The sequence below is a fragment of the Podarcis raffonei genome, chromosome 17, assembly GCF_027172205.1.
Source record: "Podarcis raffonei isolate rPodRaf1 chromosome 17, rPodRaf1.pri, whole genome shotgun sequence".
Lineage (NCBI taxonomy): Eukaryota > Metazoa > Chordata > Lepidosauria > Squamata > Lacertidae > Podarcis > Podarcis raffonei.
Genome location: NC_070618.1, coordinates 8,221 through 69,168, shown reverse-complemented (window position 1 = coordinate 69,168; position 60,948 = coordinate 8,221). Strand labels below are relative to the sequence as shown.

Here is a 60,948-nt window from a genome sequence, read left to right as displayed (position 1 = left end):
CCTATCATTCTCCACCCCCCAGGCTCTGAGCAGCCCAAGTGTTTCAGGACATACCTTCCATCTGGCTTCCTTGGATCAAAGGTTTACTGGAGGCTGGTGGCTTTCTCAATGGTCTGAGGCTTATTTTACATATATATTCAGGCTGAACGGAAATGGAGGGGTTCCCAACATTAACACTCCACCAGAGACCCCATTAGGGTTCTAGGGGCATCACCCAAACCGCCAGTGTTTGGTTCTCACAGAGGGCAAGTTAGGCCTTATTGTCTTTTCCAGCACCAGTCCCAGAACTTCCTGATTTTCTCCCTGAAGCACGCAGACACTTTGATGGCACCACCTCCAGCCAGGGTCAAGGGACAAAGTTGTGTCTTTTTCTGCTCCTTTTCCTAAAGCATCCTTAGTGAATTAGTTTCCATAGCAACATTTTGGGCTAAGCTTACATCACAAAGTAAATACTTTCCTGGCAACTGTTGGCACAGAGAATATTAACCTAACTGGGCTGATTGACTTCATCAGCAGTTTGCAAATATGACAGCCCTTTCAAGATCTACACAGCATTTTCAGTGGCCCTAAGAAGACAGCTTTTAATTTGGTATCTTTGCCCACCTTGTCAATCACAAAGCTTTATGTTCTTCCAAGTAGTAGAACCCATTTCACTTAAAGATTAGACAATTCAGTCATATTTTACAAAAGTGGTTTATTTTAAAAACACAGCTGTTCTCAAATGTTTTGAAAAAATAAAGTTTTTTTAAAAAGTACTTCACTGGGAGATGGAAGCCCAAGTCACACTGCTATAGTGCTGCTCTTGTCCACTGTGTGGCTCCAACTGTACTCAGCGTCAACAAGTCTTATCCAAGCCCAAATACTCAAGCCAGTTTTAGGAGGCTTGTTTGTGGTGAAGTGCAAAAGTACAGCTTCTGTTCTAAAAACTTGGATGCATGATGGAACTCTGTCTAAATTTCTGGTGCGCATCATTGATATAGAGAGACAGATTTCTAAACATGCTTCTTGTGTGCCTGCTTAAATAAACAATTATAAAGAAAGTCAACATGAATCTTGACTGGCTGCAGAAAGAGCAGGAAGCAGCGCTGTGAACTGTGAGTGGTTATTTCTAATTGATTTTTTAACACCTTTATGGTTGCAGTGATGATGCTGATGTGGATGCTTGTGAAGATGATGCCTTCTTTCTAGGAAAGTAGTATCTAAAGAGAATAGTTAAGGAGTTCTCAGCAAATACCTACAACTATTATTACCTTTAGTCAGGAAGTAAAATATTTACGTACTTATGCACGGAGCTCGTACTGGAGCTGCTTACATATGATTGCAGATTTTAATGTGATCAGTGTACACTTACAGTGGTACCTTGGTTCTCAAACTTAATCTGTTCCAGAAATCCGTTCCAAAACCAAAGCGTTCCAAAACCAAGGCGTGCTTTCCCATAGAAAGTAATGCAAAATGGATTAATCCATTCCAGAGTTTTAAAAATAACCCCTAAAACTCAATTTAACATGAATTTTACTATCTAACGAGACCACTGATCCATAAAATGAAAGCAATAAACAATGTACTGCAGTCACACAATCAATCAATCAATCAGTAGCTGAACTGGGTTCCACACAGGCACAAAAACAAAAAAGAGCTGCAAATATAAAAAATGCAAAATAAATAGCAAAAACAGACAGACCTCAGTGTAACACTCAAAATGGAAATGTGGGACTCAAATCAGAAGTGTGGCACTCAAATTGGAAGTGTAACACTCAAAACGGCGCACGTTTAGCTTCCAAAAAAAAGTTCGCAAACCAGAACACTTCCTTCTGAGTTTGCAGTGTTTGGGTTCCAAGTTGTTTGAGTACCAAAGTGTTTGAGAACCAAGGCACCACTGTTCTTGGGAATAAGCACCACTCAAAATGATAGTACTGTACTCATATCTGAGTAAATATGTGAAGGACTGAGCTGCAATAACATTTCCCTCAAAGGCATAAAAATGTAATGCTGTAGTCTTCCAGAATTGCAGGACAAACTGCAACTTATCTGCCTTTTGTATTAAGAAACCTGTGAAAGGAGGTTGGGGAGAGAGCAGAGATTTTCTGTTCCACCACTACCTCGTGGCCTCACTAAAAACCAAAGCATGACCTCCAAAATTGTTGGGAAAGTGGTAAGGCCTGTTACTCATCAAGCAGTGCCAGTCTGGTGCTTTAACATTTGGAAGGTCCCAATGTGCTGTGTAAAACAGATGCAATTAATTTCCAACCTCTACATTCTGGCTTTTACAGATGGCAGACTGAGAACTGCAAGATGTGCACTTCAGAAGGATACACAAATGTGGGGATGCCTTTTGTTGTCAAGTACTTCCGGATAAGACGCTCTGTCCCATACCAATTAAAACCTTTGGTTGAGTATCCAATGCGGGGCAGGTGGACACTTGCTGAGAGAAAGAAACGAAAAATGCTGTCTGAGTTGTAGCTCACATGAAAACAAAGGATATGTAACTAGGTAGTTAATATTGCAAAGGAAATTCTTGTCATGGGACCAAAAAGGTTAAGGATAGGTAACCGGAAGCCAGGGGTGCAACCTGGCCCTAAACATTAGCCACCTGTTCCAGAGGCAAAGAGTTATTTAACCCCCTTTGATCCTGTGTGAAGAACAGCAGAGTCTTTGACACAGTTCGTTTTATTTATACTCCGCCTATCTCTCAGCACAGGACCCAAGGCAGCTTACCGAATAATTTTTTTTAAAATGCAACTAAAACGACACCATCCAAATAAATATTTAAACATAATTACGTAAGTAACCCTATTAAAGGCAGCACTGAGAACACATAGGCACATGGGGGAAAGATATGCAAAGGGGATAAACTAGGAGTGTTGGGGACACTGTAACCAATTTAGTGAGAGGTTAAATTATCAGAAACGTTTAGTTGTTTTGGCTTCTGGTGGTGATAGTGAGAATTCCAAGCTTTTATCAGCAGCGAGGGAACTAAGACCGCCCCAAGCTGCAGGTGCATTGCAGAAAACGTGGGAAGCTTTCGATTCCAAACGGTTGACATTATTCACCACAGCTGGGGTTTCTGTTGACATGGAGTTCTCCAAGAGAATAACCCCATAATGGCAGGAATTCTAGAGGATCAGAATGTCCCAGCCATCCCTTTCAACTTGTTTAAACGGGACTTCAGGCACTAACCTTCTCAACAACTGGCACACTTGCTGTCACAGGCACACTTACCATCTCTATCCTTGGCCGCAAGATAAATTTTCTTTAATCCCCTTTCCAAAGCAGGGAGATTAATTCCAGACAAGTTGTTCGAACGGTCTCGGTGCTGTGCTACAATAAGGGCCAGCTAGGAAGAAATCATATATGCTGTGATCAGATAAACCGAAAATTAAGTGCATGGCTTATAGGCAAGAAACACTCTCACTCTTTTCCCCTCCTTTTTTTTTCAAATACACTTATACTTCTGGAATAAGTATGGAACAATTCCGATACTCTAGCTTTTATGCTAGGAACAAGATTTGGAATGACTAAAACGAAAGAAATGCAAACCATCTGTTTGTATAGTTACCAAGTCATGTCCTTTGTTTCTGGATTCCTTATCATCGATGGGGAATAAAAGAGTTCCTCCCAATGTCAAGTCTACAAAAATAATTAAGAACAACGGGGAAAAAACACTGAATTCTGTGGAACACTGAGGGGGAAATGCACTCAGGATGAATTTCTGAAAGTCAGATTGGCTGTATTGCTCTCTCTTTCATGTACTTAGCATAATGCTGATTTTTCATAGATGGTGAACATAGTAGACAAAACAGAATTAATTTAATTAATTAATTAATTAATTAATTAGCAGAGTATGATATTTTCTAGCTCCTTAACTGGGCTTTCCTGTCTCCTGTGTAGATTAATCCAGATTGTTTCCATCAAGTTGCCAGGAGCAAGCAATAGAGAAGGAAATTTCTAAATTATGACTGCAACAGTTGTATGTTCCATCAGTCAGCTGGCAATACTTTCAATGCCAGCATTCATTGGATTATAGGTTACCAACTGTTTACAGGTGTGCTGAGATGTCACACTGCAGGGATGTGGGGATATGAATAATAGGATTAACCGGTATCTCATCCAGGTTTTATGTAGCATTTCACCCACATTATCTCAGTATTCTTTAATCTTGTAAAGTAGGTCAGTATTATTATTCCAAATTTGGGGAGCCAAGTATGAGAAAAAGAGAAAGATTTGTTGAAGGCCACACGGTGAGCTTATGGCTAAAATCTGAGTGAAGAATCCAGTTTATACTCTTAGCTGATTCAGGGATATTTATTTATCTATCTATCTATCTATCTATCTATCTATCTATCTATTCATTCATTCATTCACTTATTCATTCATTCCCTGCCTTTTCCTTGATAGGGACTTAAGGCAGCTTACAGATAAAATAAGAACAGCTAAAACACAGGAAAAACCCACAATCATTAAAAAACAAACATTAATAGACATTAAACATTAATAGAATATATGATCTATGAAAAACATGCAGACAATCATAGCAAAAACAGCAAGGCACCAGCCCCATCAATAAACTGACTATTTTGGGAGTAGTCAGCTCCCAAATTCCTGTTGGAACAAGAAGGTATTCACCTGCCGGCAGAAGGACAACAAGGAGGAACCAGTCTAACTACTCTAGGGAGGGAATACCAAAGTCTGGAAGCAGCCACTAAGAAGGTCCCGGAATCTATGTAGCATAACAGATAAATTTACGCACCAAAGTGCATTCACTTGTAAGTTTACTTACACCTGGCAGGTAAGAGACTGGAAGTGAACACATGAAGCAACTGTCATCCAATTAATCTTAGCACAGGCTTCTCTTACAGCTTTACTCTGCCCTAGAAGGGATGGTAGCTCTTTCCTCACAGACAATAATGAACAAGAAAGTAAAAGGAACAATTTCCTGTTCATTCCAAACAGTTTAATCTAAGGCAGAGAAAATAAGAATACAGACTGTCCAAATGAGGCGTCTTAAATGCTTACACTATAAATGAGATCATTTGATTAAAAATAACAGTTTAAAAAGGAGGAATCTCCTAAAACTACAGTAGCTTTTACCTATCTCTTGCTTACCTTTCATCTTTCCTGCCAGCTCATATATTTTCCTTGGATGGTCAGAGCGATTCCCCAGAGCTGTGAACAAGCCTCCTCTTCCCCAACGGCCCGAGTCATCTGAAGCAAAGAGTTAGATGATACTATTTTAAAGGGAGGGAAAAGGTCCATGAGACTAGTTCATATAGATCAGCTTCCAATGTTTCGTAGGAGTTCCATTCTTAGAATGGAACAACTAACACGACAAAGTCTGAGAGCACTTCCAAGCTACAAATCTGGCCTTCAAGGCAAGTGCAAGACCTTCTGATATTAATCTGCTTTTAGTGATTGCCTTGGCAAATGTAAATGCATTAATCCTATATGGCTTAGTGATGGTAAAGAGTTATGGATCTGTAGCTGCATTATAAACCTCTTCATTGGGTGCTTTAATGTGGAAGAGTGATCCAAACCCTGATGGAAGAATGGTGCCACTCACCCAGACAAGTTCTGATCAACAGCAATAAAATGTACTTGCTACCGACTAACAGATTTTTAGCAACTCTTACTTCAGCCACTCAGGCCATAAGTGACCAGCAGTTGCTTAAAGACGTGTGCTATGCATTTAGACCATGGATAAAGAACCAGTATCCCTCCAGATGTTGTTGGATCCATCTCCCATTAGCCAAAAGAAGGGTGGCTAATGGTCAGAGACGATGGGAACTGTGATCCAGCACACCTGGAAGACCCTATGCTCTGCATCCTTGATTTAGACTGTGCCACCTGAACGTTTCTGGAGGTCACTAATACAGCGAAAATGAATTTTGGAGGGGGAAATCCAGGGCAGCCTGGGTGTGCTATATGATGCTAAATGAAACATACTCACTTACAGGCCAGCTTGTTTTAAGAAAAGGTACTTTATAGTGGCAGAACAAGATGTACAAATCCCAGGCTGGGAATCAGAGGGCTTCATATCTGTCAGCGCTGCCCAAGGTCCCAGCTCACACAAGACCAACGCTGCTTCTTGCTCAAGTTCAAAAGTCTTTATTGAAGTTCAGTCTCATTTCCAGACGTGCAGCGCGCGACGCTACATCTATCCGTCAGATCATAGAAGTCCCATCTGAATCTCCGCCCCCCTGACACCAGCTTAAGATTCTAGCTTTACTCCACCTCTTCCTCTGTTCCTTCTTTCTCTGGGTCCTTCTGCTAGTCGGAGTCTCTGCCCTCCGAGATTCTTCTGACGCTGATTCTCCCGACTCCTCCTCCCCCCTCTTTCGGGCTTTAGGACCTGGCTCCCAATCCGGGTTTTCTGCTGTCCCGCGCTCCTCCACATTTGAACTTGGCGCGCGCGCGCAGCCTCCCACTTTCCTTCTGACCGTTACACTTGTGTCACTGCTCCCCCTTTCGGGGAGGCTAGCTGGACCTGCCCTTCCCTCCGTCTCCCCACTCCCCGATGGAGGAGACGCTGGTCCTGACTCCCATGCCTCTTCTCCCCCACTGTGCTCTGGTGGGGGAACTGGCCCTACTTCTCCGCTACTCCTTTGGGACTCCCCTCTGGTTCCCTGTTTATGGATCGTCCCCTCTGGGATTCGCCTCGCCCTTACCATAGGCGCCCCCTCCTGGGAATCTTCTGATTCGCTGGAGAAGCTCATGGAATCTCTCGGTCCACTGTCATATTCCCCTACGCTCCCCTCTGATTCCTCTCCTCCGCTCTCTATTTGCTCTCTCCCCTGCTCTTCTGCTCCTGAGCCTCTGACATCCATCCCCCCCTCGAAGCCCCCCCTTCCCCCCTCCCCCTCTTCGGGTGTGGGTTCCAGGTGCTCCAGCGCTGGGGGTGTGAGTGCTGGCTTCCGTTCTCTCTCCCTGGTGTGCAACCGTCCGGCGGGATCAGGCCCCCCCACGATGGGTTCGTCGACGTCGACTTCCTCTGCTTCCATTTCTCTGCTGTCGTGCTCAAAACCAAGATCCTCCCCCCACACGTCCATGTCCTCCTCTCCCCCCGGTCCCTCGGGTGAGGCTGTGTGCAAGGGCCCCCTCAGCAGTTCCCTGCTCCACCCCACTTCTGGTTGAGTGTCCCACCAATAGGAGCGGTCCGTGGCAAACCCCGAGAGCGACCCCTCCGGGGAGCTCATCCCCGGCGTCGGCTCCTCATCTGAGGAGAAACCTTGGAACGTGCTGGCTGACAGTGTGGGTGTGAAAAGCCAGTCGTCAAAATACTCCGCCGGCATGGGTCTGTGTGGGAAGATCGAATGGAACTCGTCTTTGAGATAGTGCTCCTCCACGGCGTAGCACGGCACCCACTCGTTGGCGCTGGCCGGAGTACCCTCCCTGGCGAGGAGATATTCAACTCCCTCTTCCCCCCATCTGGAGTCCAAAATCTCTGTGACCTCGTTGAGTGGCGTCGCCCTCTGTGGTCCCTCCCCTGCTGGCGATGGGCTACGTGGAGCTGGTGCGGTCCCTGGCGCCTGAAACCTGTGGGGCGCCTTGTAAGGCGTGAGCACTGACCTGTGAAAGACTGGGTGCATTCTGGAGCCCTCCGGGAGTGTCAACCGGTAGGCCACTGGATTGATTTGTGCCGCGACCTGGTAAGGTCCCAGCTGCTTGTGTCCTAGCTTCCTCTTAGCTAGCGTTCTGGCCGGCACTGCCTGAGCTGCTAACCAGACCCAGTCCCCTACCTGTATGTCTTCCCCAACCCTCCTGTGCCTGTCTGCCTGCATCTTGTAGGCGTGTTTCGCGAGTTCCAAGTGCCTTCGGAGTTGCTCATGGACCTCCTGTAACTCTGCGGCTAAGTGCTCTGCCCCCCGTGGCTCCCCCTCTGCCTCGGTCTCCAACCCCGGGAAGGTTCTGGGGTGGCGCCCATTGTTGGCGAAGAACGGTGTCACCCCTGTAGACCCGTGCTTCGTGTTGTTGTAGGCAAACTCGGCTAGCGGTAGGTAGTCCACCCAGGTCGAGGGCTGTTGATTGGCGTAGCATCGCAGGTACTGCTGCATGATGGCGTTGACCCTCTCCGCTTGTCCGTTGGTCTGCGGGTGTCGTGCCGACGCTAAGTTGATCTTGACGTTCAGGATGCCCAGCAGCTTCTGCCAAAAGTTCGAGATGAATTGGCGGCCCCGGTCGGACAGGATGGACCGCGGCAGGCCGTGAGCTTTGAACACGTGGTCTATGAACAGCTTGGCGGTCTGTTCCGCTGTGGCCACCTTCGCGCACGGAATGAAATGCGCCATTTTGGTGAAGAGGTCTACGACCACGAGTACTGCTGTTTTGCCGCGCGAACTGGGCAGATCTGTAACAAAGTCCAGGGCCACTTTCTCCCATGGTTCGAGCGGCGTCTGCAGCGGTTCCAGCAGACCCGCCGGCTTCCTGTGTACTGGCTTGGCCCTTTGGCAGGTGTCACACCTGGAAACGTAATCCGCAACTTCTCCCCGCACCTTGGGCCACCAAAAGTCCCTGGTGACTAATTCCGCCGTCTTGTCCTTGCCGAAGTGCCCAGCGCTGGGCGCGTCGTGCAGCTGCTGCAAGACTCTCGCGCGAAGGTCTTCTCCCGGTACGTAGAGAGCCCCTTTGCGGAGGAGTAGTCCGTCGCGTATCTGGAACTCGTCGTCCCTCGCTGTGCCGTTTCGCACCTCCTCCATCTTGGTTTGCGCAAACGAATCCGCCTGTAGCGCACGACGGACTGCGTCCAGGTCCACTGCGGCTGAAGCGCACGCCCACACCTCTGGTGCGAAAATGTGTTTGGCCGCTGCCGGTGCCGCTTCCTCGAGATACTGCGGCTTCCTGGATAGCGCATCCGCCATGACGTTGTTGTCTCCCGGGATGTATTCTATCCGGAAATCGAAATCTGCAAAGAACTCCGCCCAGCGGATGTGTCTCTGGTTCAGGAATTTCGCCGTGCGCCAGTACTCCAGGTTCTTGTGGTCCGTGCGAACCTGCACCGTGTGTCTGGCTCCGACGAGGAAGTGCCGCCACGCCTTGAAAGCTGCATGAATGGCCAGCAACTCCCTGTCCCAGATGGTGTAGTTCTGCTCCGACGTGCTGAGCTTCCTGGAGTAGAATGCGCACGGTCTCCAGTCCCCTTGCGGATCTTGCTGCAACAGGACCGCCCCCACCGCTCTGTCCGAGGCGTCCGTTTCAACCCTCATCGGTTTGCTGGGGTTTACGTGTAGCAGCTGTTCTTCGGACGCGAAGAGACGCTTGAGCCTCCGAAAGGACTGCTCCGCCTGGTCCGTCCAGGTGAACTTCTTCTTCTTGGAGCTGAGGGTGTCCGTGATGGCCGCTGTCTCCTTCGCGAACCCCTTGATGAACTTGCGATAAAAGTTGGCGAAACCGACGAACTTCTGGACCTCCTTCCGGTTGCGCGGGCTCTTCCAGTCCAACACTGAGCGGACCTTGGCGCTGTCCATGGCAAGTCCCTTGTCGGACAGCTTGTAGCCCAGGAAATCCACCTCTGTCGTGTCGAACTGGCACTTCTCCAGTTTGGCGTAAAGTCTGTGCTCCCGTAGTCTCTGCAGGACCTCCTTGACGTCCTCCTCGTGCGCCTCCTGCGAGTCCGAAAAGATCAGGATATCATCTAAAAAGCAGACGCACTTCTTGTAGAGGAGTCCCGCTAGCACGTGGTGCATGAAAGCTTGGAAACAATGGGAGCCATTTTGGAGACCAAACGGCATGACTCTGTATTCATAGGTTCCTAAAGGCGTAAACATGGCTGTCTTCCACTCGTCGCCCTCCCGCATGCGTATAAGGTTGTAGGCCCCTCGTAAATCCAACTTGGTGAAGATCCGTCCCTTCCTCACCGTCGCGAGCAGGTCGTCAATTTTGGGCATGGGGAATGCTGTGGGCTTTGTCCTGGAATTGATGATTCTATAATCCACTATGAGCCTCCGTTCGGGCGTGTCTCTCTTCTTCACGAAAAACACGGGACTGCCCCCCACTGCTTTGGATTCCCGGATGAATCCCCGCTTCAAATTGCGATCTATGAACTCCCTGAGTTCTTGCATTTCGTCTTCAGACATGGAGTACAGTTTCCCAGTTGGCAGCGTCGCCCCTGGCAGGAGGTCAATCTTGCAGTCGTAGGGTCTGTGGGGAGGCAGCTTGTCTGCTTCCTTCTCGCAGAAGACTTCCAAAAAGTCCTTGTACTTGTTGGGCACCGCTTGCACCACGCCTAGGTGTAGCTGCGGTGCATCCTCTTGCCCCTCTCCTTCCTGGCAGGTCTGGATGCAGTGCGCTGCGCAGTAGGAAGAGCAGAAGGTCAATTGCCGCTGGTACCACGCTAATGCCGGGCTGTGCCTATCCAGCCAACTCATGCCCAACACTATGGGCGTGTCCGACAGGTGGGTGACGTTGAAACTGATGACCTCGCGGTGGTTTCCAATTTGCATCACCAGAGGCGGTGTTTGCTGTACCACCTCTCCTCCCAGTATCTTCCTGCCATCTACCGTGACAACATTTAGGGGCATCGTGGCTGGCAGGAGTGCTATGCGATGCTGCTTGACGAAGTCCAACCCTACAAAGTCTGCGTTGCTACCAGAGTCAATGGTAATAGGGACCTCCAGGGTGAGCCCATCGGGCAGCTGGAGCGATGCAGTGAGTTGCACCACTGGTTTGGGTGGGAGGGGGTCTGTGGGCTGCAAAATCTCTGGGGACTGTTTCACTGACTCGCCTGGTTGAGCCCCAGAGCCTCCATCTCCAACCAGGCGTCGCCTTTTCCCTGCTGCTCAACTCCCTGCTGAATTCCTCCTTTAACAGTTGCTGAGGCTGCAGTGTGCTTCTGGAGCCTCTGGGGACACTCTTTCGCCATGTGCTGTGCACTGTCGCAGATGTAACACTTCCTGCTCCCTCTAGGAGCCTTCGCCTTGACTGCTCCTGGTGTCTGGGCTCTGCTTGCTGTCTGAGCCCTTGCACCTCCGATTTCCATTGGCTCCTCTCCACTTATGAGAGGAGGCGTGGACTGAGCGCGCTCTGTCTCTCTGGGTAGGAAGGGAGTCGTTCTAACTGACGTGTTTGCTCTTCGCCCCTCCTCCCTGCTCCACGGGCGTTCTTCCAGGCGCACCCCAATTGCAAGCGCCCTTTGGACTACTTCTGTTGTATTTTGGGGTCTCTCCCCCCTCGCCAGTTCATCTTTCACGGCTCCATTCAGCCCCTCCCAGAACAGATCCCTGACGGCAGCTGAGTCCTTCTGCCAGCCCAGCACATTTACTAACCCAAAAAAGCGGGAATGATACTGGCGCACCGTCGCTCTCCCTTGTCGCAATCCATGCATTTCCCTTCTAGCGACATCCACATCCACCGTTGATTTAAAGCAAGCGTCCATGGCTCCAATAAAAGCGCTTGAATCTTTGAGGGCGGGGTCATTTTCGCGTAGCAAAGTTCGCAGCCACGACTTAGCTTCCCCATGCAGATGAGTGATTATGAAACCCACTTTCTCCTCCTCATCTCTAAAATCTTTCCGAAGCAAATTGAGCGCGAAGACTACTTCTGCTCTGAAGTTAGGGTACTGCTGCAGGTTCCCGTCAAAATGGGTCACAAGGCTTGCCCCCCTTTTCCCGAGGCTAACTCCCTCCGGCTTGGCTCCCAGCTGCCCCTCCTTTCCCCATTTGTCCCACCTGGCTTGCAGATCCTGGCAGAGCGCAGCTGTGTCTTCTTCTTTTTTCCTAGACGCAGCTAATTCTGCGTAGAGCGTTGACACCGCTTCCTGCAATTGCTTGACTTTTTCCTCAGTCGTCATCTTTGCCTATCTCCGTGAGCTCGCAGAGTTTATTTGAGATGGGACTTACTGTCAGCGCTGCCCAAGGTCCCAGCTCACACAAGACCAACGCTGCTTCTTGCTCAAGTTCAAAAGTCTTTATTGAAGTTCAGTCTCATTTCCAGACGTGCAGCGCGCGACGCTACATCTATCCGTCAGATCATAGAAGTCCCATCTGAATCTCCGCCCCCCTGACACCAGCTTAAGATTCTAGCTTTACTCCACCTCTTCCTCTGTTCCTTCTTTCTCTGGGTCCTTCTGCTAGTCGGAGTCTCTGCCCTCCGAGATTCTTCTGACGCTGATTCTCCCGACTCCTCCTCCCCCCTCTTTCGGGCTTTAGGACCTGGCTCCCAATCCGGGTTTTCTGCTGTCCCGCGCTCCTCCACATTTGAACTTGGCGCGCGCGCGCAGCCTCCCACTTTCCTTCTGACCGTTACACTTGTGTCACTGCTCCCCCTTTCGGGGAGGCTAGCTGGACCTGCCCTTCCCTCCGTCTCCCCACTCCCCGATGGAGGAGACGCTGGTCCTGACTCCCATGCCTCTTCTCCCCCACTGTGCTCTGGTGGGGGAACTGGCCCTACTTCTCCGCTACTCCTTTGGGACTCCCCTCTGGTTCCCTGTTTATGGATCGTCCCCTCTGGGATTCGCCTCGCCCTTACCATAGGCGCCCCCTCCTGGGAATCTTCTGATTCGCTGGAGAAGCTCATGGAATCTCTCGGTCCACTGTCATATTCCCCTACGCTCCCCTCTGATTCCTCTCCTCCGCTCTCTATTTGCTCTCTCCCCTGCTCTTCTGCTCCTGAGCCTCTGACAATATCCTACAAGTATTTCTCTTAAATGATTTACAGAGTTGTGTACAGAGTGCAAATAGTCAACTGATTAGAAATTTGTTGGCCAAGGCTAAATTGTTGTTAGCAACGGTCAGAAGAGTTTTTAAAAGAGGCGGCAGAGAGGTGCAGAGAAGTTTGATGGTACATGACTGTGAATGAATTAAGCGCTCCGCTCCTATTTCATGCTGGAAGACTTAATGCCAAACTAATGTCTTCAAAGACTGAGTGAAGTTCTTGGCATTCTGGAACAGACAGTATTCACAAGAAAACTTACGGACACCAGTTCTCTCCTTAACTATTTGACTTTTACTCATCATTTGACATTCGATTATACGAGCAAGTATATTATTTTCATGCTTTGTGCAGCCAATTGAGTTTAATGACCTCTCTCTATACCAGCCTTGCTTTAAACTGCTTGGCTTGTTGCTGTAAGTGACAAGGAATTTCACCCTGGCACGTGAATGGCCTGCCAGAAGAGAGGAAGAGTTTTCTGCATTTCTGTGTTGCAGAAACCAAACAGGTTGGTGGCAGAGGTATGGAGCGCTTCATCCCTTCTTTACCAATTCATTGCATTTCTATATTAAATGAGCAGGGGACAAAGCTCCCTGCTGCATGACAAAACCAAGAGGACCGTGGCTGAGAGAAAGAACACTCCTTCCTTCTACCATCAGGCTGCTGTGTTCTTGCTAAAGGAAAGAGCACTCCAGAAATTCCACATCAGACTGAATTTCTATCTCCTGTGCCTTTCATGCATCCTAGAATCTGCAGAGACTCAATACCAGACCAGGACACTGGGGCCATATTCACATCATACATTTAAGCACTATGTTATCATAGCCATGACTTCCCTCAAAGAATCATAGGAAGTGCAGGGAGTTATTAGGAGATCCTTAGTCCCTCTCAGAGACCTACATTTCCCAGGGTGGTGTAGCAGTCAATCCCTCCTCACAGGGGACTCTGGGAACTGTAGCTCTGGGAGTGGAATAGGGGTCTCCGGGTGGTGCTGTGGTCTAAACCACTGAACCTGGGGCTTGCTGATCAGAAGGTGGGCAGTTCGAATCCCTCTGACAGGGTGAGCTCCCATTGCTCGGTCCCAGCTCCTGCCAACCTTGCAGTTCAAAAGCACGTCAAAGTGCAAGTAGATAAATAGGTACCGCTCTGGTGGGAAGGTAAACGGCGTTTCCATGTGCTGCTCTGGTTCACCAGAAGTGGCTTAGTCATGCTGGCCACATGACCCAGAAAAACTGTCTGAGGACAATGCCGGCTCCCTCGGCCAGTAAAGCAAGATGAGCGCCGCAACCCCAGAGTCGTTCACGACTGGACTTAACTGTCAGGGGTCTTTTACCTTTACCTTTTTAAGTACTCTCAGCACCCTTAATACCCTACAGCTCCAAGCCACAACTGTTTAAAGCAGTATCATAGTGCTTCAAATGTGCGGTGTGAATGTGGCCTAAGAGGAGGCTATGGCTGCTCAGAAATCCAACTAATCTGGTGAATAAAAAACGAGGTCTCTTCTAGCAAAGTCTGCTCCACCTACCTACACAATGCACAATGATGGCATCCTCTTCTCCTGCAGAGGGGTGGGTAACATCACCTATAACATACTTGATGGAGCTCAGGTCAGGGTCTGCGTACTCCAAATCCGCACCCATCCCACTTTCTAAATCTCTTTCTGTCTCCTCTTCGCTGCTCTCTTCTGACTCCAGGCTGTAAGACCTGTAGTGATTTGCTTCCCACCAGGCCATCCTGAATTTAAAAAGAAGAAGAAGAAGCATGCATCAGGTTGTTAAGAGAGGTTTCCCATGTTTTGTATTAGCAATACACCACCTATTTTACTGTAAACTCAATAGTAATAATAATGATAATAATAATACAGCATAAATGGTCAACTGAGTTCTAGCCTTCTGATCAAGGCACAGCCCTGGGATAATAGATGGAGGAGAGGGTTATCAATGGCTTCTAGCCATGATGTCTATGCTCTGCTTCCTCAGTTGTAGGCAGCAATGCTTCCAAATACAGTGGTACCTTGGTTTAAGAACAGCTTACCGTATTTTTCGCAGTATAGGACGCACTTTTCCCCCTCCAAAAATGAAGGGGAAATGTGTGTGCGTCCTATGGGGCGAAGCAGGCTTTCGCTGAAGCCTGGAGAGCGCACCGACCCCTCTCCCTCTCCAGGCTTCAGGAAGCTATCTGCAAGCCTTGCAAGCCCGGCGGGAGTTCCCCTGGGCGCGCAAGGCTTGCAGGCGGCAGCCTGCAGCCCGGAGCATGGGGCGCCCTCCGGAGGACGCCCCGTGCTTTGCGCAGGTGTCCGCAAGCCTTGCGCGCCCGGGGGAGTTCCTGCAGGCTCGCAAGGCTTGCGGGCGGCAGCCTGTTCTGGGGGCTGGGGTCAGGGGAAGCTTGGGCTTCCCCCGCCCCAGTTTGGTGGCTGGGGGGGGGGAATAATTTTTTTTTATTCATTCCCCCCCCCCCAAAATGAGGTGCGTCCTATGGGCCAGTGCGTCCTATAAGGCGAAAAATACGGTAGTTTATGAACAACTTGGATTAAGAATGCTGCAAACCCAGAAGTAGGTGTTTTGGTTTGTGAACTTTGCCTTGGAAGCAGAACATGTTTCACTTCCTGTTGAGTGTGTTCCATTTGTAAATTGAGTCCCCCGCTTCTATGGGAAAGCACGCCTTGGTTTAAGAATGGACTTCCGGAATGGATTAAGTTCATAAACCAAGGTACCATGGGAGGGGAGAGAGCTCTTGTGCTCGTCTTCTGCTCGCTGGTTTCCCATATACATCTGGTTGGCCACTGTGAGAATAGGATGCTGGAAACAAGTAATAAATGTTGGAAATGTAAAGAAAAGGAAGGAACTTTTTATCATATGTGATGGGAATGGAAAAAAGTGAAAAACTGGGAAATGATATATAATGAGATGAAAAAGATGTTGAAATATACGTTTATTAAAAAACCAGAAGCATTTTTACTTGGCATTGTAGGGGATGATATTAATAGACAGGATTGTAAGTTGTTTTTATATGCAATGGCGGCAGCAAGAATATTATCGGCACAAAAATGGAAGCAAGAAGAATTACCGACGAAAGAAGAATGGCAAATGAAATTAATGGACCATGAAGAATTAGATAAATTAACAGGAAGGATTCAAAACCTGCGGGATCAGAGATTCTTAGAAGACTGGAGTAAATATTTGAACTATTTGAAAAGCAACTGTAATAAACAGATTACGTTAGTAGGATTGCAGGAAGTTCTGTAAGGAGGGCTATTAGAAACATTGCAAGAAAGACTATGATGAGAATTACTAGTTGAGGACAATTAAAAGTAGTAGAGAAATTAAGAAATGCAGGACAAGTGATAGAGAACGGAAAATCTTCAGAAGTTGTTGACGGAGGTCTAAAATATAGTATAAGAAAAAAAGTTATGTTAAATGATTGTTGGAAATGATATGTTTAAAAAACCCTATATATATATATATAGAGAGAGAGAGAGCGCGCGCGCGCAGGATGCTGGACTAGATGGGCCACTATGTTCTTATGAGGCCTGGGGCATGCTGGCAGTCTTCTCGGAGTCAGGCTATTTGAGAAGGCAGCCCAAAGTGACACAACGGCTAAACATTTTCATGCGTCAACAGGTACCGCAAGTTGAAAATAACATTGAACTGGGAACTTGCTAACTTTTAGCAGTAAGTCTTAAAATCTGAACAGAAGTGCCAGGGCGTTTTTGACATTTGTCAGGAAATATCACAGCCAAATGCCTTCAGTAAATATTCAGAATGTCATTCTTATTTCCATCAAGTTACAGTGCTGAAAAGAAAACAACCTAGACCAAATGAAATTTTTCAACACACATATGCTTTTGTTTGGCCCCTCAAAGCAGCTTGTCTCAAAGTTAAGCCACATTCTGAGTAACAGCAAAGAAGTTAGAAAGAAATACTATTTTCTGGCTTCACAAAACAGAAGGGAAAATAGCAGATAGTGTTAAAGAAAGAAAAATTGTGCAGCTCCACAGCAGTCAATGGATCAACAGCCCGTTTTAGAGTTGAAACTCATTCAGATGCTTTTTCTGTATTTTTCACAACCTAAGACGTCATACCCTATGGATACACTTACAAAAATAATATAAATATCAATGACGTTTTACAGCTGAAATAAATCTTCCTCATTACAGTCTGTATCTGCACTGGCTTTGAATTTGCTTTTTCTATGAGATCTGCCCCCCGCCCCCGCACCTAAATTGTTAAATTGCTTTGAGATTATTTATAGGAAGCAATTTGTACATGGAATTGAATAAAAAATAAAACTGCAGTAGCAAGTAGAACCGTGAAGCATCTTGACTGCTGGTGCTGCTGTGAGATCACTGCCAAGAGAGACAACCTTACTTCTTCTGGTGCTCAGCTTCTGCCTTCTTCTGCTTCTTCTCTTCCCTGAGTCTGGCCCTCTCTGCTGCTGCCTCCTGCCACTTCCTCTGCCGAGCCGCCAGTTCTTCTGGGCTCAATTTACGCCGCTTCTTGCTGGGTCCCGGCTGAATGCCTGTGACAAGAACCTGGAAAAGGAAAAGATATTCATGGCCTGCAACAGTTTTTTCTATCTCAAGCTACTTTCATGTCCTCCTGCATCCACCACAGGAAGGCACCCTTTAGTCATTTTTCCAGGGACACTCAACCAGCATGACCAAGCCCGTTTCAGTGCCCCGATTGGTCCTGAAGCCAGACTGAAATATGAATAATATTCAAGATAATTGGTGGCACTGGGGTCTAAACCACTGAGCCTCTTGGGCTTGCCAACTGGAAGGTTGGCAGTTCGAATCCCCGCAACCGAGTAAGTTCCTGTTGCTCTGTCCCAGCTCCTGCCAACCTAGCAGTTCGAAAGCATGCCAGTGCAAGTAGATAAATAGGTACTACTGTGGTGGGAAGGTGAACGGCGTTTCCATGCGCTCTGGTTTCCGTCGTGGTGTTCCATTATGCCAGAAGCGGTTTAGTCATGCTGCCCACATGACCTGAAAAGCTGTCTGTGGACAAGCGCTGGCTCCCTCAGCCTGAAAGCGAGATGAGCGCTTCAACCCCATAGTTGCCTTGGACTGGACTTAACTGTCCAGGGGTCCTTTACCTTTTTTTTTACCTTCTCCTCCAAGCATGCCTGAAGCTGGATTGCCACCCACCCAAAGTGTTCACAGTGTCCTTACATTTGCTTTATTTCGGAGAGCTCTTCCTTCCTGACCTCCATCTTCAAGAAGACATTTCTGAAGACCCAGCAGAAGATCGAAGGCCTTCTGGTCTTCGTGGCTAGGTTCCTTTGAGTAGTCTTTGCCTTCATATAGGTACATGTGGCCTTAAAACAGCAAGCATCTCAAAATGAGCCACCAACATTACAGCAGATTTTTTTTGTTTTAAGATAAGGTTGAGCGTCGCAATGCTCTTTTTAAAAAGTTGCCTCCTTTGTTTAGTGAGCTCTGACAGTTCCAACAATATAGTCATACCTCGAGTTAAATGTGTTTCAGGTTGAGCGCATTCGACTTGCGCTCCGTGGCAACCCGGAAGTAACGGAGCGCATTACTTCCGGGTTTCGCCGCTCGCGCAGACGCTCAAAATGACCTCATGCGCATGCGTGGAAGCGGCGAAATGTGACCTGCACATGCACAGACAAGCCGTCGCGTCTTATGTTCCATTTGGTATGCGAACGGGGCTCTGGAACAGATCCCGTTCGCATCCCGAGGTACCACTGTACCTACTATCAGACTACCTGGCTATAGAATTCCCACCCATGCCCTTAAAAGAAAGTGTGGATTAGCACCAACATAAATGATCGATTTATAAAAAATTGCATTAGAGGAACTTAAGTGAACGGTTTTGGACAAAATACAAAATCAAATTATAAGTAACTGCCATTCTGTTCAATAGTTCCACTCAGAAAGAAAACCACTGTGAAATTCTGGACAAAAGGGTCAATGAGTTAAGTCTACGGTGATTGTTTCCTGCAGTAGGGGTATTTTAGCTGATGTTTCATCAACTTCCCTATCACACAAAGGTCCGATAAAAAATAGGATATATTCTATTTGACCAATTAATAAATCCAAATTTAAAAAAGGAATTCTAATTAAGCAAATGAAGACTAGGACTCCGATACCCAGCATCTCCTCTAAACCTTATTTTTCAATTAACTATGTTTGCTTATTCTCTGCCTAGTTTGCATTGGGATGTCATAGGCATAGGCCATATCCCAGCACCACCACTAAAGGTGAGTAAAGCTGAACTTGCCTTTCACCCTATATAGCTTCAGACACTCTTCTCCCAACCTAGCTCAAATACTAGAAGAGACACAGCTGGGATATAAAGGAGCGTCAAGCTACAGAGCTGCATTGTATCACTTTCACACCCATGCACAGCTTTTGCTGCAAAAAGTAGACTCACAAACCCTATTTTATATGTGAATGGGCTGATCCGTTATCAGCAAATATGGCTGCTCCCATCAGATCTGTCTCCTGTAAAAACACCTTGGCTATTGGATGCAACACAACTTCAGTGAAGCAAACTTCAAAGGATGAATACTGACGCAAGGCCAGCTTTCTCGGATCAGAGCAAATGTCATTCTAATCTAGCATCCCATTTCCAAGAATGGCCAGACAGATGCCTCCAAGGAAACTCAGAAGCAAGCCTACTGCCTTTCGATTTGAAAGCCCCATTCAGCTACATCTTGGCAGCTCTATCCTCTATTAATTGTCTCTAACCCTCTCATCAAAGCCAAGGCAGAACAACCCACACTTAATTTACTACAGTTCTGCTTCCAAACCAACTTCTGAACGGAAACAAGGTTCTAAGGGGATGTATTTTAATATTCTTTTGGAAGCCGCCCAGAGTGGCTGGGGAAGCCCAGCCAGATGGGCAGGGTATAAATAATAAATTATTATTATTATTATTATTATTATTATTATTATTATTATTATTGAGTCTGAAGTTTTGGAAAGGAAAGTTTACAGTGAAAGCAGTGAGGAGCAGGCAGAACTATCTTTCTTAAGCAGAGGCCAATGGCTGGCTGTTTGGAAAAAATGAGAAGGGTGAACGAGTAGGGCTAGGGTTTAGAAACAAATATCAGTTTTCAAACTGAGGCCAATTCTGACCCCTACAGCTCTAAAAAACCCCAATATATTTGTGCTGGAGCCATCAACATACTTTCTGCATTTTGCTCTTCATTTTCTACATTTCCCTCTGCGGTAGACAGGACAGTTTCCATCAGCCACAATCCTTCTCTTGTCTCCCCAAGGATACTTCCCAGGTCCACATCACAGATGGTGCTTCCACCCAACGACAACAGTTTGTCCAAGCCAAATTTCAGGACTTCGCTCAGCTTTCAAAAAACGAAAAGAAAAATGGAGGCTAAAAGGCTTCACTATCACCTTCTCTAACACTTCCAGAGTGCTGCTCCTATCGGTACATTAGGAAGATATAGGGGCTTGGACATGCGTGAAGAAGATCCTATTGATCAAATTCCCATTATACTTGTGTATGAACTGCTTTGAGAGCCAACACAACAGAAGCCTTTTTCACAGCGATAAAGCAATCATCATGAAAGAAGCAGCAGATTCAGACATAACGCTGAGGATTGCATCACCTTTGCATTGCTGTTTTGCTTTGAGTTCAAAGATGAAATCCTACAACAGCAAAGGAAGGCATTTTTAATAAAAAACTGTGCTTTATTGTGTCATAAGGCTTTGTTGGTCTGGAAGTGAAAATAAAGTGAGGATATGGGAGGGGAGAATTTCCTGGGAATTTACTTCCTATAGATTCTAGTTTTCTAGGCGTTTGGGCTGAACTTCAGAATTTCACAGAAAAACTGAATTCCAACCTGCATTAGCCCCACAAAGGAAAGTTTATGATTTCAGTAAGCTGCTAATGATACAACATGATTTGAGCCTTTCCATAAATTTAAAAAACAACAGCACAAAACCACAGCTTTCCTCTCCAGCCTGAAATTGTCCTGGATTCCCCGATCCAACACAAGCAGTGCTAAATCTCTTTGTTGCATTCCACAACTTTTTAATAAAAGTAGGTCTGGCTTTGCTCAGCAGTTTAGATTGCTATTCAGAGACACATTAGGCCCCTCTTTTACCTGGATATCTGCTTCCACCTGTGATTTCTGCGTTCCAAGAGCAAACTGACCCCCTTTGATAATGGTGCTGGTTAGCTGGAGCTTTGATGCTGCTCGCCGGTAGATTATTTCTTCCACAGTGTCTCTCCCAATCAAACGAATAATTTTTACAGGCCTTGCAGAACACAGGGGTGGGGGGGTGGGGAAAGCATTTAAAGATGATGGTTTGCATTAGATCACAACCTATGTGATAATTAAGGAGACCAAAAAAACACAACAAGAAATTTCAGGGACAGCAATCGTTCACAAATCATTCACAAAACTTTCCAGGAGGCAGGGTGTGTATGTGAGCTGATGCCTTTTGTGCTGGAGTAGCAACCCGTAGAGTCACAGATCTGGAGGAGTCTTTGTAGGTATTTGGGGGGGGGGTATGGTCAGGGACTTGGATGCAGTTTTACTGGGAAGAGCTGCATCAATGCAACGCAGCAGGATGGGTGGAACATATCCTTAGGGAGAGAAGAAGCAAAGCACAGAAAAGATTTGTCCTCACTTGTTCTGGCCGATTCTGTGGGCTCTTGCTGCTGCTTGTAGGTCATTTTGTGGGTTAAAGTCACTGTCAACAAAAACAACTGTGTCTGCTGCCGTAAGATTCATGCCAACCCCACCTTGGGAAATAAAGGAGGGTGACACTGGAGTTTTCATAATGGAAATAGCATTGCAAATGAAATACACGTTTTCCCTCTTTACAGCCCCAAAGCAAATGGTGACTAGAGAGAGAAACTGTTAGTTAATTTGACTGACTGCATGGAACAGTATTTTGATAAAACAGTATATTGAGCAGTGCTTTTTTCTGGGGGTACACATACCATTTAACATTTTGTGAATCTAAGTTTGGCCTCATTGAGGGGCAGTATTTCAATATGAGAAGGAAAATGAGAGTACCCCTACACATATTTTTTTAAAGGAAAAAAGCACTGATATTAAGTATACCTGCATTTCATTTAACTAGATCAGTGTTTCCCAAACTTGGGTCTCCAGCTGGTTTTGGACTACAACTCCCACCATCCCTAGCTAGCAGGACCAGTGGTCATGGGTGATGGGAGTTGTAGTCCAACAACAGATGGTGACCCAAGTTTGGGAAACACTGATTTAGATGAATAAACCATGTAATCCAAAAGGGAAGGTAAACAATTTTTTAAAATAAGCATATTGTTACATAGAATTACATTAAAATACCATTTCAAAAGCCTTCTGACCCAATGGACCCTCTCATCCTTACTGCATATAAATGTAGCTGACCCATCTTTGGAGTCATGGATGTGTTCCTCTCATGTGTAGCTTACACCTCAGTTTTTGTTCTACTTCTCAAAACCTGTGAGGTAGATTAACCAGAGAGAACACCCAGAATCATCCAGTGAGCTTCACAGTTGAGCTGGGACTTGAATCTGAATTTCTCTGGTCCACTATACCATACTGAGAGAACCAGGGTAAATTTGAATTTTACTGTATTTCACCTTGCTAGTCTTTGTTGAGCTGCAATATGTGCTTTAAGAGCTAGAGACTACGATTTAAAAAAAAAATGAAATTAAGTGTTTGCGTAGGAAGGAAACAACAGATGCATTGAAGACTGGCTCTGACAACAGGCGTAATGCTAAAGTCTAGCACAGAACCAGTACAACTGGACTTGAATTTACATAAAAAATTCTGCTTAACCTCCTTGGCTTATTTGGATAAGCCAAGTTGCCCTCAGTTCAAGGCGTTTCGTGTGCATCTCTATTCGCCATCTGGGAAGGCGGCAAAGGGATCCTGCCTTTTTGTAACGTTTGCCTTACCTGCCCTCGTGCTCAGGAGGAAGACAAAAATGGGCTGCTGGCCAAAATTCTTAATGGCAAGGTGCCTCTCTTCACCTCGAACAGATCCATCCAGGCGCTCGTAGCTGTAACCTTTTCGGTTAAAAGAAGAATTAAATGGATTAATCACAGCCATTCAAAAAACTTCTGCGCTTGTGGCCCTTTAGAATCTTTATCCTGCACTGTCCCCTATCCACATCTCAATTTTCTTTCTCCACAGTCCTCTCTTTGCTGTCCCCTTTTACTCTCCCCTTCCTGTACTAGTTTTTCCAAGTTACACAGACACATCTTAGGCCCCATCTGCGTTATACATTTTAACCTTTTCTTTGCGGCCCTTCTCTGTACCCAGAATCAGGATCAGACACATCAAGAAACAGAGGCATTTACCTCTGTAATCCATATAGTCTTGCAGGATATCCAGCATCTGTGTCATTTGGGAAAACAGCAAAACACGATGACCACTGGAATGAGAAAGGAAGGGAAGGCTCTGACTTCAGCTCAGCTTTCTGTGTAGTGTAACAAAGCTTGCCTCAACCAAGGAAGATGTAGACTGCAACCTAATGTGCTCTGATTTGAGAATAGGTTAACAAATAGAGGGATGGGGTTGCCATTGTGGAAATGCAGGAAGAGTCCAACCTCATTGCTCAATTTGCAATTGCAGAGGTGACACCAGAAGGCCACACTCAAGCCACACAAAATCCAAACACTGCAATTTGTTTCAAAGCAGGTTTTAAAAATCTGCTTGAAGATTTGCAACACTGAGGCTGTACACACCTCCTAGGCGAAGGAATTCCACAATTCTGGAGGCCACGACCAAATGGCCCCTGTCTCTCATGCCTGCCAACTGAATAACTTTATAGGCAGGCTGTCAACACCTGTGAAGAGTTGTGCAGGTAAAGGTGGTCCTTTACTCTGCTGATTTATGGAAAGTATTAAAGTTCAGTAGTGAAACACATACCCTACATATAAGAAAGACAGAAGTTTATCCAACAAGCTCAGCTTCCCACTGGCTTCAATGAGATGATCCCCAATGATAAAAGGTTCTGGTTCAACACCTGAAATGGAAAGACATTTTAGCAAGAAACTTCTCTGTTAACACTGCAGACTATAGACTACTAACCACAAAAGGATTGCATCTGAATATGTACTTCAAGGCAGAGCAAATAATTGTCTTGCTGTTCCCAAACACTCTTAAATATACTTTTAGAGGGAAATGGAAGTCTTTTCCTGATCAAGCCCTTTGCAACAGGACTGTTAGAATAGCGTAATCTCGGCACACAGAAGCATCTCAGTTTCCTACAACCCAGTAAGGAGAGGTAAAAGCTGCACTTGCCCCAACACTAAGCTGCATAAATAGACTTTGCATCTGTTGATGTGCAGCATGCAAAAAATAGCTTTTCGCTACAAACAGCTAGCAAAGAAAACTATAGTACATAAAAAAAATAACTGAAATACACTATATTAAAGCCAGCAGCAGAATCCCCAGGTAAACACACATGATAGAGATAGTTTCTTGGCTAGGCAATCTAGCAAGGAAGATGGGAGTTCTGTAAATCACAGCAACTCCACTCCCTCTTATGCCTCTATCACTCCATAACAAGGATGTGCAGGAAACTTACAAGTTGCAAGTTGTATATATTACAGACGAAAGTCCTTGGCTGAGAAGCAGCCCTTAAGTTGCATGCTAGGAGACTTCCGGGTTAGCGCCTTTGGTAATGGCGGAATTCCTCTGACCGGGAGGAATTTGCTCTGTGGAAACCGGGTCTGGCCGCGGCGGTGAAGGTGGAGACCCTTCAAAAATCACAGGCGGGTGAAGCCTATGAACGTGGGATTCGGCGGGCACCTTTCGCGCCTCCCCTACTCGCGGGGAAACCCGGTTTCGGGGATCCAGAGCGAAGTGGGGTGAGCGGCGCGGTGCTGTGAATCGACTGCTTCTTCCACGGAGCGAAGCCGCATAGCCATTGCCAGAAAGCGCTGACTTTTTCCTGTTGACAATTCGATCCTAAAGCAACTACCCGTGAGTAGAGTGAATCGGAACCTTTTAAAAAATACTTAATTTGGCACCGAAACGGGGAGGCTCAAAACAGGAAGTCCGCCTTCCTTTTTTGTAAATAGACTGAAGCAAAGAGGCTGCAAGCTAAAGTCTTGGAAAGCCTATTGTAAAGGACTAAATTTCCAGCATTAAAAAAATAGTAACCCCCCCCTTGGAAGCAGGAGAAGAGGGGGGAAGTTTTGGATCGTATATACCTGCAAGAGAGAGGGAAGGAAGCTAAAATACCACCACTCTGAACCTGGAAACGGGCTGTCAATAAGACTGACGCACTTTGGAATGCTCACTGACTGTGAATAGAACATTCGCTGACAGCCAGCTAAATAAGAGAGATACATTGTTTTAACTGTCCCCGGCTGATCTCAAAAAAGGAGTAAAAGTAGCTGAAAACTGAAACTAACTTTACTGTTTGAACTGTGTTTTAAAAGGTGATATTATGGATTAATACAAATACAAATAGCAACTGTTTCCCCCTAGAGGAAGCTTCTGAAACTGTTACAAGAGCTGGATTGGGGTAATTTCCAGCTGCAAGATAAAACTGTGTGACTGTGGGCCCCCCTGCTTCATCTGCGGCTGTACCAACACATTCTAAACCAAGAGGAATGTTAACAGAAGAGGCTTTAGCTTGCATCGAGTAAGATAAATGAGTCATTGGAACAGCTTAATAAGAAAGCAGATGCCACAAATGCAAAAGTGGATGCTGCAGCTACTAAAATTGATTTAAATACAGAAAGTATAAATAGTTTGGGACAAAAGGTGAATACTAACACAGAAACCATTGAGAAATTGATACAGGAATCTACTTCGATACGGCAGACCGCAGAAGAAGCCAGGGGAAAAGTTGCTGCTGTGGAAGGTAAGGTAACTCAATTGGAAACAGAGAGAGTCCCAGCCTTACAGAGGCAACTTGAGGACCACAAGTTGACGCTTTCTATGATTGAGCTCAAGGAAAAACAGACGAATTTGAGAATCAGAGCTGTACCTGAACTGGAGAAGGATAGTTTGATAGACTTTCTCACGCAGGAATTTGCAGATTTTTGGGATTTAAACTTGGAACAAGAGGAATTTAGAATTGTGAGGGCCTTCAGACTTGGAAGAGGAGGGAAGAAAGAGAAGAACAGAATAAGAGACTGTTTGATTACCCTCCGAACTAAGGAAGAGAGAGATAGAATTTTGGGCTGGCACTACCAGAAGACTTTGGTAATACAACAGTCAAGAGTGGAAATATTTAAAGATATCCCGAAACATCTTTTGGACCTTAGGTCCAACTATGGAGATTTGGTTGCCCTGCTGAGAAGGAACAAAATCATCTTCAGGTGGGAATTCCCCCAAGGTCTATCTTTCAGTTTCAAAGGAAAGAAAATTAAAATAAGATCAGTAGAAGATAAAGTAAAGTTTTTGTACAATTACGAAGAGGACCTACAGAAGGAACTTGGAAAAGAGCCAAGAGCATCGGATAGAAGATCACCAGATAGAGGACTAGAGCAAAGAGCATTGGCCAGAAGATCACCAAAAAGAAGAATAGTGGATATAGCAGCATTATCCTTTGGACTGGACCGCACAGTGAATGTGACACCAACACCACCAACTGAAGAGGAGCAAGCATTGGGTGCAGTTGGAGGAAAAGCAGAGTAACTACACCATGGCATTGCAAGTATTAAGCTGGAATGTGAATGGACTGAACTCCCCGGAAAAAAGGAGGAGAGTCTTTCATTTATTGAAAAAAGAACAATTGGACTTGATTTGTCTACAAGAAACACATGTGATAAGGCTACACAGGAAGATATTGAGTAATAAAAGATTGGGCCATGAATTTATCTCATCAGATAAAGTCAAAAAAAGAGGAGTAGTCATTTATGCAAAGGAGAGCCTATCACCGAAATTAATATTTAAAGATGATCAAGGAAGATTTGTTGCAATTGAAATCCAATCACAAGGAGAGAAATTTTTGATAGTAGGTATCTATGCACCAAATGAAGGAAAATCGGAATTTTTTAAGAAGCTACATGAGACTCTGATGGAATATATGGATTACAATATGATTTTGATGGGAGATATGAATGGAGTGGTGTCTACGAACATGGACAAGGCACAGAGGCAGGTAGTCACTAAAGATGGTAGACTACCAAAAACCTTTTTTGACATGACTGAAAATATGGATTTAGTTGATATTTGGAGAATGAAGAACCCTCTGGGCAGAGAGGGAACCTTCTTTTCTGAGGCCAAAATGACATGGACAAGAATTGACCAGATTTGGGTAACTAGAGGACTGGCTCTGAAGACCAGTAAAGTGGAAATTTGCCCTAAAACCTTTTCTGACCACAATGCTGTGAAGATGGAAATGAAATTGACCCCAATTGGTTCCTTTAGATGGAGGATGAATGACACTTTGTTTAGGAACGAAGAAGTGACTAAGAAGGCCCAAAAAACTTTGAGAGATTATTTTGAGATAAATATGAACACCACTGTGGAAAAAAGAGTAATCTGGGACGCAAGTAAAGCGGTTATGAGAGGATTTCTGATACAACAGAATGCAATCAAGAAGAGAGCTCAAAATGAAAAAAAAGATAAAATCCTGGAGAAAATAAAGGAAGGAGAGAAGAAATTGAGAGCGAAACCAAAGTCGCAGGAGATCCTGAAAGAGATAAAGTTATATCAAGTACAATATATGAAAATGATGAATCAGGAAATAGAATGGAAGATTAAACAGATGAGACAAAAGACATTTGAATCAGCAAATAAGTGCGGAAAATTGTTGGCTTGGCAAATGAAAAAAAGACAAAAACTTAATACTATTACGAATTTGGAAGTGGAAGGAAAGAATATACAGAATCTAGTGGAGATCAGAAAGTGCTTCCAGAGGTACTTTAAACAATTATATACACAGGAGACGCAGAAAGAAATGGACATTGATCGATTTTTGAAAATAAATGGACTACAAAAAATCTCTCAGGAAAATAAGCTAATGCTGAATTACAAAATAACGGAACAGGAAGTAGAAGGGGCCATACAGAACATGCAATTAGGTAAATCTCCAGGACCGGATGGTTTGACTTCAAGATATTACAGATCTCTGAAAGAATGGTTAATACAACCTTTAAAGGAAGTCTGTAATGAAATACTGGAAGGGAAAAGGGCACCAGAGTCGTGGAATGAAGCTTATATTACACTTATACCGAAAACAGAGACTGAAAATACACAGCTTAAGAACTACCGCCCCATATCGCTGCTTAATGTGGATTATAAAAATTTTGCAGATATTTTGGCTAAAAGATTTAAAAAGGTGTTAGTAGAAGAAATTCATAAAGACCAAGTGGGCTTTCTCCCGGGCAGACATTCGTCTGATAATACGAGGAACATAATTAATATCTTAGAAAAACTACAAGTGAATATTAATACTAAAGCAGTTCTGATATTTGTGGATGCGGAGAAAGCATTTGACAATATTTCTTGGAGTTTTATGAAGAAGAATCTACAGGGGATGGGGTAGGTCAAGGTTTTGGAAATGTTATAGGTGCAATTTACTCAGAACAAAAGGCTAAATTAATTGTGAATAAAGTAGTGACGGAAGAATTTAAGTTTGAGAAAGGAACACGACAAGGTTGCCCAATCTCTCCATTGCTTTTTATATCGGTCCTGGAGGTTCTGCTAAATATGATTAGAAGGGACCAATTGGTTAAAGGTATACAAGTGGGAGCTAAACAGTACAAACTGAAAGCATTTGCTGATGATTTGGTATTGACTTTACAGGAGCCAGAATCTAATACTAAAAGAGTACTGGAACTGATTCAAGAATTTGGTCAGGTAGTAGGTTTTAAGTTGAACAAGATGAAAACTAAGGTTTTAGAGAAAAACCTAACTGTGATTGAGAGAGATAAGTTTCAGAAGGAGACAGGATTAACACTGGTTAAGAAAGTGAAATATTTAGGGGTGAACATGACTGCTAAGAATGTGAATCTATTTAAGGATAACTATGAAAAATGTTGGATTGAAGTGAAAAAGGACTTAGAAATATGGTCAAATCTGAAGTTATCACTGTTAGGCTGAATTGCTGTGATAAAAATGAACCAAGGATTGCCAAGGATGCTGTTTTTGTTCCAAACATTGCAAATCTTGGACAAAATGGACTGTTTCAAGAAGTGGCAGAGAGATATCTCCAGATTCGTCTGGCAGGGCAAGAAGCCTCGAATAAAATTTAATATATTAACTGATACTAAAGAAAGAGGTGGATTTGCCCTGCCAGACCTTAAACTTTATTATGAATCAGCAGCTTTTTGCTGGCTGAGAGAGTGGCTGCTTCTTGAAATGTGAAATCTGCTATGATTAAATGGGCACAAGATGTTGGACACAACATCATGATGGCTGACTGGGAACAGTTATGGACCACAGGTATGAAGTTTACGGCATGTAATGCCTTAAGAGAGAATTTAATGAAAATGATTTACAGGTGTTACGTGACACCAGTCAAGCTTGCAAAAATTTACCATCTGCCCGATAATAAATGTTGGAAATGTAATGAGACTGAAGGTACATTCTTTCACCTTTGGGGGACGTGCCCAAGGATTAAGACATTCTGGGAGATGATCTATAATGAAATGAAAAAGGTATTTAAATATACCTTCCTGAAGAAACCAGAGGCCTTTCTCCTGGGCATGGTCGGCCAATTGGTGACAAAGAAGGATAGAACTTTCTTTATGTATGCTACAACAGCAGCAAGAATACTTATCGCAAAGTATTGGAAGACACAAGATTTACCCACCCGGGAAGCATGGCAGATGAAGTTGATGGACTACATGGAACTGGCGGAAATGACTGGCAGAATCCGAGACCAGGGAGAAGAGTCAGTGGAAGAAGATTGGAAAAAATTTAAAGACTATTTATAGAAACACTGTAAAATTAATGAATGTTAGAAGGATGCTGGAATGAAGTTATTGTTACGAAAAAGGAGCAATGCAGCTGGGTGCTCCAGATGGCTGGAAAGCCAAACAGGAAGCTGATGTATTGGGACTGTACCGTGGGAACCAGGGACAGTCTATTCTGTGCACTGAGCACCGGATGTTAGCTCAGAGTGTCACATGACCCTGTACTGGAAGTACATGGGTGGAGTTATTCTCTCTCTGCAGTTGGTGATGAGAGGGTACAGACACGATTTCTCTGTACTGCTGGAAAGACAGGAATAAAGGCATGTAAATACATTTCTGTCTGTCTCTTTCCCCTCCCTGGCAATGGGAGGGGAAGGAGTGGTGTGTTCTTCTTCACGTTGAGAAGAATCGCCGATTGAAGACCTCCCCTGGTCTTGCCGGGAGTCGCTGACAGGGAGGTCAACAAGGATTCAAGCCGGGCACCTGGAGGGTGGCCAATTCCTCTGGCTTTTGGCTTGAATTCAACATCTGGTAGCAATGCCGATGGTTACTGATCCATGGGAAGCAGCATGAGAGGTGAGAGGTCGATGAATCGTTGCCATCCTCTGCACCTAAGGAGATAAAGAAAGCGTCTGCATACAGCCAGAAGCTGAACAGACAGCTGGACACCGAGAGGGGTGTTTTCCAGGCAACGGAGCCCCAAAAGGTATGCTGAATTTCGGGCTAAAAAGTGTGAACGCAGAATGATTTATTCTCTGGTTCACGAGAGCTACGTTTGAAAAAAACAGCTCTGAAAGCAAAAGGCTTGCATACCAGGAATTCTTGTGGTTGATAAGATTTCCTGTCCTGAGGAGGTTGCTAGGCAACGACCGTCAGTGCTGACAAATGGGGCTGGCTCAGTGAGAGCGTGAGAAGTCAAAGTTTGTTTTGACTACGCAGCTGTGCAAGGATTTTGAAAACAGCGTGCGGATTGCCTGCCAGAGAAGGCAGAAAAACAGCCTTTTGGAGAAAGACTTTTGGATTTTACAGGCTTGACATTGATAGCAAGGACTTGGATTCAGAATGAATGCCAAGAAGGGGGGAGGCTTACCTTATCCACCTCCCCGAGTGCCGTGGTTCTGGATGAACACAACCGGCTTGCTGCACTGGAAGTAAAGGACAGGGGGAGGGAGGAACAGAGTTCTAATTCCCCCACCGATGAGGCTACTGGAGAGAATGCTGTAGCTTTGAACGTTGTCCAATGTTACAATTGTGGACAGGCTGGGCATCTTCAGCGGAACTGTAAGAAGCCACGCCAGCCAAAAGGAGCTAAGGGCCGCTCAGCAAAGCCTGAGGCGTCAGGCAAAGGTCATACCAAGTCTTCGGTGAAACCTGCAAAGGCTTTGATGGCGAAAGGAACTACGCCAGATGTTGGGAACGTGTTTATAATTGACACTGGATGTACTTTTCATATGTCCCCACACAAAGGACTCTTTTCAACGTTTAAGAAGCAAAGCTTCACTGTGAAACAGGCCAACGGTCAGGAGCTGGAAGCGACCGGGATAGGGACTGTGTATCTTAAGAGTCTGAACTTGACTATAAACAATGTTTACTTGGTTCCTGAATTGAAGTTCAATCTGCTGAGTGTTTCGCAGATTGCAAAGAAAGGACTGAGACTGTCCTACGATGCTGAGAGCTGCAAGATCTTCAAAGATGGAGAGTTGTTTCTTTCTGCCAGACAGAAAGATGGACTGTATTTGTTGACTTTTGCACAAAGTGATTACATGGAATGTAATTCATCTGTGTCTAACCTAGTTTCTCTTGCAGGTGTGACCAAGAAGATGACCGGGGTCAACAGAGCATTTCAGCGGGTGTATGCTGATGTGATTGGTCCTCTAGAACCATCTAGAGGCAATGCGAGATTTTATCTTGTGTGTGTGGATCATTTCTCTAACTTTGTCTGGATTTATGTGTTAGAGAAACCGCAGGAAGCCTTGGAAAGGTTTCAGGAGTTTTGTGACAAGGTTAAAAATATGCATGATGCTAACATTGATTTTCTTTTCACAGATGAAAAGCAAATTTTTCTTTTACAGGATTTCCAGAGGTTCCTGCAGAAGAAAGGGATAAGACACAAGGTTGCTGTTTCAGAAGAAGCGTGGAACAGGGGTGTCTGTGTACGGGTGAACAAAGAATTGCAAAAGGGGATGAAAGCGCAATTGCTTAGTTCACATCTGCCACATGAGTACTGGGCCGAGTCGCTAATGTCGTATTGTTATACGAAGATGAGAAAGGTTTCAAAAGAGTTGGGAAGTTCTCCTTTTGAGAAACTGTTCCATAGGAAACCTTCTGTTGCCCATTTCAAGGTTTTTGGGTCTCATGTGAGGACAGAAGCTCCAGGTGGAGTAAAGAATGCCAGAGGCATTTTTGTGGGATATGAAAAGGGTCTCTACAGAGTAATTTTGTCTGAATCTGGACAGGTGATTCTCACAAAATTTCTAGAGAGTGCTCCTGAACAGGAGAGAGTGATAGTACACACATTTCCCACTGAGGACGATTCAGATGATGATGTTGATTTTACAGATTACAGTGGTACTGAGAGTGACAGTGATAGCTCGGAGAGCTCAGTTGTCACAGTCATTGAGAGGAAATCTCACACAATGGGTAGACCTTCACAAGTGAAGGATGAACCACTGTTTACTATTGGAACTGGTTCTCCGAGGAGTCCTGAGACTGAACCAGTGAGCAGAGAGGATCAGCACCTCATACGAAGGTCTGAGAGAGTTACAAAGGGTGCACCACCCAAGAGGTACTCAAAAGAGTTTGCTAACTTAGCTGTTGCATGTGTTGCTGTTGTACACAACTGAGGACAGGTTGGAGCTGTGTCCAAGTCAGAGACAAAGACACAACAGAGAGTTGCTAGCCAAGGTAATGCAGATGCACTCATTCCTTGGAAGCCAGGCAACCAGAGAGGTACACTGGGGAAACCAGTGGCGGGGAGTTCCAAGGGTGGAACTGTAACAACAGGGGAATGTTATGTGTATAACAACTGTTTGTTTTCTTCTCTGGATCACGCTTTGCTTGCCGCAACACGCATTGATTCTTTTGGGGGAGGATGTTACGAAAAAGGAGCAATGCAGCTGGGTGCTCCAGATGGCTGGAAAGCCAAACAGGAAGCTGATGTATTGGGACTGTACCGTGGGAACCAGGGACAGTCTATTCTGTGCACTGAGCACCGGATGTTAGCTCAGAGTGTCACATGACCCTGTACTGGAAGTACATGGGTGGAGTTATTCTCTCTCTGCAGTTGGTGATGAGAGGGTACAGACACGATTTCTCTGTACTGCTGGAAAGACAGGAATAAAGGCATGTAAATACATTTCTGTCTGTCTTTCCCCTCCCTGGCAATGGGAGTGGAAGGAGTGGTGTGTTCTTCTTCACGTTGAGAAGAATCGCCGATTGAAGACCTCCCCTGGTCTTGCCGGGAGTCGCTGACAGGGAGGTCAACAAGGATTCAAGCCGGGCACCTGGAGGGTGGCCAATTCCTCTGGCTTTTGGCTTGAATTCAACAGTTATATGGCTTTAGCAGAAATGTTATAAAGAATTAAGTAAAAATAGACTGTTAATGGGCCAAAGGGGAAAAAATAAGGTTAGATTGTGTTAAGATAAATTATAGGACAAAAACTGAGAAAGATGGAAAGGATTTGCTGAAATAGCTAACTGAACTAGAATACAAAGAAGGGAGGTGTGAGGATGTCGTCGAAACAAGTAAATGAAAGATAAGATATGGAAATACTGGATGTGTTTTTAATTGTTTCTGTTTTTGCTTTTGTTTTTGTTTTGTTAAGATAAGTACTGTTTTTTGTTATTTTTTCATGTATTGTATTGTTTTGCTTTTTTAACTTTTTTTCCTTCTTTTTGTAATCTTTAAACTCTTAATAAATATTACTTAAAAAAAAAAAGTTGCACACTGGATCTGCACCAATGGGCAAACCTTCTCAGTTGTGCAGAACAGACAGCAAACCAACTGCCTCGACAGCAGCACCAGCAACTATGGTCCTGGACGGCCTTCTTACCATTGAACAGATACGGATGAGCTACACATTTCCGGAGTTGAACTAACACATTCTGGAGCTTGGCTTTCTTCCCCGATTCATTTTCAAATGCATCTAAAATATAGAACAAAGTGTGTGTTTTTAAAAAAAATAAATAAAAATGTTGTATTCAGTCAGTCAAAGCAGTGATTAACTAGCGAGTTTATTTTCCATTCAAGCCAGAAGTTTGATTACTGCCGTTCCACAAATTCAATATTTAAATCACTTAGGTGCTCGCTGAGAGTGGAGTACCGTACTTTTCTGTCTATAAGATGCCCCCATATATAAGACACCTCTATTTTGGGGGGCTCAAATTTAAGAAAATGAGCAATTTTTTGGGTGGCGGAGGGAATGCCGAATCAAAGATCACTCACCCAACTGGCAAATACTAACCATCGCAAGCAATGCAAGCCAAACTGCCAAAGCGGCAGCCAATCCAAAGCATCCACTAATAACCCGCCCATTTGACAAAGCAGCCACCAATCCAAAGCAGCCTTTTACGCATCCACAAATAACCCACCCGACTGACAAAGCAGCAGCCAATCTTAAGCAACCCTTGCAGCAGACACCATTCACTCACCCAATTGCTAGATCCTGCTCGCGGAGGCAACCAATCGCCCGTCCCCTCCTCTGCACTACCCCCCCCATTTTTTACTTTATTTTGGAGTAAAAAACCCTCGTCTAATACACGGAAAAGTACGGTAACTTGTAACTGAAAAAACATTGCGTGGTTATGTTCGCTGTTTGTAATGTATAACAAAAATAGTAAACACAGTAATGAAATGGCAACAGAGGGCTCTTCTACACTTTTGCCTGTCCTGCCACTTTCCCCAGGAAAAATCTGCTCCTTAAATAATAATAATAATAATAATAATAATAATAATAATAATAATAATAATTTATTATTTATACCCCGCCCATCTGGCTGGGCTTCCCCAGCCACTCTGGGAGGCTTCCAACAAAATATTAAAATACAGTAACATCAAACATTAAAAGCTTCCCTAAACAGGGCTGCCATCAGATGTCTTTTAAAAGTCTGGTAGTTGTTGTTTTCTTTGACATATGGTGGGAGGGCGTTCCACAGGGCGGGTGCCAGTACCGAGAAGGCCCTCTGTCTGGTTCTCTGCAACTTGGTTTTACTGCTGAACTGGAGCAAATGTCAGTTGGGTTCTCTGCGGACTGCTACGATTCAGCAGGTTTTCCCAGAGAAAGCAGCAGGCAAAGAGAAAGCCGCTCAGATCCGTCCCTGGAAATCGCAGGAAAAGCACTCAGACCCAAGCTTTTTAGGCACACGACAAGTGGAAGTGTAGATGGACCCCCAAAGTCTCTGCCTCCCAGGCGCCCGTAAAACCACCACGCTCACTTCATTCCGATTCCAAAGTCTTCCCCTTGCCCAGTTACCTAGGTCTTTCATCAAAACAGCCTTGTAAAACTTTCTCTGCAAGGCTGACATCCCGTGGTAGAGAACCACCTCCTCTTTCTTGGGGAGTTCGGCTGCCACATCAGCCTTCACTCTTCTGAGCAAGAAGGGCTGCAAGAGACTGTGCAGTTCTTTGGCTATACGGGAGAGAAACACAGATATAGCCCTAGATTTTAAATATGAAGTGGGGGGCAGGAAGGCCTGAAGGGGGCGGGTTTCTAAGTCCATAAAGCTGAATGCTATGTGACATATTTGAGTACCACAGCATCTATTGCCTGATGCTCATAATTTTACCATGTGACTCAACTCGCCTTCCCACACATATACACTCAACTCAGTACATATTTTAATTTTTTATTTCTTAAAAAACAAAGAGAAGAAGCTTTCTCGTCCTCCATACATACCATGGAAATCTTGGCTGTAAAGCCAAAGGACTTTTTGCCTAAATGCAGACTCTACATAATCCCATTTAAAGAAAACCTTCATCTCAGTTGCCAACATTCTGCAGGTAATAGCTGACATCCAGTTATCACATTTGTACTTGCCTACTTTGCTTTCCTTTTCAATTCCATGATAATAGCGAACAAATTCTTCCACCAGCTCCTTGGGGAATGTAGCTGGTTCAATGAAAGCAAGCAGGGCATATAACTCTTGGAGGCTGTTCTGAATGGGAGTGCCCGTCAGCAGGAGGTTGAAGTCCGTTGTAAACTGAAAGAGATCCAGAATATGTACAGTTCAGGTACGACTGGGATAAGGTAGGGAGGTAAGGCAGCGTCATGATTTGGTTCCCCCTGCGACTGCTTTACATCTCAAATTTCTTCCTCAGGTTAAACAGAGAATTTGCTAGCGACGACAGCCGCACGGATGTCATTAGCCCAGAGATGGAAAGAAGATAAAGTCCCTACCAGAGAAGAATGGCAAATTAAACTGTTGGACTATGCCAAAATGGCAAAACTGACCAGAAAGCTCAGGAACCAAGAAGACCAAACTTTAACAAAGAATGAGAATATCTTGGAGACCACTGTAAGCAGATGAAAACACTAGCAGGATTGCAATAACGCTTGTAATGTAGCAAGTACTATGTATTATCTAATGGTATTATCTAATGGAAGTTATATTATATACGGACTACTGAAAAAGATGCAGTAGAAAAGTTTTGACAATAGGACCCATGGAGGGGAAGGTGGGAAGTCCAGAGATTTGGATAATCTTTTAACTGTTAATGTGTATAGTGGTACTGTTATAATTTTATATTTGTAAAATCAAATAAAAAATATTTTTAAAAGACCAAGACTTGTCCGCTTATGAATGCCTCTGGAAGAAATTGGAGGCCTTTTTACTAGAGTTAGTTTTAGGAATAAGGCAAGGACGGAGTGCAGTTTTAGTCTTGACATGGTTTACCTCGCTACTGTCAGGGAACTGCCATCTGAGACGCAGGAGGTGAAGGGGCTCACGGAGGGTGAGAGAGACCATTCAGCGGAGGAGGGGACTAGCAGGGGGAGAAGTGGAGTTCCAAGGGAAAGTGAGTCGGAGGGAGGGCTCAGAGACACTTCAAGCGAGAACAGTGGGGAGGTTTCAGGACCTCCTGTAGGGACACCCACTCCTCGCCGGAAACTGTCACGCCGAGAGTCCAGAAGACGCGTTTCCGTTAAGGAGCTTTTATGCTGGAAGAAGTTCCGTAAACGCCCACTGTCCGATTCAACGAGCGACTGATGGAGCCATGCTTAAGGAGCTCCGTCACAGACAGAGGTTTGTGGACTTAGCCAAACTCTGAGGGACTAGGATTTTACGCACAAGCAGCTCACCATCCCATCACAGCAATCGGACAGTCCCTGAAAGCAGCTTGTGCAGAGAGGCATCATGAGCAACCCAGCCGGAGCCGGGGGAGCAGGAGGAGCTGGAGAGGGTCCAAGCCTGGAAGAAAGGTACAGGGTGTTGGAGGTCCAGCTAGCACTGCAAACGGCGAGGCTAGAGGAAAGGAGGGCGCAGGACGCAGAAAAGGCAAAAGGCGCTACACTAGCAAGAAAGATGCCAGGTTTGGTGCAGAAGTTTGGGGGGGACCCCAGGAACTACCAAGCCTTTAGGACAGAGATGCAGTATGCTCTCGAACTGCAGTTTAACGACTTTCCCGACGAGGCATCGCGAGTGGCGTTTGTGATTGGCCATCTCGAAGGGGGGGCGAGAGACTGGGTTAGACCCCTGATGGCAGGGAATAGTGAAATGCTGAAGGACACGAGGAAGTTTTTTCGCGCCATGGATTTGATGTTTTCCAGCGAGATTGAACAGGGACTGGTGCGCAGACAATTGATGGCTTGCAAACAGGGTAGCCGATCGGTTCGTGAGTACTGGACTGAGTTTACAATGTTGATACATAAATTAGGGTGGGACCTATCGGCGGAACCCATTCAAATGCTCTTTGAAGAGGGGCTTTCTTCGGCGGTGAAAGACGAACTTTCCCGGGCGCCCAGGGCGGAGTCTATGGACCAGCTGACCAAATCAGCGCTTACCATTGGAGCGCGCCAGGAGGCAAGAGCCTTGGAGAAGCGGGAGGGGAAAGGAGAGCGTTGGAGGGATTTCCGCATTCCAGAGATTCCAGAGCCAAGTTTCCCGCCAGGAGAGCCGATGGAAGTTGGAACAGCGCGCGCGCGCGCGCAGTTTCAAATCCCAGTGAAGGGAGGAAGAAGGAGGGAAAGAGCGCCAAGAAATGTTATCTCTGCCAGCAGCCAGGTCACTTTGCCAGAGTCTGCCCGCAAAGAAAGGAATGGCAAGGGATGGCGGGAGCTGTTGGGGGGAAGGAGGAGGGAGTCCAGGAGCCAGTAAAAGCCAACGCCTGGCTGCCACCGTCAGGGCACTGCAGCCAGGCCAAGGAGCAGTAAAAGTGCCCACTCCGGAACCTCCAAGACCAGCCCTAGTAATAGAGGTGTTGCTAGAGCTGGCAAACGGATACCCACTAAAGACAAAGGCGCTGTTGGACTCAGGCAGCTCCTGTAATTTTATGGGTAAGGAGTTTGCAGCTGAACACCAGATACAGACACTCCCTTTAAGCAACCCCCTGCAGGTGACCACGATCGATGGGAGGGAGCTGTTGGGAGGAGAAGTTAGCCTACAGACCGTCCCAATGGTTATGAGGGTGGCCAGGCACACCGAAAGGATAGCGTTCAATGTGGCCACCCTGGGAGGGGCTCCCGTCATTTTGGGAATGAGCTGGCTAGCGTTGCATGACCCGCTAGTGGGCTGGCATCAGAGAGTGGTCTCCTTTGGGTCAGCACATTGCCTGGAACACTGCAGAGAAGGAAAGGTGCCAGAAGGGGCAAAAGCCTTTCTAGCAGGGACGGAAGTGGCGGACAAAGGGGAGGTGCCCAAACAATACGCTGACCTGAGCAAGGTCTTCAGCGAAAGGGAAGCAGATAAACTACCACCGCATAGAGACTTTGACTGCCAAATTAACCTGGTCCCTGGGGCCCAGCTCCCCGTGGGCAAGCTGTACGCCATGTCAGACAGGGAAATGCAGGAGTTAAGGGAGTTTATTGATAAAAACCTGAAGAGGGGCTTCATCAGAGAGTCCAGAGCGGTGGGGGGGAGCCCAGTGTTTTTTGTGGACAAAAAAAACACGGATAAACCCCGGCTTGTAGTGGACTACCGGCGGCTAAATGCCGTGTCAGAACCAGTGACTTTCCCCATGCCCAGGATTGATGACATTTTGACCAGGGTGAGGAAGGGAAAGATATTCACGAAACTGGACCTGAGAGGGGCATACAACCTGATACGAATAAGGAAAGGGGATGAATGGAAAACCACCATGTTCACCCCTTTGGGGGCTTTTGAATATCTCGTTATGCCATTCGGATTGCAATCAGGCTCCGCCTGTTTTCAATCGCTCATGAACCATGTCCTGGGACCTTTGCTCTACAAGAATTGCGTGGCCTTCCTCGATGACGTGCTGATATATTCAGAGAATGAGGAGCAGCATGTAAAGGATGTCAGGGAAGTGCTGAGCCAGCTGCAAGCAAACCAGCTGTGGGTGAAATTGGAGAAGTGTCAGTTTCACACCAAGGAGGTGGAATTCCTGGGGTACCGCTTATCAGACAAGGGATTAGCCATGGATCCAGGCAAGGTCCAGGCGGTGCTGGAATGGAAGACACCGAAAACGAAAAAGGATGTGCAAAGGTTCTTAGGGTTTGGGAACTTTTACCGTAAATTCATCAAGAACTTTGCCCACTTAACGGCTCCCATCACGGACTGTCTAAGCAGCAAGAAGAAATTCGTTTGGACGGCGGAGGCGGAGCAAGCATTTGAGGAATTGAAAAGGGCATTCGCTTCGGAAGAACAGCTCCTGCATGTGGATTTACAAAAACCCATGAGAGTGGAAACTGATGCCTCAGACCGGGCGGTGGGGGCGGTGCTGCTTCAGCCAGGGAGCAATAAGTCGGAATGGAGACCGTGTGCCTTCTTTTCGCGTAAGCTGAACAAATCCGAGAGGAACTACACCGTATATGACCGAGAACTACTCGCCATTCACGAAGCGTTCCGGAGATGGAGACATTTACTAATTGGCGCACAGCATAAGGTGCAAGTGTGTACGGACCACAAGAATTTGGAGTATTGGAGAACGGCACGAGTGCTCAACCAACGACAAGTGAGGTGGGCCCAGGAGTTCTCCAAATTCCATTTTGAAATCTGCTATGTGCCAGGTCCAGAAAACATTAGAGCGGACGCTCTCTCACGCAAACCTGAATATTTGGAGGGGGAGGGAGCGCCTGAAGAGAGACATATTATCCCAGAGGACCACTGGGTGTGTGGGGCGGCCTGGGTGGGGCAAAGAGAACTGGTAGAGGGAACGGTAAATGATGAGTACGCCCAGGATAAGCTCAGAGGTTTAAGGAGAGAGGGAGAAGACCCCGGAGGTTTTGAAGAAAGAAACGGGGCATTGTATTACAAAGGGGCACTATATATACCCGAAGGGGAATTGAGGGGGAGAGTACTCAAACAGCTGCACGACAACCCCACAGCGGGGCATTTTGGGCAACACAAGACCATGTGGTTGGTGACCAGGGAGTTTTGGTGGCCCAAGGTGAGGGAGGATGTACGGGAGTATGTGAGAAGGTGTGACCAATGCCAGAGAGCCAAAGGAGAAAGGCGGGCGCCAGCGGGGTTATTAGAACCGTTACCCACACCAGAACGACCGTGGGAGGCGGTATCGATAGATTTTATGACTGATCTGCCCAAATCCCAGGGGAAAACCGCCATACTAGTCGTAGTAGACCTGTTAACTAAGATGGGTCACTTTGTAGCTTGCTCACATGCAGTCACGGCGGAAGAGACAGCGAAATTGTTTGTAGAACATATTTTTAGGCTGCATGGCGCCCCCTTGAGGGTGGTCTCCGACAGAGGGAAACAGTTCACGTCCAGATTCTGGAGGAAACTTATGAGCTTGTTGCACGTAGAGGTCAACTTTTCGACTGCCAGGCACCCTGAGACCAATGGGCAGGCGGAGAGGGCAAACGGTATCCTCCAACAATACCTGAGGTGTTATGTCAATGACAGAGAGAACGATTGGGTCGAAAAGTTGGCGCTAGCGGAATTTGCTTACAATAATGCAGAGAATGTGTCCACCGGGATGACCCCCTTTTTGGCTAATTATGGGTGCCACCCCAGGGCGTTTCCAGGGGGAGGAGGGGAGAGATGGAGTGTCCCGGCCGCTGAACATTTTGTAGAAGAGATGGAAGCGATCCATCGTCAACTCCAACTCAACTTAGAAAGGGCCAAAGAAGAATATAAGAGGCAGGCAGACAAGAGCAGAAGGGAAGGTGAAACCATTAGGGTGGGGAGTCAGGTCTGGCTATCAACCCAAGGGTTGCCGTTCAAGGGGGGTTGCAAGAAATTGAGACCCAAAAGATTGGGACCATTTGAGGTCATCCAACAGGTCAACCCAGTGGCTTTCAGACTCCGGTTACCGAACCACATGAAACTGCACCCAGTATTCCACAGGTCATTACTGTCACCATATAGGGGGGAAGGTGAAGGGGTATCCACACGGGGGCCAGCCATAGAAGAAAGGGAAAGCAGCAACCATGTGGCGGAAATCATCGACTCCAGGTGGAAGGGTAATCAGGTGGAGTATTTGGTCGCGTGGGAAGGGGAGCCGGAGTCGGAAAACACCTGGGTGACGGCAGAGGAGGTCCGTGACGAGATCTTGATCGAAACGTTCCACCAAAGGTTCCCCAGGAAACCTCAGCCAGTAGCGAGGTTCCGGAGGGAGTACTTTGGCACCACCGACGATGAGGAGGAACTGGAAGGATTCAGGGAATCGGAGTTGGAAGAAGGAACAGACTCCGATGAGGAGGAGTTCTTGGAAACCGGAAACAGCAACAGGTGGAGGGAAGTGTTCGAAACTTCGGAAGATGAGGGAGGTTCCTTCAGGGGTTTTGCTCCCTCGCCTCCCGCAGAGGAGGGGAGGGAAGGGGGTGAAGGGGGCCCTGGAGGGGAGGTGGATGTCAGGGAACTGCCATCTGAGACGCAGGAGGTGAAGGGGCTCACGGAGGGTGAGAGAGACCATTCAGCGGAGGAGGGGACTAGCAGGGGGAGAAGTGGAGTTCCAAGGGAAAGTGAGTCGGAGGGAGGGCTCAGAGACACTTCGAGCGAGAACAGTGGGGAGGTTTCAGGACCTCCTGTAGGGACACCCACTCCTCGCCGGAAACTGTCACGCCGAGAGTCCAGAAGACGCGTTTCCGTTAAGGAGCTTTTATGCTGGAAGAAGTTCCGTAAACGCCCACTGTCCGATTCAACGAGCGACTGATGGAGCCATGCTTAAGGAGCTCCGTCACAGACAGAGGTTTGTGGACTTAGCCAAACTCTGAGGGACTAGGATTTTACGCACAAGCAGCTCACCATCCCATCACAGCTACATTTGCAAATTTTCTCTATCAATGTAATTTTTATTAAATTTTCTGTTTTACAATTTAGAGTATTCATTTAAACAACCTTAAAATTCGAATGACTTCCCTTCTTCTCTTTCCATGGTTCATTCTGCGTAACAAAAATCCCTGCATATTTTACATAAAATAAACTAAACTACATAAACTATTCAGTATTCCATTATTACATCCATCAAAACTTATTTACACTGTTGAATTTATCTTAATGCTGTCAACATTTTCAAGCACATTTTCTAATCCTTACCTTTTCTCTGCTTTTAGAATGTATCATTATTTGGTTAAAGACAAGGAGTTTATCCAGGCTTCCTGTGGTGCCATGCTTTCCAGGCTCAGGTCCGGGATTTAAAGCTCCATGTCTAAGTGGGGTGTTGGTGTGGTTTTGACCTAGTGCTCTCCCCCAGAAAACCCACATTTTACCGCTCAAGTAATGGCAATCCAAGGAAAACCCAATTGTTGTTTGCTCTGATTCAGCAGTAAAATGTGGGCTTACCCGAAGAAAGTGGCAAAAGAAGAGGAAAATGCTCAGACACTGAGTTATAATCCCAGATATGTGCCTGGAAAGCACAGCGCAACAGGGAGTCTGCATGAGCCCGAGGAAAAGCCAATCCACCTAACAAAACAAAAACTCACTGTAGAAGATCCTTTATCTATCTGAGCTCAAGTCAGAAGGCTGTGACAAGACATATGTGCTTTCCTTCTTTACAAAGACCAGGACTGTAGTTTTCTTTACCTCAGAGAGTACTTTATGAAGTAGTGAATCCTGATTCTTCAGTCTGTGAGCTTCGTCCACAACAAGGCAAGCCCAGCTGAAACTGAACACGGGGAAGAAAAGTTAGAGGAACCACAACCACCAGGGGCAACCAGACGCAAGACATTTGTCCTGTTTCCTTACTCACGAGCTACTGGGTTATATTACATACTATGGTTCCTTTCTTCTTCCACCCAGATTTCCGCACACAAACTTACACAAAAAAGAACTCCATTATTGCATCAACTGATTTTTTAAAATCCATATGCCAGTGCTTGCAGGCACAGAAAGCTGTCAGCACTTAGTCTGATTAAGATATGAACTCTTTCAAGAGCACTTTGAACAGAGTTTTAAAAGCCTACACAGAGCAGAAGGTTAAACCAGAAAGGGCAGTAGCGACTCAAAATTAATTTCCTCTGGCTGAAGGGAAATATTGAGATTCTCCTCACAAGAGTGCTATTGTGCTATCTTGTGAAAAACAACCATTAGCCGACACCTGCCATTTACAAGGGCATATGTACTTAATTATTAAATTTTTAAACATTAGAATATTTTGAAACCTAAAAGTGCCATTTATTTTCTGATGTGCTACATCTGCTGAAATTTTAAAAAGAAAAACAAACAAACTCATCTTACTGTTTCCAGAACATCTGTTTCTCTTTGCACTCAAAATATTAGCTGCTGTTATTAGTCTTCTGGAGGTTTTAAAAGATTAAAGTCCTGTTATTTGAAAAATTACAGCAAAATTCTGCTTAACTGATTAGGAAAACAACTCATTAGATAAAGACACAGTCACATGGAGGCTTAATTAAAAAAAATGCCCCCCCAATAAATACATTTTCTCTCTATGAGAAAAAAGGCTTTTAGGCATCACCTCCATTTCAGCATCAACCTATATGTAAGGTTTAGATTAATTAAATCCTGACAGAGTAGACCGTTTGCATCAGAATGCAAATTTGGTGGGGGAGCAGAAGAATTGCTCTGTCTTTTCTGCTTCTGCTGCTGTTGCCAACATGTTCCCAAACTCTGCTTCCAGTAAGAACTGCTACTGGTTTTCCTTCCCTAGCTGAATCAAATAAGTACCACACAAAAAGGTGCTGTTCTTTGGAAGCACAAGCCTCATGAATCTTAAACATATAGAAAAGTTTCACACAGACTTAGGCAGTTATTTAACTTGCCCAGTAATCCCACAATCTGGGCCCATGAGTTTTACACAAGATTAATTTGTAATGAAATTGTGGGCTTGGACAGGAGAGACTTAATGAAGTACGAATAACTTTGAATGTTTCCTAATAGCCAGTAGGCGAAGTCACACCTTGCCTATACTGAAAGAGTCAGGCTATTCAAGTGATGTGCTTCCATGGGAATTAAATGGTAGACAATTTTTTTCCTGATGAAGGAATGTTCTGAAAGGGGACTCCTCTGCCCCCTTGATAACAATGAGATGGGCAATTTTCTGTGGAGAGAAACCACAGTTTGAGACAGAGACTAAGAAAGCATCAGAGACAAACCTTTAACCCCAGCCGCTAAAAGCTAGTGCAAGGAGAAATGTGACCAATCTCTGAACCCCATATGTAATGGGGAAGTTATTTTGCCCTTGGTAGAAATGTTCTCACCGTTTCAGAAATGCTGTGTCTCTAAGGCACACCTGCAATCAAGCATAAGAAAGGTGTCGGTCACTTAACTGCTGCAGAACTGTAATAATGGAGACTCAGAAAGATATTGTAGCTGGAGAAGAAACGAATGAATCAAAGAGTGGATCCTGCTCTCCCTCGCCCCTTGCTAGAGCTTCCAGACAGAAGTGTGCTGTTCCATTTTTGCATCTCATGCCCACTTCCCCAACCGCAGCATCTATATGATGCTGTCTAGGGCTGGAAGATATCTGATTCTCAACTTTGTGATACATCAACAGCTTAACATTGTGATATACTGATATATCACAAATGTCTAAAATAAGGATGGAGCTATGTAGAGGCACTGGCTGGCTTCCCAGTTCTCCTCACATTATGATTTTGATCGAAGACAAGAGTGTAGTATCCACTGGGACAAAGTTCAGTGCTCCGGCAGATCGATATTTAATCTATGTGAGGAGCTACCCCAAAGAAAGACAAATGCAATACCATAGAGAATTTAGAAGTGGGAGAGGTACGACGTAGAGGTGGTGGCCTGATGCATACCTCCAAAATATTAACAGAAAAACAGGTGCTTTGTATGTTCTGTACCCCTAGACGATGCTAAGTACCTCGTAAGTAGTCAGCAGAATGTGGAAATCATGATTTGATTTGAAGTCCTGCTGTAGCTCAGTTCTTTCTTCCTTGTTTCCTGAATACATCACGAGGGAAAGACTTGGAGAAAATCTGTTATAATAACAGTAATAATAATATTGAGGAAATACAGAGAATACAGTGCTCTAATCAGAATCTATTAACATATGAAGCTGATTTATCTAGCCCGACAGCCTTCAGTCTCAGATGGGGTCTTCTCTATGCACAATGTGGTCTTTGTCCTAATTAACAGAAGGCTTGAACATGGCATCTGTTATATATCTTGTGGGCTACTGTGAATGGTAAAGGTGCCCTTGTTCACATTTGAGGGCAGCTGCACATATCAGGATCAAGGGAGATGGTGGAAAGGCAGGAGCGGGTTAAATAAACAAACAACATTTTATTCTACTGCTTCCCAGTGCATAGAGCTGTCATGGGCAAGTTGCCCTTTTAAAAAATTACTATTTCAATTTGATGATGAAAAAAATGAGAAATACAACCATTTATTTGCTACATGGTTGATGTATTGACTTTCTGCAGGCACTCACCATAGGACTTACAGGACTTTTCAATGAAGTTTAATGTTGGTAGGCCTCATTGCTTTGAGAAGCAGGGGCATGCGGTGAATTTTTCCATAGGGGACCAGTTAGGGCCAGAGGCGCCAGCTTGCAAGGGTGATGTGGAGGCCAACATCATGCAGGTCAGCAACTGTGCATCCCTCCCTAAGATGGGCAAAAGTTTCCCAGGTTTTGAGAAGGAGGCTCCAGGCTTTAATATTCTAATTCACCAGGAACATTTAGGGGGCTAGCCTAGTCCACTGACAGTGTGCCACTGTTGAGAAGATTATGAACATTTACAAAGTTTACCTTTCTAGTTCCTGCTTCCAGTTGTTTAACACAGACAGAGGGCAAAGGATCAAAAACGGCCTTTTATTAAGCTTCCCACTTAAGACAACAAGCAGAGAAATAGCCTGGAATACATGGGGGGGGGGGAATACATGGTGTCATTTACAGAAATGCAGTGCTTATAACCGCTCTTTTCCTACAATGATTAAACGGGAAGGAGAGAATGAAAGACCTGGCAAGTCTTCCCAAGACCCATTTCATCACCCAGGATGCAGCCATGCCAGGTTTCATAGCAGTGTGTCAGCCAGTTTACTCCTTCCATCTGATAGGGGCGTAGATGAATGCCTAAAAAGAGAGAATATGGCATAATACTGGTAAGGTTAACCCAGAGATCTGGGTACTGGGAGAATGGATGGATTGTGCATCTTGAAGAAATAAATTATCTTGGCATATCTATTATGCCTCAAGCTTAAATGTGCTTTATACAACTCTGTAGGGGCGGCAACTTGAATAAAATGTTGGGGAGGGGCAAGTAAGGCAAGCCCCGCCCTGAATAATCGATCACAAGACATGGCACACACATACCATTTGAATGGCACTGCCCATCAACTTGGAGAGGGGTAAATATTTTATTCGGGGAGCTAAAGGGACCTCAGCCCCTAGGAGTGGGCTCCAAAGATTGTGAGGTGCTCTGCACTATAGAAAGACAAAACAATACTCCCCCCTCCAGACATATGCAATCTGGCCAGAGCTGGGAAACATTTGAACCACTTAAGTGCAGCATCCCGCAGAATCATAGAATTGTACAGTTTGAAGGGACCCCCCCCAAGGTCATCCATCCTAACTCCCTGTGATGCAGGCTTCTCAACACATCCCCCCCCCATCTTGAAAGCATATTGGGCCCTGCTTAGTTTTGCAAACGTGCTAGCAGTTTTCTTGCCGCACCCCTAGGAGCCACAAAATTTGCTCACTTAGTGTGCCATGATGCCTTGAATGATGGTTAGAGGCTGCGGGCAACACTGGCCTCTGTCCCTCTTTGCTTCCTTTCCTCCCTCCTCTGATGCCTTCTCCTGTCTCTCTCCCCCAAAGACTTGCATCTGTTTATTGAAGCAGCCCTGGCTAAAAGCCCTGCTGGTGAATAGGACCTCAGTCTGGGAGGTACCTCTCTTTGGGGTGGGTGGTGGGTCAGCTCAGAGAGCGGGGCAGCAGCAGCGGCTGCCCAGAGGACACCCAAGGAGAGGAGGCTAAGGGAGCACTCCCCAAGGAAGGGTGTTTGAAAAAGGGTGAGAGGCTGTCAGCTCTGCAGGCAAAGGATGACATAACTTTTTTTCAATTTTTTTATTTATACTTTTCAAGTTTAGACATTTCACTGATTTTATACATTTCGTTTATTTTACAAACATTTTGACATTTCAAAACTTCCTTCCTCCTCTTTCTGCGGTTACTTAAATTTAATTTTAATATCTTCTGCATACCCAAATTGAGGGTGGTGGTGAAATAACTGGGCTCCTGAGCCGCACAGGAGTTGCTTTAGGGAGCCGTGGAATCAAAAAGCTTGAAAAGCTCTGACTTAGGGGAAACTTGGTGCAGAGCAGCCAGGCCAACGATCCCACTCACCTGCCAGCCCCCATTGCCTCAAGTGCTGCTCTTCCACGCCTGGTCCCCCTTGGCTCTCTGTGCGCTTAGCGGAGACACTTTGGAAGAAGCGAGACATCACGGACCAAACCTCAAGCGGCGCACAAGTCTCCGCCTCCCCTTCTCTGCACGAGCACCGGGACCCAGCTTGTTTGCAAAGCGGCTCCCGGAAGGAAAGCAACAGAGGGGCTCGCGCCTATTGGCTCGTCGGAAGGAAACCCGCTTTGCGATTGGCTGCTGCCGCTGCATTCGCAACATAACCCAGGAACTGCATCTTGCAACGCGGTAGGCGAAAGTGCGGGGTCTGGGTTAAAGGCGGATCTGCACGGATCCTCCACTTTTAAAAAAATAACTCCAACATATCCAGTGTCAAATTACACCTGGAAGGCACGCCTACAGACTGGATTATAAAAACCGTGGATCCAACACTTTGCCGCAGGTGGTGCCTTCAAAGTCGCAGGCCAAGGCGGCGCCCGGCAGTGCCAGCCCATTCAGGTAGCTTGCAAGGAGAAGGAATCAGGCCCCCTGAGCAAGCTACAGTTCCCAGCATTCCAGGCACCAAGTGCTGTTAGGAGACCCCTGTTCCCCCATGAGCTACAGTTCCCAGAGTTCCCTAGGAAGAGAAATGGGCTTGGGAACTGTAGTTCTGACAAGAGAATCGCAGCCCTCAATGCCCAGAGCAAGCAATCGTTTCCAGGGTGCTTTGGGGGACATTGTGGGAACTGTAGCTTGTTCAGTTTCCCAAGCAGACCCTCTCAGAGCTATAACTCCCAGAGTTTCCTTGGAAAGCCTGTGCAGAATAGTCTCCATCCATAGGAAACTACAGTTCCCAGGGTGCTTTGAGGGATGTCAAGATGGGTTAAATCACTCTCTACGAGGGGAATCGAGACACGTCTCCCCGATTCCTTTGGCAACGCCAAAACTTACTGCAATGGCTCTCATCAGAGCAATCCCAGCGGTCGCAGGCGAAGTTGCAGGCGCTGGCACTTAAGTTCCCATAGGCGCCCCAGCTAGGAAATGGAGGCCCAGCTGGGGGGGGGAGGCAGAAAGCGCCATTAAAAGGAGAGGAAGAGTGAGGGAGACAGGGGACATCCTAGAATGGGAGAGATGGAAGAGCCTCAAGGGTCATCTAGTCCAACCCGCTGCTCAGAGCTATAATTCCAAGGACTTTGGGAACTGAGAGAGAGAAGAGAGAGAGGGACGGGATTTGCAGCCCCCGTCTCCCTTTGTCCCCCTGGCTCACCCCAGCCCAGCAGGGCACCCCACAGCACCCACAGGCGTGCCATCCGCCCAGCAGGACTTCGCCCCCAACTTGCCTGCGCGCCGGCAGGGCGAGGCGGGCCAAAGGCTGGAGGGGCGGAGGCAGAAAGCAGGACTTTGGCCCCTGCACCCCAAAAGACACCTGGGGGGTCAGGAGCCCACCTCGTGGGGCTGCCCTGGCCTCCCAGGCGCCTCTTCTGCTCTGGCAGAGCCTCCTGGGCCAGAGGCAGTCTACCTGGGCTGCTCCTGAGGGAGCTTGGAAGCAGCGCTCAGGGAAACGCTGCGAGGAGGAGGAGAATAAGGAGAATGCTAATAATGAGGATTATCATTAATAATAATAATAATAATAATGAGAAACCTTAATTATAGGATTATAAAAAATATTATATATATATAATATGATATAATTATATAATATGTATAATATAATAACATCATTATTATTATTATTATTATTATTATTATTATTATTATTATTATTATTATATAATTTAATATAATAACAATGAGAATCCAGGCCCCTGAGGCACTGTTGGGACTTCTGTCTGAGGGGATTTGGGGGGGGCCCCTCCAGCCTTCTCACGAGGGAGACCAGCGCCACCCAAGGGCCAGGCTAGGTCCCACTGCCCTCAACTAAAATGGCGGCGGTGGCGCGTCTTCTGCCCTTTCTTCCCCCCTCCGGTCCGTTTCCCTCTGCCCAGTCACATCCAAATGGCCCCCCTAGGACCCCCTTGCTCAACGCACGCGCACAGCAGCCTCAGCAACAAAAAAAATCTCGGGAGCAATAGGTCGGCCTTTTCGTTGTTTTTGGCCAATCACAGGTCGGGTTGTGGGCGGGGCCCGCCGCTTGGCGCTTTTTCTCCTCAGTGTTTCCCACGCCGTTTGCGGGGAGGAAGCTTGTAAGTTTTGTCGTGTTGTTAATACTGTATTCTGTTGGGAGCCACCCATAAGTGGGTGGGAAATGGTTATCATCGATTTTTAAATTATTACTTTTGTTATTATAAAAGGCTTAGGGAAGTGTGTAATTATGTTTTGTCGCGTTTTTAATCCGTTGGGAGCAGTCCACAGTGGCTGGGGAAGGGTAATAAATTATGATTATCATTAATTTTTAAATTGTTATCGTTATTATTATAATTGTTCTTATTATAAAAGGGTTAGGGAAATTTGTAGTGTATTATGTTTTATCATTTTTTTAAATATTCTGTTAGTGGCTGGGAAATAGTAATAAATTATTATTATCATTAAACGTTAAATTATTATTTAATAAATCACACCCACCCAAGTGGGACCTGGCCTCTTCCCCCCAAGCCTTAACAGTATAGTATTTTTATTTATTCGAATTGGGGCGGGGAAGCTCCCCTTGGCTACAGCAACTCCAGAGTAACTGGCTGTGAGTTCAGATCTCCATTGATTTCCCTCTCAGGCCGCCTTTAATGTATTGAAAACTGTATCTGAAACAATGTATTGAAATTTATTAAAAATGTATTCAATGTATTGAAAACTGTATCTGAACAATGTATTGTTCAGATGAAGTACTGCTTTAAGCAGTGTTTTTGTAAGCAGACAATTCCTCAAGATCCCAATTCCATCACTTATTATTAAATGCAATCACCTTGTGGTTCATTTGCCTAAGGGACTCTTGCATATTCCTGCCTTGCAGCGGGTTGGACTGGAAGACCCTTGGGGCCCCTTCCAGCTATATGCACCATTATATGATTCTTGGGAAAGTGCTTCAGAAAGAAGAAACGGGGAAAAACACATTTCTGCCAGTTAGTTGTATGATGGCTCATAGGGAAAGGAGGCTTGTTTCCCACTTTATTATTTCTTCCACTGCAATCTGTGCGTGACATATTATATGTTTGCTTTTATGTGGATCCCCTCTTTCCCTTGTGAAAATAATCGATCCTACTGATATTTCTTAGGTCTGTATGGCCTCTGCTGAATTCCTGCTCTGAAGAGGAGGAAGCTTCGCCTGACGAAGGGAGAAGAGGAGGTTGAGGAAAAGTCAGCTTCAGGCATGAAGGTAAAAGGGGGAAAAATAGAAATACAAATTAACATATAACACTTACAAACATTTTTAAACAACCCCACTCCTGATATATCACACCCACCCAAGTGGGGTTGACCTCATTCTCCCTAACCAGCACAGTACAGTACAGTAAAAATACAGTAAAGTATTTTTATTTATTTGATTGGGGTAGGGCAGCACCTCCTGGCTTCACCCATGTTGGTGAGGTTTGTCTCCTTTTTCCTGTTCTTGTTAGGCTATCTAAAGGTGACAAAGGAATGTATTGAAAACTTAATTTCTTCAGATGAACCATTGCTTTAACCAGGTAATTACTCAAGGCACCGATTCTTTCACCTATTGACTTATCCACATAATCCAAGCGGAGATTAATTAGCATCCAAAAGTGGTATACTTGCACGTTACATCTTAAGATAAATGTTTTGGAAGAGGCATAAATTAAAAAAGATAATTAATTTGCAAGCAAATACTTGAATGCCCAGTGAATTAGATAGGCAGTGAGCTGGCTGATTTGTCTAATGTAGCATCCAAAACCCAGTTTGGGTCTGTAAGACCCTGTTTGCCCCCTCCCCCCAGCCTTAATGGCAACCCTCCATTGCTTTCTGTTTGATTTTTTTTAACAGATACTCTGAATTGAACACCACAAGAATAAATGGGAATCAGCCCCTTCTGTAGTGGCCAGCACTAAAAGCCATTTGAGTAATTCAGATCAATAAAGTAGGAATAATTAATATTTACAAACCAGCAACTTCACAGCAGTTTTGGACACTTGCAGCAGCTTGCAATGTTAAGAGAGGTGCTCTAAAGAAAAGCACTTTCTACATTTATGAGCCTTCAGAGTAGGCTCATGGTTTTTCCTTTGCCCGGAGGTATAAATGTTGTTAGCATATGTGCAATCACCCCAAGAACTTCAGTCCTGCTCCTGACTGTCGAAATGCTCCTGGAGAGGCTGTAAGCAGCACTTCCTCTACTCTCAGTCAGCAAAAGGGGGTGGCAAGGTGTGCTTCATGGCGTAATTTAACTTGCAGCTGCAGGAGAAGTGTGGATCCCTCAGCCATGCACAAATTCCTGCCTTGTAGCAGGTTGGACTGGATGACCCTTGGGGTCGCTTCCCGATATATACTCACCCACCATCATATGATTCTTTGGAAAGTGCTTCAGAAACAATAAAGAGAAATAGCATTCTTTTAAGTTAGTTGTAGTTGTCGGCATGCAGAGGGTCACAAAGCCAGCTGGCTAGCCCCAGCTGCGTCATCTTCCTCCAGCCGTCCCACTGTGAAGACCCATCTGCCTCTGCTCTGACATAAATCAGCGACCCAGGCTTCAAAGCCAGGGCACACTATATCAGCCAAGTGAACTGTGTACACAGAGTAGGCATGAGGCTTGTGGAAGCATACTACATCTATGGATTTATTGATCCTAAATCAGGACAAAGAAACATGTCATCTCTCTCTTTGTCTGCTCAGAGAGACATAGAGAAGCAAAAGCTATACAGTGGTACCTCGGGTTACAGACGCTTCAGGTTACAGACTCCGCTAACCCAGAAATAGTACCTCGGGTTAAGAACTTTGCTTCAGGATGAGAACAGAAATCGTGCTCCGGTGGCACGGCGGCATCAGGAGGCCCCATTAGCTAAAGTGGTACCTCAGGTTAAGAACAGTTTCAGGTTAAGAACGGACCTCCAGAACGAATTAAGTTCTTAACATCTGAAGGCAGCCCTGTTTAGGGAAGCTTTTAATGTTTAACAGACTATTGTATTTTAATATTATGTTGGAAGCCGCCCAGAGTGGCTGGGGAAACCCAGCCAGATGGGCGGGGTATAAATAATAAATTATTATTATTATTATTATTATTATTACTATTATTATTATTATTAACCCGAGGTACCACTGTACACACAACGGAAGTTCACAGCAAGCTGTGCTGGTATGTAAACAGACATGTGACTTGCAACAGTTCCATATCTGCAACTAAAGGTGGAATGGAATTTTCCAACAGTAGATAGCCTCACTTCTTGTGAGCTACCTTATTATTCCTTGCACATTAATTTGAGCTTGGGAGTTCCTATGCCTGTTTTTACACGGACCCCCTCTTTCAGTTCTGAAAAAAATCCGCCCCACTGATATTTCTCAGGTCTCCATGGGCTCTGCTGAATTCCTGATTTAAAAAAAGGGAAGGAGAAGGGAAAGCTTCGCATGACGGAGGGAGGAAGAAGAGGGGCGAGAAGGGGAAAAGGGATCTTTTGAGACAAGATGCCAATGCCTCAAACAACTCCTTTAAATTGATTTTCCACACATCTGATTTGCCCATCAGCATGGCAGCCAAAGAAAAGAAAAAAGTGGCAGAGGCAGCTCCCAGACATCTCCATGCAGTTGCAAAAGGTGCGTTGCCTGCATGGGCTCTGCTTTATTTCTTAATGTCGAATGGTACATCTGCCTAAGTCCACTTCCATCCACTGGAAAAGCTTCTTAGCAGCAAGGAGTAAAGGGAACGGTGGGAAATACCTATCTAGCTCTCTAAATCGGTAAGACGGCACAGTCCCTACACTTCCACAAGGCCTGGTCCTTTCCAGAGGTGCAGCCTGCCTTCTCCAAAGGTAGATTTCAGCTCAAACAGCTGGTTGAAAAGTCTCTTTTCCAATCCTCACACCAGTAACCCTAGGAACCACCCAGATTACAGTCTCTCTTCCTCGATGGTCAGGGAGATTGCATTTTCCCACAGTCTCTCCAAAAATCGAAACTTTAGCATTTAGTAATGTCTAAATACAGTTTGGGGGTGGGGGTGTGTGTCAGCCCTTAAAAATCAACTGTGCAATGTGCCCCACAGCTGCCCCAATGGCAGACGTCTAAGTGGGCTGAGCCCCTGCAACGGGTCAAAACCAAAAGCCAATTGAATCCTTTACATTTACAAATACTGAAACGTATGTATGCGTTTTGGAAATTTGCAGCAGTTTGTAATGTTAAGAGAGGTGTTCTAAAGAAAAACACTTTATACACTCATGAGCGTTCCCTTAGAGTAGGCTCATGGTTTTTTCCCTTTTATGGAGGTATAAATGTTCTTAGCAGATGTACAATCACCCCAAAGGTTTCACGCCTCCTCCTGACTGTTGAAATGCTCCTGGGGAGACTGTAAGCAGCACCTCCTCCGCTCTCAGTCAGCAAAAGGGGATGGCAAGGTGTGCTTAATGGCGCAACTTGCAGCTGCAGTTTAAATTGGCTTAAAAGTGCCATTTAATAGGGCAACATTGACAGCACAACCCAGATTGGTTGTTGTTCTCCTGCATATTCCTGCCTTGCAGTGGGTTGGGCTGGATGACCCTTGGGGTCCCTTCCAGATAAAGATATATATGCAGCATCATATGATTGTTTGGAATGTGCTTCAGAAAGAATAAACAGAAATAGCATTCCTTTAAGTTACAGGACGCGGGTGGCGCTGTAGGTTAAACCACAGAGCCGATCAGAAGGTTGGCGGTTCGAATCCCCGCGACGGGGTGAGCTCCCATTGCTCGGTCCCTGCTCCTGCCAACCTAGCAGTTCGAAAGCCCGTCAAAGTGCAAGTAGATAAATAGGTACTGCTCTGGCAGGAAGGTAAACGGCGTTTCTGTGCGCTGTTCTGGTTTGCCAGAAGCGGCTTAGTCATGCTGGCCACATGACCTGGAAGCTCCCTCGGCCAATAAAGCGAGATGAGCGCCGCAACCCCAGAGTCGGCCACGACTGGACCTAATGGTCAGGGGCCCCTTTACCTTTATGATGGCAAAGTTGCCTCACTTTAGGCTGTGACACCTAAGGTGTGCCCTGCTGGAAAGTGTTACACAAAGAATAACCAGAAAAACATACCTCCCGCTTAGTTGTATGATGGCCAACCACTTCCCCTTCACTTCCAGCTACTTTATTCTGTCTTGCATAGCAATACAAATGATGGATGCCTGTTTTATACTCTTTCAGTTCATCTGAAAGAAATCAGGTCCACTGATATTTCTCTGTATGGGCTGTGCTTCGTTCCTTAATGTCCGTTTTTGTGGATTTATTATCACCCATATGTTTTGGGCACCAGCCTCCTTAGGCATGGAAAAGGAAAGGGTGGAGGAAAATGAGGGTTCCTGAAGTGAGTGGGCTTCCCTGCACACACTTCCAGACAGAAGGGGGAGATGGAGGGAACGCTCTGCGTTCTCCCCCCATCTGTCTCTCCCCCCCCAATCTCGGCAGACAAGGTCTTCACCCCACCTTCAGCGCCTGCCTGGAAGAGGAGCAGCACCCATACAGAGAACGGTAGGAGCCAAATTGTCCATGGATCCTCTGGGTTTGAGAGGGTGAGCGTTGGGATGGGACCCCTGTCTCCTAAAGCAGTGTGCTTTCTCCAGGATCAGTCTACGGTTTCCTTCCCCAACACCAGTGTGCAGCTGCATACACAACTGTAGAAACGATTCAGAATAAACAGGCTTCCAAAAAAGTATAGTCTTTATGCCCTAACCCTAACTCCCCTAACCCCTGGGTCAGGAAGACAGTTTTGTTTTGGGACTGCCCTGCAATGCACAACTGAGGCCACAGGTGCAAAAGAAATTGCTTTATGAGATGCTTTCCCTAATGAAAATGGTACCTCTAGACAGGTGCACAACAACCTGGACAATTTGGGTTTGGAGTAAAGAAGGCCACGGAAAGTCTAGTTTTTGACTAGGGGTGAAAGGTCAGAAAGAAGGGACGCTGGTGGCGCTGTGGGTTAAACCACAGAGCCTTGGACTTTGCCGATCAGAAGGTCAATGGTTCGAATCCCTGCAACGGGGTGACATCCCGTTGCTTTGTTCCTGCTCCTGCCAACCTAGCAGTTGGAAAGCACGTCAAAGTGCAAGTATCTACTCCGGCAGGAAGGTCAATGGCGTTTCCGTGTGCTGCTCTGGTTCGCCAGAAGCGGCTTAGTCATGCTGGCCACATGACCCGGAAGCTGTATGTCGGCTCCCTCTGCCAGTAAAGCGAGATGAGCGCCGCAACCCCAGAGTCGGCCAAGACTGGACCTAATGGTCAGGGGTCCCTTTACCTTTACCTTTTACAAAGGTCAGATGTTTTAAGTCTGCTGCTGTAAGTCTAGGGGTTGAGGTTTGGGTCATTATTACGGTCAGAGTTAGGGAGAGGGTTGGGGTTAGGGGTCGGGGTCAGGGCCTCCCCCTGACTGTTGAAATGCTCCCAGGGAGGATGTTAGCAGCACTTCCTCTGTTTCCAGTCAAGAATAGTGGATGGCCATGTTTGCTTCATGGCTGAACTTGCAGCTGCAGGAGAGTTGTGGATCCCTGAACTATACCTAAATAGCCTTGAAAGTGCCATTAAAGAGGGCAACATTTGCTGCACAACCAAGGTTGCGCGATTGTTCCCCGTAAGGGACTCCTGCATGTTCCTGCAGTGCAGCGGGTTGAGCTGGATGACCCTTGGGGTCCCTTCCAGAGGTTTATATATTTTTTTTTAATTAAATATTTATTAGCATTTTCAAATAACACACAACAAACAAAAACAAAAAATAAAATAAAAAAATAAACGAAACAAAAAACACAAAAATACATAACATTCAAAACTATACAAAAAAAATAAAATAGAAAAAACACATAAAGTTTCTAATACTTATTATTCTTAACCTTATTTCTCAGACTTCCTCACACCTCCCCTTCTTGTATTCCAATTTAAATTGTCAGTTCAGCAAGTCCTTAACTTATTTCTTTACCTTAGCTTAAACATTTGTTCCAGCATACTATTGCTTTACTTTACTTCTTTTTTCCATTTCTTCAATTTATTTTTAACAGCCTTATTTTCAATTGATTTAAAAAGAAAAGAAACCAATTTTACCTTATTAAAATTACACATCAATACTTATACCTCATTAATTATTCTTAAACCTTTTTCCTAAAGTCGACCAAAATTTCCCTTCCACGATTTACCCAATTTCCTTACCACTAACAAAAAATATAAAAAGCAAATTATCCTTATGTACCCTTTGGATTCCCAACCTCCACCCACCCTTTTCCCGGTTCCAGTCCCCAACCAATATCCATCAGTCTTTATAATATTTTTTTTTTTTTTTAGCCTGGAGATCTCACATCTGAGGCCCTTATATCTCTCTCAGTTCCTTTCTGCCGGTCTCTTTGATAGTCCTTGATGTTAAACCCCAAGTCTCGGAGGGGCTCCGGCCCAACAGAATCCATGTCGCTTCCAGCCAGTCCTCCATACTTAAAGGCAAAGCCTATGGGGTGCTCCAACTCTTGTTTCAAATTTCTTTCAAATCCAAATGTCCCCAAAGCTCCAGCTTTCACCAACAAATTTGTAATCCTCAGGTCTTCAGATCTCCTCCAAAAGGGATCTCTCCATTTTCCAGACTCCCATTCAGACCAGGCTTTCCACATCCACTTTTTATTATCCTTTTTTATCATCATGTCAGGCCTCATATTGTAACTCTCCTTTGACTCCTGCAAATCTCCTGCTCCTCCTTCATTTTCTTCAAAAACAACATATTGCTCCATCGTATCTACACTTTCAGTTTCATTTATTTGTTCAGTTGAATGGGCTTCCTGTTTCAAGTCCTTATCAGGCTCAAAACTGTTGTTTACTGTCCAGTGTAGTAGTGATACCTTTGTAGACAAAGCATTGTACTCATCTTGCAAGTTTCCCAAGAGAACGAGTGCTCTGTCCAATTCTGCTTGGATTTTACATACTCCAGCCATTTTTGTGATGTAATGTCCCTATTACCCCTCTAGGGGGATTTTAGTTCCTTATTGTTCCTTTCAGCTCAAAACCAAAAGTCCAGTTATTTTGTATCAGCCCTCCTTATTTTCAACAAGTTATACCAAGTAAACCAGCAAAGACAGCAGAAACAATGTTCTCTTTTTCCAGCTGACAGCTAGCTGACTAGCAGCTCACTTGACAGCTGTCAAAATCTTCAATGCAACAGGCTTTCTCATAGGACGTTCCCGGGTCTCGGGGGGGGGGGTGAAATTTCAGCTCCCAAAATTCTTTTTATCCTCCAGTAAATCTTCTTATAGTATCAAAACCGTGAAGTCAGGATCTTTCATTAAAAAACAAAAAACAGATTCTCTCGACCTTAGCTGCCCAGTCCTTTGCTTTGGATTGTTTACAAAGAGGGGGGGGTGAACTTCCTTTTTAGCCCCTTCCCGCTCGTTCCAAATCCAGAATTAGAAATTTTTAAAGTTCCAATCTCCGTATTACTCACGGGTTTATATTTTAGAGTCCAATCGGTCTTGGAAGAAGTTGGCGCTCTCTGTCAATGGCTTGCGGCTTCACTCCGTAGGCGAGGGAGTACTCTCAGCACCACGCCTCACCCTGCCTCCGTTCCGAAGCCTCTAAAAAGGCTCCGTCGCGGATTGGGGGGGCGCAAATGGTGCCCGCCGAGTCTCTGTGTTCACAGGCATCCGCGCCTGTGATTTTAAGGGTCCCCGCTTCACCGCAGCGGCCAGACCCAGACGCTACGGAGCCGATTCCCTCCGGAGCTCGGAGGGAATCCGCCATTAAACAATGGCGCCAACCCGGAAGTCGATCCCTTCCAGAGGTTTATATACCATCATCATTCTTTGGAAAGGGCTTCAGAAAGAAGAAAGAGAAATAGCATTCCTTCAAGTTACTTGTATGATGGGAAAGTAGCCCCACTTCCTGTGAGTTACCTTATTCCTTGTATGTTAATTTGAGCTTGGTGCCTCTTTTTACACGGACCCCTCTTTCAGTTCTTCTGGAAAAAATCTGCCCCCCCCCCTCCGCTATTTCTCAGGTCTCTATGGGCCGTGCTGAATTCCTGATCCCAAAAAGGGGGAGGAGAAGGAGGGGGGAAGTTTGGTCTGACGGAGGGAGGGAGAAGAGTGGCGAGAGGGACGGGGATCTTTTGAGACAAGATCCAAACAGCTCCTTTAACCAAACCTGATTCGCCCAGCAGCGTGGCAGCGAAAGGAAAGAGGAGAAAAAGAGGCAAGGCAGCAGTGGAAAAAGATGGGTTGCCTGTATGGGCTCTGCTTTATTCCTTCATGTTCAATGCTACATCTGCCTAAGTCCACTTCCATCCACTGGAAAAGCTTCTTAGCAGCAAGGAGCCAAGGGAGCAGTGGGAAATACCTAGCTATCTCTCTAAATCGGTAAGACCGCACAGTCCCCACACTTCCACAAGGCCTGGCCCTTTCCAGAGGTGCAGCCTGACTTCTCCAAAGGTGGATTTCAGCTCAAACAGCTGGTTGAAAAGTTTCTCTTCCTCTCCTCACACCCGTAACCCTGGCAACCTCCCGGAGAACAGTCTATTCCTCAATTGTCCGGGAGATTGCATTTTCCCACGTCTCCAGATATTGAAACCCTAGCATTTACTAGTCTCTTAATACAGTTTTGCGGTGTGTTTGTGTGTGTCAGCCCTTAAAAATCAACTGTGCAAAGATTTAAGACTTTCACCTGCTATGCATATAGGCTGGGAGCCCCAATGGCAGGAGACTAAGTGGGCTGAGCCCCTGCAACAGGGGCCAAAACCAAAAACCAGTTGAATCATTACATTGACAAATACTGGCACGTATGTATGCGTTTTGGAAATTTGCAGCAGTTTGTCATGCTAATAGAGGTGTTTTAAAGAAAAAACACTTTGTACACTTATGAGCGTTCCCTTAGAGCAGGCTCATGGTTGTTTCCTTTTCTGGAGGTATAAATGTTCTTAGCAGATGTACAATCACCCCAAAGGCTTCAGGCCTCCTCCTGACTGTTGAAATGCTCCTGGGGAGACTGTAAGCAGCACCTCCTCCGCTCTCAGTCAGCAAAAGGGGATGGCAAGGGGTGCTTCATGGCGCAACTTGCAGCTGCAGTTTAAAGTGCCTTAAAAGTGCCATTTCATAGGGTAACACTGGCGGCACAACCAAGGTTGGTGGTGGTTCTCCTGCATATTCCTGCCTTGTAGTGGGCTGGGCTGGATGACCCTTGAGGTCCCTTCCAGATGTAGACATATACACCATCATAGGATTCTTTTGGAATGTGCTTCAGAAAGCAGAAACATTAGTTTAAGTTATGGGACGCGGGTGGAGCTGTGGGTTAAACCACAGAGCCTAGGACTTGCCGATCAGAAGGTCGGCGGTTCGAATCCCCGCGACGGGGTGAGTTCCCATTGTAGAGTCTCTGCTCCTGCCAACGTAGCAGCTTGAAAGCACGTCAGAGTGCAGGTAGATTAATAGGTACCGCTCCGGCAGGAAGGTAAACGGCGTTTCTGTGCGCTGCTCTGGTTTCCCATAAGCGGCTTAGTCCTGGCCACATGACCCGGAAGTTGAACGCGAGATGAGCGTCGTAACCCCAGAGTCGTCCATGACTGGACCTAATGGTCAGGGGTCCCTTTACCTTTGACAAAGGTCAGAAGTTGTAAGTCTGCTGTTGTAAGTCTAGGGGTTTGGGTTTGGGTCATTGTTAGGGTTTGGATTAGGAAGAGGTTTGGGGTTAGGCTTAGGTGTCAGGGTCAGGGCCTCCCCCTGACTGTTGAAATGCTCCCAGGGAGGATGTAAGCCATGTTGGCTTCATGGCTGACCTTGCAGCTGCAGGAGAGCTGTGCCATTTAAGAGGGCAACATTTGCTGCACAACCAAGGTTGCAGGATTGTTCCCCATAAGGGACTCCTGCATGTTCCTGCGAGTCAGGGGGTTGGGCTGGATGACCCTTGGGGCCCTTCCAGAAGTTTATATTCCATCATTATTCTTTGGAAAGGGCTTCAGAAAGAAGAAAGAGAAATAGTGTTCCTTAAAGTTACTTGTATGATGGGAAAGTCGCCTCGCTTCCTGTGAGCTCCCTTATTCTTCTTTGCACATTGATTTGAGCTTGGCAGATCCTGTGCCTGTTTTTACACGGATCCCTCTTTCAGTTCTTCTGGAAAAAATCTGCCCCCCCCCTGTTGTTTCTCAGGTCTCTATGGGGCGTGCTGAATTCCTGCTCCCAAAAAGGGGGAGGAGAAGGAGGGGGGAAGTTTTGCCTGACGGAGGGAGGGAGAAGAGGGAATCTTTAGAGACGAGGTGCCAGTGCCCCAAAGATGCCAGTGCCAGGGCCCTCCTGCTGCTGCCTTGTGGGGCGAGAGGGGAAAGGGGATCCTTTGAGACAAGTCCCAAACAGCTCGTTTAACCAAACACCTGATTCGCCCACCAGCGTGGCAGTGAAAGGAAAGAGAAGAAAAAGAGGCAAGGCAGCAGTGGAAAAAAATGGGTTGCCTGTATGTGCTCTGCTTTATTCCTTCATGTCGAATGCTACATCTGCCTATAATAATAATAATAATAATAATAATTTA

The 60,948-nt window shown here is 45.8% G+C and overlaps 1 protein-coding gene across 1 annotated transcript; it reads right to left on the bottom strand.

The window, feature by feature from the left end:
* Positions 1 to 677: 677 nt before the first annotated feature.
* Positions 678 to 47,469, bottom strand: CHD1L (chromodomain helicase DNA binding protein 1 like). Its single transcript, XM_053370837.1, has 23 exons — positions 47,371 to 47,469; positions 45,986 to 46,098; positions 45,775 to 45,878; positions 44,887 to 45,001; positions 44,261 to 44,292; positions 42,627 to 42,708; positions 35,507 to 35,669; positions 34,943 to 35,098; positions 33,524 to 33,616; positions 23,518 to 23,614; positions 22,947 to 23,020; positions 22,542 to 22,652; positions 21,260 to 21,374; positions 20,731 to 20,884; positions 19,794 to 19,968; positions 17,810 to 17,955; positions 17,007 to 17,170; positions 14,165 to 14,373; positions 5,104 to 5,202; positions 3,557 to 3,627; positions 3,220 to 3,334; positions 2,314 to 2,422; positions 678 to 1,199 (listed from the first exon to the last, which is right to left on the bottom strand). The coding sequence occupies exons 1-23, from the start codon at positions 47,465 to 47,467 to the stop codon at positions 1,130 to 1,132; spliced, it is 2,664 nt and encodes an 887-aa protein (XP_053226812.1). The 5' UTR covers positions 47,468 to 47,469; the 3' UTR covers positions 678 to 1,129.
* Positions 47,470 to 60,948: the final 13,479 nt, after the last annotated feature.

Bases quoted from the DNA above. Each gene is read 5' to 3' on its own strand.
- CHD1L (XM_053370837.1), bottom strand. From the start codon at position 47,467: ATGTCTCGCTTCTTCCAAAGTGTCTCCGCTAAGCGCACAGAGAGCCAA. The intron at 35,670-42,626 runs GTAAAGAAAACT...GATCTCTTTCAG, and splicing joins TTCATAAAGTACTCTCTGAG to TTTACAACGGACTTCAACCT. The intron at 1,200-2,313 runs GTATCCTTCTGA...TATTCTCTTTAG, and splicing joins AAAGGCATCCCCACATTTGT to ATACTACTTTCCTAGAAAGA.